Genomic DNA, 72,089 nt, shown 5'->3' with positions numbered 1-72,089 from the left:
CTTTTGTAAATAACTTGTGTTATCTGTACAGCCATGCAGACAGAAAGTAGCTCTCCCATGCCCAAGGATTACCTCTGCTGGCTTCTGGATCAGTAATGGGGCTCCTGCAGGGCATGCTCCAGGTGGACCAGCGCAAAACACAACGGAATTAACCAGAAAAGTTCCTAATTCACTGATTGTAGCTGAAAATTAGCTCCTATTCTTAATGTTTTGATATAGTAAGTATAAACCTAGTTCCAGTGGCTGCATTCAGAAAGGATCTAAGTCAAAAGTAGAATTGGTGTGTGTGTAGCACCTTGGCAACTCCTTGATTACGTACGGACCAAGGCAGTTTGCAGCTCCAGTTTTGAACTCATCCAGATTGCACTCATCTCCAGTGATGACACCAGCCTCCTGCAGTAAGCTCAGAGAATGGTCTGCAGCATCTCTCCTATGAAGACAGGCTGAGAGAGCTGGGATTGTTCAGCCTGGAGAAGAGAAGGCTCCAGGGAGCCACTATAGCAACATTCCAGTAACTAAAGGGGCCTACGAAAACTCTGAAGATGGACTTTTTTATAAGAGAAAGTAGTGATAATGAAGAAGGGACTTTAAATTGCAAGAGGTTATAATTACAAGTTAGAAGTTCTTCATTGAGAGGGTGGTGAGACACTGGAACAGGATGCTCAAAGAAGGTATAACTACCCCATCCCTGGAAGTGTCCAAGGCGAAGGTATATAGGGCTTTCAGCAACCTCCTCGACTGGAAGGTGTCCCTGCCCATGGCAGGGGTATTAGACTAGAAGGTCCCTTCCAACCTAAAACGTTCTATAATTGTATGATACTAAGGAAAGGGCCCAGCAGATTTACCCACACACAAAGACCACACAAAGCAGAAGAATCAGCCAATGGTTCATGAATCAGGAAATTTTATTGCAGGTCAGTTTCCCACAGGGAGGGTGAGTGGCACAGAGCTCCCCTTCTCCCTGGCGGTGAGGAGCCTCCAGCTGCCTGTGGGAAGATGCTGCGGTGCAGGCTGAGGCTGTCTGTGCTTCCTTGTCCTTAGGTCAATGGCTTCATGGAATGCTACAGAAATCTCTGAGTGGCTGTGGAGAGAAGGCAGTGAGTGTGCCATGGTCTGGTCTTCTCCTTGTCTGGGCCTGCGTAGTTCAGGGAGTTAAATTTTCAGCTGTGTCACGTCACTGTCGGTGTCCTCATTCTTCTCAACAGATGAAAATGGGTTGATTATCCAGGCTCTCTGTCTGTGTGCCTGGGGACAGGGGCGCGCCATGGTCTGGTCCATTCCCTCTTATGGGCTGCGTCTGCCAAAGACAGGAGAACAAACTACACAGCGGCTACACTGCCTCACCATGGGAAAGCCCTGCCCAGGGCTCTGCCAGACTGCCAACTGAAGTCGGTTCAGGCTCTGAACTGACTTAACTTTGTGCCAGCATCCTTATGGAAGGTAGCAAATCTCTCTGCACGAGCGCACGAGGACCGGAGCGCACCAAGGTCTGATCCTGTCCCGTTGTGTGCCTGCGGCTTCAAAAGAAAAGATAACTGCAGATCAGCCACCAGTGCTCACCACGCGCAACCCCTGCGCAGGGCCCTGCCAGGCTCGAAGACTTAACTTTGTGTCCTTGCAGCAGGAGGCGAGTGCCTGGCTGTGTGGCCGGGGTCAGGGATGCTCCGTGTTCCGGTCCTGTCCTTGCCTGAGCTTCTGGCCCTGGAAGTGACAGGAGGAGCAGCCACCATCTGCGGTGCATGGGGCAGCTGCTGCCTCCCTGCTCGGGGCCCAGCAGCCGGGCCCTCCCCTCCCTGCCTTCCTCCTGCCCTCTCACCTCAGCCCTGGCTCACCCACCTGCTCTCCTCCAGGCTGGTCTGGCCCTTGTCACCGCGCAGCCCTTTAGATACCCGTCCTGGTATCCAGGCTACCAACCCCTGTGGAACGGAATGGCCACCACCAACATTCCATCACCTGGGATACGGTCACCAACATTCTCTGCCCTGGGACATGGCCAACACCAAAATTCTGTCTGCTGGGATACGGCCACCAGAAACCAGCCAACACAGAGAGCTCGCTGTCACTCCTGCCTGTGCTGGGACACAGCCTCTTGACCTGGGGCTGTGGTCACCTCACAGGTCCTCACTGTCCTGTCCCAGCCCAGTTCCCCTGGGCCTCCTGCTTGCTGTCAGGGCTGGGGCAGAGCAAGATGGAGCTCAGCATGAGGGTGCAGACAAATAAATGGGATGTCTAACCACCAGGAGCAATTCAGGTGTTTGTCAGTGTGACCTAGTGCCACCTGGGCTGTCTTACAGCCCAGCAACCTTTGGATATGCATGAAACTGGCAGACAGGAGACGGGACCTGGGAAAAATGCATGCCTGTTGAGATCAGCCAGGAGCGATACAGGAGGGCATCTCTCATTGCGCTAAATGCTTATTTTAATCCCAGTTCTAACACCTGGAATTATGCTGTCTCTTTGAATTGCTCAAGGATATGGATTAGGGGAATCTCCATCATTTTTGCGTTTTCAAATGTAAAGCCTTAACTGAAAGTCAACAGAATGTAGTCTTCTGTGACCCAAAGTATTTAGAGCAACAGGACACAGAAGTGGAGGTTTCTCAAAGCACTTGGTACCTAACTTCTTAAACCCTTGCAGATCTGTCTCTAACAGAGAAAAAAACAAAAGCTGAAAATAAGATTTAGAATGGAAGTCCATATCCATTTTTAGCTATAATTTAATGATGACTATGTAAGATGGAATCAAAGTTAAACTCTCTTATCTGGAGACAAACAGTAGGATCCTGTCCCATGGAACTGGGATTTGCTTAATGCCAGTACCTGGAAATGCTGATAATGCAAAAGGCGAAAAAAAAAGCAATTACTCCTTCACAGGTTTATTTTTTTCTTTTTTCTTTATTTTTCTTTTTGCTTTATTTTTTTCTTTTTCATCTGGGATATCAGTGAGCATGAGGCTTTTATAACAAAAAGTTTCTATACTCAGAGATCTTAAATACCTGATGTTAAGGACCTTTCAGTCTTGTGGAACTCTACCACAGCTGCTAAATAAATTAATAATCTAAAACACTCTGGGAATTAGAACACTTTACTTACTCACTGCATACTTACATATGGTAGGCTCACTGTGCCACTGCCACTATAGGGGCAGAAATAAGCCTTAATGCCAGTTTGACAGGCCTGTTAAACCACTCTTCTGCTCCTGTCCATATACCCAAATTTTCCTGTTGACTTTCATTCTACATTTTTGAATATGGCATGGCTGTTGCAAGAATATAATCAAAATACGTTTGACAATCAACTGGGTACTTTAAACTTCTAGAACTTCTGGAAACTTCCTAGCAGAGTAGTGATGGAATACAAGTTATACTCTTTGATCTGGAGACAAACAGTAGGATCCTGTCCCATGGAACTGGGATTTGGCTCATGCCAGTACCTGGAAATGCTGAGAATACAAAAAGAAAAAAAAAATATATTACTGTTTCACAGTTTTTTCCATGTGGAATAACAATGTTGGTGCCTCACCACCTCACTGTAAAGAACTTCTTCCTTTTATCTAACCTAAACTTCTCCTGGTTAAGTTTTAACCCATTACCCCTTGTCCTATGACTACAATCCCTAATGAAGTGTCCCTCTTCAGCATTCCTGTAGGCTCCCTTAGATACGGTTGGCTTTCTGGGCTGCGAGCGCACACTGAAGCCGGCTCATGTTCATTTGCTCATTGACCAACACCCCCAAGTCCTTCTCCGCAGGGCTGCTCTGGATCTCTTCTCTGCCCAACCTGTAGCTGTGCCTGAGACTGCTCCGACCCAGGCATAGCACCTTGCACGTGGCTTGGTAGAACTTCATGAAGTTGGCATCAGCCCAGCTCACAAGTGTGTCAAGGTCCCTCTGGATGGCATCCCTTTCCTCCAGCATATCAACCAAACCACATAACTTAGTGTCGTTAGGAAACTTGCTGAGGGTGCACTCAACCCCACTGTCCATGTCACTGACATAGATGTTGAACAGGATCGGTCCCAACACTGACCCCTTAGGGACATCACTCGTTACTGTTCTCTAATTGGACATCGAGCTGTTGACCATAACTCTTTGCGTGCTGCCATCGAGCCAGTTCTTTATTGAGCGAGTGGTCCATCCATCAAATTGATGTCTCTCCAGTTTAGAGACAAGGATGTCATGCGAAGTTCAGCAGAACCATGTGCTATTGACCAGACTAGTTTCTTAGTGAAAGCAATCTCTACCTCATACTTTGACTGTTATATTCATGACTGTTGAATGGCCAGTTCCCAAAACAGGTTGCTGTACAGCTCATAGCCAAAATAACCTCCTATGTGCAGGTGATCTGATATAAACCCTAAGCTTCAAGTTGATCTAAATGCCTACTTCAGGGCAAAGTATTGTAGATACTGAAAACTGTAAAGGATTATGCAAACAGGGAGCTTTTGTACTGTTTTGTGGTGGTGGTTTTCTTATCCAAATGTATCCTCAAAGAAGTGGGGGAGTTAGGATCCTGAGTGAATGAGGGCATTAAAATGTCTTCTTTTTTACTGTATAATTAATAAGTGAATAAACCATTGGAACTCTCTCTGGCAGATTTCAAAAGATGGATCTCTGGAAAGTGGGATACACTTCTTTACTGTGATGGTGGCTGAACACTGGAGTAGGTTGCCCAGAGATGTTATGGTGTCTCCATCTGTGAAGATACTCAGAATGCGACAGGACATAATCCTAGACAACCTGCTCAAGGTGAACATGCTTCAGCACATGATCCCAAGAGTTCCCATCCAACCTCAGGGATTCTGTAATTCTGTAATGTCTCTCCATTGACTCTATTGGTAGTTGAAACAGTAGCCACAATCACTGACCAATCACTGAAGAGAGTCCCCAGGTCAAAAAAGACATTGTAATTGCTGAGGACTAGGCAGCTGAATTTCAAATGTGCCTGGGCTTACGCTATAGACACTAGACCAACCTTAAGTTCTTAGTTTAGGCAGAGATTCAGAAGAAAAAAAATTACCACACAGCAGTTTTAGTACTTATTTGAAGAACTTAACTGCTACTGGGTGGATATTTTCTGTTCTACAGGTTTAATATTTTTGTCATTCTCACATTACTTTTCAGTTACCTTTCAACTTTGGACGTAGGAAAAATAAAGTTACGTGAAGGAGTTCCAACGATTTTTTTATTTTAAGTTTGAAGAGAACAATCCTATCCTCCTGATTCATTCCTGGCAAAGTCATTCAATTTACTATTACGACAGGAAGAGTTCACATGTATTCCCCTATGTGTTAGAGACTTATTGCAGAACTTTGACTTTACAAAGAAAAATTATGTTATTGTTTGCTGTTGGTCTGTAGTTCTGTAACCAGAATGATATCACCACTTTTGTAACAAATGATTGTGCTGCAATGAACTTGAGGAGGCTTTTTAATTAAAAACTTAGCATATACTATGCAGAGCCAGAGTTTTCTCGAAAAAGAGGAGTAATCAATTCTTAGAAAAGCAGAGTTCTTGTAGGTGAAATGTAGTAATGCCTTCAGGGCCTGGTCCCTGCTCTGTTGTAGTTGATCACTGGAGAGCTTTAGAATGTAGAAAAACATCCCAAAATGCAAACGTGCTAATCCATTCCAAAGAACAGGAAGTTGAGCAAGCACGGCAGAAGGCCAGTATGGGTGAACAGCTCCTGACTGTGCTCAAACACAAAGAAGGACTCAGAAGGTGAAAGCAGTACAGCCTGTTTGAGAGGAAACTGAAGATTTTGCCTGCAGTAGAGTTTGCAAAGCCACAGCTCAGACAGAGGTGAAACTAGCAAGGGAGGTGAAGGGCAACAGGAAAAGGTTTTATAATTGTATTGGCGGCAAAAGAAAACATAAGGTGGATGTGGGCGCATTGCTCAAAGGGGCAGGGGACCTCATGCACAGGGATATGAGAGAAGACAACATACTTAATGGCTTTTTTGTCTCAGCTTTGGCAGGTAAGGCTTGTCCTTAGGCTTTTCTAGTCCCCCGAGCCTACTATCAGAGCCTGTGGGACTGAAGCAGGACACACAGCAGAGGAAGGTAAGTTCAGGATATTTTATCCGCTTCAGATATACACAAGAATTCAGAATCAGTTGGGATAGGACAAATGACAGCAGACACACACTGGAACATGGGAAATTCCAATCAGATATTAGAAGGAAAAAAATCACCTTACAGGTGGTCAAATATTAGAACATATTGCCCAGAGAGGTTGTGGGATCTTCATATTCAGAGGTGTTCAAAACTCAAAGAGTCTGAGCAGTCTGATCTAATTAGACACGCTGTTAGCAGGGAGCCAGACTAGATGAGCTCTGGAGGATATTTATGATTCTATGAACTTTACTTTGTTTTATAATACTATATAATGAATACTTCTGTCTCTACATTCTTTCTATGCAACATGACAAAATGTAACTAGAACAGATAAGAGAGAATAAGGGCTATAGTGAAGGTTCCCAGAAAACACATGTTAAAGCATCAAAATATATGCAATGCCACGTGTGCACACACATAAATATTCTTAGGGACATAAGATTTTTCTCCTGGCTTTGTATAAGCCTGAATGGAGTCTGGTCCCATAAACAGACCCAGCAAGATCATCTGAGCACAGGAATCACAGCTACTAGCACCTATTTAGTTTTCCACTAAAGGTAACTGCTGATAAAAAACAGTACTTGTTTGGACTGATATTTCTGGAAGACTTGTACAAAACAGGATCACTGCTTGCTCTGAGGATGAGGACAGGTCAGGACTATCTCTGTTTTATTGGGTCATCCTTGGTCAAGAAGAATGAGAGTCCATGCTTGTTAGGGGCTTAATTTGTACACTTTCAAGTAAGCAGGAAAGCTAACTTGTCCTACACAGACCAATCACTGAAGAGAGTCCCCAGGTTAAGCTGCGGGCATTTACATCATGAACTAGATGTAACTGATACAGCCTTCATGAAAAGAATAGGTTGGGCAAAGGATCCGTGTGGTCCCTTCCAACCTGGTATTCTATGATTCTGTCTATGATTGTATAGTGGGCTTGGAATTCAAAACAAGCAGCAGTGGGAGATCTTGAATTTTATTCATCTGCCATTACTTTTTCTTTTTTTGTCTTCAAAACACAGTTATGTACAAGTTAAAACTACAGGCCAAGTCTCATCTCACCTCTCATTCTTCCTTGCTCACTACAATGTTGAGTTCTTGTTGAACTCTGCATTCCAACAAGCTAATATTTCCATTAAAACCACCTCAGATTCCATTCAAGGGATTCTGCAGAGATCTGAATGAGGCTAAAGGGAACTTTACCAAGCTACTGCATTTAGTGTTTTATGTATCAGAAGGGAGGAAGGAAAAGCAGACATTACTTCAGACTCAGAAACCTCCTCACACAGCTTTGTATCACATTGCACATTGACAGAGGAGCTGTGCACTCTGCTCCAACCTGCTAGGTGCATCCAGTAGTACTTCCTGGTGTCACATTTTTCAGGCTGCAGCATCATCTTGTCAATGATCATGCTGCCAACATTTGCAGTAATTTAAATAATTGCCTGTTAATTGTGTATTACACTAGTGATCCTTAAATAATTGGGAAGACTTAGGGAAACTGTTGCATGCAACCAACTTAAATTTAGAATCACAGTACAAATCAAAGTTTCCTACTTGAAACTTGGAGTATCGTACAATGCACATGAACAAACTATTTTGTAGTTAAATATCAATACAATGTACTGTTAAGAGTATGTTTTCACTAATACGTTCCATAACAGAGACCAGTAATAAAACCAAAATGGTTTTTTCATGTTAACAAAATGCAACTGATTATAGTTTGTTTTTTTTAAAGAAAGAAAGAAAGAAAGAAAGAAAGAAAGAGAAAAAGAGAAAGAAAGAAAGAAAGAAAGAAAGAAAGAAAGAAAGAAAGAGAAAAAGAGAAAAAGAGAAAGAAAGAAAGAAAGAAAGAAAGAAAGAAAGAAAGAAAGAAAGAAAGAAAGAAAGAAAGAAAGAAAGAAAGAAAGAAAGAAAGAAAGAAAGAATCAATCTATCTAAGGTTAGAGGATCTTTTACTGCCCAATTAAGGATTTTCCAAGTGGAAAGTAAAATGCCTTTAGCTGCACTGTTTAGTTATTTACAGATGTCTAGTACACTGAACCCTGCACTGCCACGTCAGTATCACTCAGGCTGTGGAAACCATGTTGTCATTTATTTATATTACCGTAGCGTCATAAACTGGGTCAAATAAATTGAGTTCACCAAGCTGAGATATACAAATTGAAGACATACTCTTCTTGAAAAAAGAAAACAAAAGAAAGAAATGCAGTTTCATAACATCAGAGATTACGTGTCCTTTAAAGACAATTTCTCTTAGTCTGGAGTATCATTCCTGGAATAGATATTAACTGTAGTTAAACCAAGCTGCTTTTTGTTTGGAATGCTCAATCAGTTTCTCTTAATATTCTACACCCTACATGTTCATTTTTATTTAGTTGAAAAAAGACTGTTTGGGCAATAACTGGCTGAATACCAACCCTAAATATCTGGCCACAAAAATCTTAACTTATGGTGGCTGGAAACTGGTAACTGTAAATATGGCACATAGGCTCCTTGAATCATCTTAATGCCCTTGTAAATTTTCCATTTAACTAAAAAACTGTTAAACTGTTTGTTTTTTCACAGTTGGTTTATTCTTAGAGAGGAAATTGAATGAACCTTTGAAGACAGTAGCCATTTATCACATGAAAATGCTCTATTGCTGCATTTCAGATTTGTACCAAGCAAGCTGCCAACTAATCTTTAGCACTCAGCTTTCCTAAGCATATCCTAAATTTTAAAACAAAAGCAGGCTATACCAATATTCACATTTCAGAACATTCAAAGAATGATAAAACCATGAGATTCCCATGCTCAAAAGCTTTACATAGAAACCTTACGCAGATCCTCTCAGCTGCTAGACTCCATAAAAGGAAATAAAATCATTACATGATATTATTTATTATTTAATTACTTGGCTTAGTGCCACAAAAGCACTAAGCGTAATTAAGACTAGTAGGTAATATGGCAAATAGGAGGAGAAATTCATAACAATCTCTATTTTCATACACTGTTTCTAATCTGAAAAAGGAAGAAAGCATTGTCCATCTTTTGCTCAAGGACACTGTATTGAAAATTCATACCTGAATGATTTAAAGGAGTTAAAACCTGACTACTAGTTGCAATTTGGACTTCATCATGTTTGCAGTTTACACTGCAGATCCAGCTCCCACACCATAGCAAAGACACAAGTCCAGCCTAGGGCAAAATTAATTCATTTTATCTTCAAAAGGAATGAACTCTAAGCGACAGAACACAGTATCTACCTGTGAGCTTGCCAGTAGAACAGTACTTAAAGGTATTGAAGCACGCGTATTCAGTCATCGACAGGACTTGCCCAGGAGCCGGCAGCTCAGCTGACGCGAGCAGCTGACTCACAGGGGGCGGAGCCAGGAGGAGCGGCAGCAGCCCTGACTGGTTAAAAACCTGCCCTGGGGAGCGCAGTGTGTCAGTTTGTGCGTGAAGGCGAGCGGGATGGTGAGTACTCGTCGTGTGACCAGGGCCCGATCTGGGAGCTCTGCTCGGGGTGCCCCGGCCGTTTCCAGCATAAGCACCCAGACAGAGCCGATGAGAGAGGAGGCTGCAGCGCAGAGCTGGAGTGTAGAGGGTGCCTGGTCTTGTGAGGGGAGGGTGCACAACGGGCAGGGCTGCACTTGGTGCTCCCTGGTGGAGGTCCTCTTGCAGCAGGTGGCTGAGCTGCGGGATGCTGTTAATAGGCTGCAAGATGTCAGGGAAGCTGAGAAGAAGCAGGACTGCTTGCTCCAGGCCCAAACTGTGCAGGGGCCCCAAGCGTCCATCGTAGCTCATGGGGAAAAGAGGGAGGCCATTAACCCAGGGAGCTGGGAACTAGTAACAAAAAAAAAAAAAAAAAAAAAACAAAAGGAGGAAGAGAACAATTAAAAGCAAGGGCTTCCTCCTAAAGCTGTTGTCTCCACCCAGAACTATTCCATGATTCTATGATAAGAGGTCTCTGCAAATAGCCTTGGAAATGTTTTTATCTTCCAAAGAAAAATAAATATTCAAATCTTACCCTCCCAGTACTGTTATGAAGAATTCAATTCTTTTTTTTTTTTTTTTTGTGTAGGTTTGTTGTTTGATTTGACTTTAAGGTCCAATGTGAATTTGCAAGAATGATCCTTCAAACTTTTAGTTATCTCTTCAGGCCCATCTCCTCTGTGATTTGTTACTGCCACCTAATTAAACCAATGTTGACAAAGGAGAGATTGAACCTAGTAATTGAATGTGGTAATAGCAGCCAGCACAGATCTACAATCTTCATTTTACACATTCACTTTTAAGCGGGAATTCTGATAAAGCCAAAAGAATCCTCAGGGTGTCAGTATAATCTAGCTGTACACTCAGCATCCAGATTCCCTACTTAGACTCTTCTTTTCTCCTCACAAGCTTGGACCTGGTGTCAGAGCAGAGGTCCCAGCGTCAAAGTTTGAGGCTTTCACCAAAGCTGTTAATTTTCTGTGAAATTTAGCCACTGGCATTCTCCACTAGGATTGTTGTACTGCAGCCTGGGGACTCTTCCTGATATAATAGCCCTAATACAGTGACAACATTCAGGCTCGCAGCCAGAATTAATACCCTTTAAGCAGTCACATGTTGCTGTAATGCTTGTTAACCTCAGTGCAGAAGCTCTTTCATTTTACCATCTACCTTTATAGGTCTGCTGGGTCCATTTTGCTGTTAGAAGGAATTTCATTCCTAATAAGCCTGGAGAGGGAGGGCTAAAGAGGGTATACATACTCTCTCTCTGCTTCTAATTACAAAGACTACAGGGTTTGATAACAAAATCTCCCTGTGCTCAGAGAATTCAGTCTCCCACAAAAGCATTAGCTACCCTCTCTCTCACAATCCCTCTACAGGGCCTGTGACATGGTTTAGTGTGAGGTGTCCCTGCCCATGGCAGGGGGGTTGGAACTAGATGATCTTAAGGTCCTTTCCAACCCTAACTCTTCTATGATTCTTTGATTCCTACCATGCTTCAACCATCAGCCCCCACCATATGGATAATGCTTAGTTTCTCTGTAGCAGAGAGAAAAATAGCAACTTTTTGCCACCAGTTGTTGGTTACCTAAGTGTAGAAGAAAAGACGAATTATTTCTCTCCCTTAACCTTGCAATGGGCACTATCAAAAGCTTAATTTCCTCCTGTAACTACAAATATCTTTGGAAAGAAGTCATAAATCATGGTGGTTCTGAACTGATGATGGTTTAAGAGGAAACACATAGAGTTTCTAACTGGTTTCATTCCACATGTTACTACAGAGCTGACCTACTGTAACTGAAGGAGAGATGAGAAATACCATGCCTAGTTGTTGCAGAACAGATGCCAGGTTGCAGAAACACTGGTGTACTGATAATAGTCACACTTTTTATTTATATTATTCCATTTTTACTGCCAGAAATTCAAACAATTCACACAATTAAAATGTACTTACACAAATCAAATTGGTTTTGTTCATTACCATATTATTGTTCACAAAGTGAATACCAATAAGAATGAAAAACATAAGATCAGGCCTATATATCCAAAAATTAAAACTCCAAAGGGTATATGAAATATTATTCATTTTCTTCGGGAAAAGAGTTTTCATTTTTAGGGAATTGTGAAATAGACAATAGTAGAGTAAAAATCTGATTATGAAACATGTTGATTGTGAAAATTATATGCAAACCAGACAATAATTCTTTTATTTCAGTAACTACATTACCTGTATGAAAATCAGGCCCTGAGAATATATAGAACCTTACATATGTGTTGAAATAAGACAGTGTTATCTTGCCTGATAAGCAATATAGAAAGAAGAGTCAATTCTGGAAAATTCAGCTACAGTGAAGAAAAGGTATTCTTCCAAAATATAACGATTGGAAAGACAGGTATATGGCTTTTTAAAAGAAAATCTACTGAAATTTTCTGTCAGTTCAGATATGCAGAGAACATAGAAAAACCACCTTCAAAAGTCAGCATGACACTCCTTTTCCTAATTTTTCTGCTGACACTGAGACTGCATAAGAGAAAGTTGAATAAAAGCTGACAAACTCCAAAGTTCATCATTTTCTGAAAACCCTATTCTTCTTAGGACCTTCTTACTTAAGCAGGAACACAAGTATTGTCACTTCATAATAAAAATGAGTAACTGTATTATGGAAATATCTAATAAAGTTTAAGATTGAGCTGTTGAAGTGAAAATGAAAGGCATTTATAATGCAGTGATACATTATCCCACATAACTGCAAGAAGAGATGTATTTCTGTTTTCATAGACTAACGGAAATAAGGATTGTAGGTTCTCCGAATTTTCATTGAAACTGATTTAATTTTGATTGGCTTGTTGTTCATTGTCCATGTATCCCAGTGAATCCCAGTTGCAAGAAATCTACCTGTGTAGCGATGAACACCATTGAGATTTGCAAGGCCACACTGGTTGAACCACCACCCAGTGTTATCACTGAAGTTACTGCAGCTCTTTACAGGCTGCTCTTTAATAGTGCACATTGGCCTGCATCCATCATTATCAACATCAAATGTGCTGAAAGGCATTGAATTCTGGTTATCTTCTTTTCTGTATCCTCTAAATGCATCACCTAAGTACCACAGATAAAACAAGGATAAATGGAAGAGTTATTTATGGAGAAGTGTTTCTTATTTGTTGTATACCTCACAAACTTTTCTTCTGCATTTATGAGAAAGAGATTTCTTCAAAAGCAGTTCAACAGCACCAAATAATGAGCTGGCAGTGTGTTAAAATGTGGGAAAGAAAATGCATAAGATACTGAGAAGTATGGAAGAAGTTGAAATTCAATGAAACATCTTTATATTGTTGTTGCTTTTAGTGACACATGCCAGCTATGAAGGTAAAGGCTTCTGTCCTTAAAGACAGTGGAAGAAAAGATAAAGGAAATGAAGAGGGCTAAAGGCTTATTAACTTCAGATTTTCCAGTGATGTGCCCAAAGCCCCAGCATGAGTCATGAGGTAAAATGGAATTGTTAAAACATAAAGGTCAGTGATTACTGGTTCTCTTGTCTTACTAAAGAAACAAATACAGGCAGAGTAAAGCACCAACATTCATAGAATAACTGTTGCATTGGTCATAAGGAACATTGTTGCATACTAGTAAACATTAAAAAAAAAAAAAAAGAAAGAAAAAAAAAGCAGTAAGACATGGTGCAATACTTAAATCTTTGCACATTTGGTGTAATTTATATTATTTATATTATTGGGGGGGGGGTCTGGAACTGTGAATTAATTTGTGCCTCTATATCAGCCAGTAACTGTTACACACTGCAGACCTAATTTGTTCCAGTCAGTTTCTTTATGCTTTGTATGCCACTGTCTGGACACTGCTGAACTAACCAAAGCAATAACATCAAGAAGACTTCCACTAGCATCAGCATATCTGGGACAGGAAAGCGGACAGCTAAAGAAGTGGATCATTGGTTAGATACGCACACACACACACATAATATCCCTTATCTATTATATGTATAACCTGTGGATTTTGAATCCATTAGAGTTCTTTATTTTCTTTATTCATTTTATTTATTAAAGGAGTGTTTATTCAATTATTCCATTAAAGACCTTGAAGGAATAGAATAAATTTTTTTTTTACTATGTAAAGACTGACGTTGGCATAAGCAGTTGCTACATCATTAACTGTTTATCTGCATAGTATTCATTATGCAACATAGAGAAAAATATATCAGAAATACACATTTTTAAAGTTATCTTAAGTATTACTCTTTCAAATGCATTTTTTCACATTTAGAAAAGGAACAGCTATCTTTAAATACTTTAAAGAAGGAGATTCTTACCAGCATTTCCTGAATAACGCCCCAAATGGATCTTAAAAGAACATGCTTCATCCTCTATCCAAAATCCATCATATGATGCATAGGCATGCTTGTCATTTTCTGATTCCAAATCCACATAAAGATGGAAACTAGTGGCCTTTTGATTTACTATGTGAAAAATCTTTCTCAATCCAAGCCAAAATTCCCCTAAGCCAGAAATATAATATAGTCAATAAACTTCTAGAGATGGAAAATGTAAGAGACTTCTAAGAAACAACTTTACTGTCTATCCTACTAAAAATCCCACACAGTTTAGTGAAATGTCGCCGACATAAAGACAGCAGAAACATCAGGTCCAAAACACTTAAGAGTATTTAAAATTAGTACCAGAAAGGCCACCAAATCCATCCAGATATTCAGACCATGTTCTCTGGAACGGAATGATTCCATCAGTTCTTTTCTGAATCACGGTCCATCCACCTCCTTGAAAATCCATGTCACACAAAACCTAAACCAAACATAGGTATGATTAAGCATTCTTGAAGCAGCTATTATGAAAACAGTATAATTAAATAAAGGTGAACAATTCAGAGTTTTGCTAAGCAACACACCTTCCAAATATCTTAGCAAAAAGCTCAAAGAAAATAAAAAATAAGCAGCAGTATTTTCTTATACGTTCTTGTTGGACTGCTTGATTTGGAAATTTCCTAAACCAGTAGAAACTCTTTTATACCAAAGATATTTATCAGATATGATAAATAAGCTTTGATAAATATTACTGTATATTAATATCATGAAATAGAAGCAACATGCATTGTCAAGTATTAATTGTGCAAAATATCCCAGACACAGGCACTAACACTGAATATACCTTTATTTCAGCAAAACAAAATAGACACAACTTCCTCACCATCATACCATCTTCCCCAGAAATACTGTGTTTGTGATGCCTGGGAAATGTAGAGCCCTTTATAGAGATGAGGAAATGTGATAGCAATAACCCAGTATATAATAATTTATGATGAAGCAGCAAAAAAACTCTACATAAGAAGGGGCCCCAAGTCAGGGAAGTCCCAATGTGAATATTTAACAGCCTGCAACTGAACAGTCCCCCTGAATACATAAGATCAACTCTCAAATTTATCAGTCTTTGCTAAAATTTGTGCCCAACAGCATGTCAAAAGGCAGTGGTCCATCTGCCTGCTGCTCTGCTGTGAAGTGTCACATTATGTGTTACATTTTCTCCTCAGCTCAGACACATAACTGAATTCCCTAAGTTAAGAATCTTATTGCCCTTATCTTCCCTGTAATCCCTTGTGAGCAATGTTCATTCACAGCATGGCTCTGGGAAACCAAGATCTAAATCACCCTCTGTAGGTGTTGGTCACCTCCACTGTTTACAAAAAAGGCCCCTAAACCCTTCACTGCTCTCTAGGGATTTCAGCTAAATGCCTAAAGTTATGTGGAATGTATCCAGGTCACTTTGGGTATTTTTCAAATATGTCCCCAGTGCCAGAGTTTGACCAGTTCAACAGGGATTGAGAAGTTTGGGCACTCTAATGTAGAAAGGTGCGTATTTCTCTTTTAGACACTGCAAAACCTAAGCTGTTCCAACTAAGTGCTAAGTACATTTAAATTAAATGAGCAGGAGGATGCTGCTACTGAATATTTCCTTCCTTTCCACCTTTAGTGTGTCTAAGAGTTATATTCCAAACAGCTGTTTAGTTTGTATGACCCACCTTAGAAATATCATTGATCTCAATTTACTTTTCTGAGATGACAAGAACCTGTCAATACCACTGAAACTGGGTATTTTTAATGCTCCTGGAATTCAAGTTTTAATTAGCCTGAGTTAACCATCAGAATGTATACTTGCTTTTGAAAACATGAGGCTTCAAACATGAAAACATGAGAACAGGATCAAGTTGTCTAAATAGTTTTCTTCATTTATCTGGTATCTTCATGCAAATTACTCTAAACACATTTGGGTTTGTTTCATTTACATTTAAAGGCATCTTGTTGCTGACAAGGTCCTCATTGAAGTATTTTTTTCCTGCTCACTTTGTTTTCAGCTTTTTAGGTTCTTACTATGGTTTTCTGTCTCTTCGTATTTTTCTTATTTTGCTAGTCTGCAGAACTTCCAGAAGTCTTGGCTGTTCGCCCCTTAAAATGCATTGCAATTCCTTGTTTGTATTTTAATGTCTTGAAATTTTTGTTCATCTGTAATTTCTCTTGTACCTTTTTTACGCTTCAACACATGGAAGAATTTGCATTAAAGAGTTTTCCTTGAAATAACATTCTTTATGGAACATACATATTTTAGATTATTTTCTCTGAGAATTTTTTGACACTATCTTTTCAGTCATGTGTACCATCTACCAGACAAGAAATTAGACACTCATTTCATGAGTGCAGATGTTTCTTCTCATTATTTATTGTTACCTTGTGCTTTTAATCAGATTATTATGATGATTTTTCTTCTTGTTTTTTCTTCTCCTTTAAGAACCTTTCCACTCATATAACTGATTCTCACATTCTGGCAGTAACTTTAAGCGTGGAAAAGTGTCAAAAATACTTTTGAAGTGAAAGGAGGTTTTTTGTAGCTTTCTGTAGGGTTCCAATTGGCTAGAGATAAAGGGACTCATCCTTCCTTTGTTATATATAAAGGCTATAAAGTTAGATATTAAATTTTACTATTTTGCTGGCTTAAACTCCACATTTTTTCTCCAAAAACTAATGACCCCAGCATGTGTTGTGAAATTAAAGGTTTGAAAGTGTACTCTGTCTTTCCACTGTGCATAAGGGGCTTCTCTAAGTAGAACAGCCCAAAATGGAAAGAAACAGACAAAACAAAGAATTCTTTGTGTTTGCATGGATCTGAGTGGCCTGAGCTGGGGAAGTTAACCAAAAACTCTTTTATCCTAAATAAGCACTATAACTCCAAGAAATTACAGAAAATGCAGGTGGTGATAGGAAGCATGACTGCTGCAGTTCATGCTGAATTTCATCCTTTTATCTTTGTCTTAAGAATGTATATCCTGAAAACTGGATTTGAAAACTGAAAGTTAAGATATCTCTCTGCCTCAAGTCTGAGTTATAATGATGCTCAGACAAGTGATAAGCACCTCCTCTTCAAACTAATGTACATCTGCCCCTATGTTTAGGTGCGTATACAATATCATGGTCCAAGCTATAGGCATCAGCAGAGTCACTTCTCAAGAGAAGGTAAGGCTATACAGTCAGCAGAATAATTCAGAAAGCCAGCAGTCCCATTTTAGGAGCCAGATGGAACAGTCACTTGGATCCTTAATTTTCCATCTGTAAACCAGAAAAGAACAGCACTCCTCAGTGTCCAGAGAGGTGCTGGGAAATACCTTGTTTTTTACTCTTTGGTACATTTTTCACTGTATATAAGATATGATCATAGAATCATAGAATCATAGAATAGTTAGGGTTTGAAAGGACCTTGAGATCATCTAGTTCCAACCCCCCTGCCATGGGCAGGGACACCTCACACTAAACCATGTCACCCAAGGTCTCATCCAACCTGGCCTTGAACACCGCCAAGGATGGAGCATTCACAACCTCCCTGGGCAACCCATTCCAGTGCCTCACCACCCTCTCAGTAAAGAATTTCTTCCATATATCTTATGACAGAAATTAAATTTCTTTGTAGAAAATAAGAAACTCATCAAAATTATAGTAATAGCAGACACATTTAGATGATTTCATACATTTCTTATTCATCTGCTGAGAAATTGTCAAGGAAAACACTTTAAATCTATTAAATATATTCTAAGTGCATATTATTAAGCAAACTGTGACTATCCTGAGAGATAAATTTGTTACCTCAAAAGGATAATTTGATCCTTCTGGATGGATAATGTACAGACCAGTTGGAGTTTTTGAAACTGAACCAACAGTATCTTTAATATCAGTGCAATCCAAGCCTAGAGAACAAAGTATTTTATGAAGTTCATTAGCAAAATGTGTTAAAAAAACCCAAAACAAACAAAGAAAAAGAAAAAAAAAAACCACAAAAAACCCCACACAAATTCAGGTTAAGCACAGAAAAAGTACTTTCTTGGTAATATAAGAATAATTTCAAATAGCATTTTCTTGCCATACAAACTTTAAAATCATGTTTTCTCACAAATATACCTTGTAAATGAAATTTCTCTGAAACTCCCATTAAGCCCAGAAAGAAATATAAATTATATTGAAAATAAGATAGTTCATTCTAATCTTAATGGAAATGATACAGAAATCAAAGATTTTGCATCGAGTCATTTTACAGATCTTATTTGGGTAACACTTGTTACTGAGAAAAAGGCATATTATCTGGGAAAGGATGTCTTTTCCTGCAGATATATGTATTTATACTTGTAAAAGACTTTACATCAAAATGTATACATTATAAACCCCTTGCTTTTAAGTGTTAAGCCAAGTCTGTGTTAAACATACTCAAACAAGCAGTTCCTATGGCCAGTGGGACTGCTTAGAGGTAATGTTTCCTTTAGTTGGGATGGACACTATGAGGAAGATTAACTCTCCCGTGTTCAAGTAACTTTGATCACATTTAAAGGGTATTACAAATGCAGAGCACACTTTACTTCATTGCAAAAGAAAGTGCCATTTAGCAACATCAGATCACTTACGAACTGATGGTCATACTTGGAATGCTAAACAGTATGCTCAGAATTATCAGCTGTAAATCATTTAAAGCAGTCTTTATGATGACATTCTTAAACAGATCACAAATTTTCCAGGGTTTATATGTTACGAACACAGAATACTGTAAATGTTATAATTGCTTCCCTTTGCTTTAATAAGCACTCTGTCAAGATATAAAGATAAAAAAGATCAAGACAATGCAAAATATACCTACCATGAGACTGAACTGCTTTGTAAGGAAGTGGATCTAAATGCTTTCTCAAAACTTCTGCATTCAAAAGAAGAAGTCTGTTCATGACTTCATTTACCTGCAAATACAAATAGAAAATCCTTACTTTGATTGCAGTGAGGATTTTTACATTCCTAAAGATATTCTTTTTTACTCCTAGTAAATATAATCAAAAGTTCATTTTTGTGATATGCTAGTGATTTGCACCTTCATTAGGTACAATGGTCTTTTTTTGACAAAATTTTTTTTTTTCATCCAAATCATTTTTAGGATGATTTGCAATTCCAGATAATTGCAAAGAAGTCCTTCAGTTTGAATAAGGCTTTTTATCTGTATCAAGTGATACACAGTGTTCATAAACTACTATGAGAGTTAACAGTAACGTAATACATCATCTGAACAAATATGACAGAACAGTCAGTTAGCCACCAATGTGGATCGAGTGGTGCTTATCACTCCCTGTAGAAATGGAACTCACACCCTACCCAAGATATAAGGAATGGTGGTAGAGACTCAAATTCTACTGTTTTAATGACAATATAAATGCTTAATTTTCCTCAGTTAGACAATACCTGTAGTGATAAGTAATAAATAAAAATCCTTAAAAGTACCTGATTAGAAAGGTAGTCCAAAGAAGACTGTTGATCATCCATCATGTTCCTTACCATTTTTTTTGTACTTCTTGCATATTCAACAAGTGAGTTCTGCAAATTTCCTTTAAAAGAAATATGTTCATCCATTTTGTTACCATAAATCTAGAAATATTCTTGACTGAACGATGACACATTTGTAATATCTAAGTGAATATTGAAGGTGTTTAACCTTAGCGTACTTAAAAGTGAAACCAAAGTAGTACAGAAACCACAGATTAAAGCCAAAGATGCTAAAAACCTCAGCTTCACTGGTTGCAGAGAAGACATTTTAAGAAGTGATGCTCTTCTTTATATTTGAAGAATTTAATCTTATCCTTGGGCAACTTGGATGACCAGTTAATGGATATCAGAGAAATACAAATGCAAATGATAAAAGACAAATATATAAGGCATTCTGTCATCCTACATTTACTCGTTCACTCTGCTGCTCCTGGGTTTGTCATGATGCTAAAAATCAAAACAAAAAACCAAGCAAACCTGTCAGGTAATTAACAAAATATATTAAAAATCATATAGGAAATACAATGACTTTGACTTTTTTTTTCTGAGGCTGATTAAATCCTTTGCTGTGTAGTTTGTCAAGGCACTAAGTAGAGAATATCCTGCATAAATATCTACAAAAGGCAAGCTGAAGTATAGATTTCCTCACACTTTAACTAACTAAGTAACTAACTAACTAACTAACTAACTCCCACTTAACTCCACCACACCTAACTATGATTTTTAAATGAGGGATAGACACCCTACTCTTCTTTAATGGAAAAAGCTACTAACATTTAGAGAGTAACACAGATCTAGGCAGGGGGAGCTGCTGCCTGGATTTGCCTGTCTTGATCAGTGATTATAAAGACTAGCATGATTATACTTCAACTTTCTTACACCAGCTGCATCCCAGAAACATAGCACCCCAAATTTTCTGAATCTTCAGCCTAGGCAGCAGCATCAAGGGCTGTCACATGTGCTCAAGAAGATTAAAAAATAAGTCAGCACAGCAGAGCAGAGCAGAGCAGAGGTTTGCATAGCATGGCATGGCATTGCGTAGCTTGTTGCTGAGAGTATTCTTTATGAATACATACTGCACATGTAATGTTTTTCCCCTCGTAAAATTTTAGCTTGAACATCACATGGTACAAGGCATTGGTCTTTTTGTTTTGAAATATCTGCAGATTTATTTTTCTCTTCTGCCTTGAGTGGTTCCTCCACAGCTCCAACATTCCTTGTGCCCTGTTGTACCAAACAACGGAGGGGGAAATAAATTGATCATAATGCATATATAAAATATCTCAGGCTGCCAAAATGAAGTAGATGATTACTCCATGGGTCTTCCTTCAAAACCTGGGGTTTTTAAAGCTTTATCAAGTTATAATTGACAGAGCTGAGACCAAGGCCTGTTAGGTGTCTTCTGCTTAGCCATACCACACTAAAGAAAGAGTGTCAGAGTAAAGAGTAACCTCTATAAATCTGAAAAATACCAACAACATGTCTGGTAAAGTATTCTACCAGAGCTCTGTGAAATGAGGCAATAACTTGCAAATCTTGCATCTAAGAACTCACATTTTTGGAATCACCACACCAAACAGACATCTCAAATGCTAACAAAGTTATTTTCACTGGAAAGGAGCAGTCTTTTGGATTTACCACATATTAGCAAAACATTTTTACTCTTGAAAGTCCCTAAATTAACTACTTGGATTGTGATTGTGGAAATACTTGCATAAGGTATTAATCTATACACACAAGCAGTCCCAAGCAGATTTGGGACTTAAAATTAAAAAAATATTTTAATTACTCTTTTAGAGGAAAGAATAAAGGGACACTATTTGCAGGCACACAATTATAAACAATAAAGCATTGGTAAAAGAAGTTACACACATTAATTTTCTTTTAAAATAATATTTTCATACTTAATATATTTTTTCTTTCCTGGTGCTGTGTGAGAGAAAATACGGGAATGCCTCTGACTCATCACTTACAGAAATGCTAAAAGTAATTTCTGAGGTATGTGTCATTGTCAAAAGACTAAGAAATTCATTTCAGCCTTTGTTGATCCCATAATCTCAGCAAAGCTTTGTAGTATGTTAATACAGTGTATTTTCAAGTGTAAATAGGATCCTTAGAAGCATGAAGATTTTAATGAAAAAGAAAACTTATTTAGACTTGAATATATCTTCAACATACTTGCTCTCCTTTCCTGCTTCAGGTTTCTCTTTCTGTTTTTTGCACTACACTGGCAAAGCACTGAACAAGTTTTTTTTTCTGAATTTTGCTTTTGCAAAGTGTAAGTAGAAATTAAATAAAACTGTTAACAAGGAGATTTTATATAAAAAAAAAGTTTCTGAATTATTAATGCAATTGCAATTTGGGACTGGAGATAAATGATAGAGAACTAAAAGAACATGTTTCTTTAATTTTGAAATAAGCACAGAATAAAGGAAGAAAAATTGACTTGAAGCTTATAAACAGATCACTCAGAACTCTGCTTTGTTCCAGGGCTTTATCAGAGCTCCTCACTACATGTTCAATTAAATACTGACAAGCAAATATTTTCCGTAAATATTTACTTTTAACAAAAGCCAACATGAAACAAGCAATTAAAGCTGACCTCAGCAAAAACTGTGACTCTGCCAAAAACAATAGTTATTCTGCATTTGTTCATGCAGATGAGATTAAAAACATGGCCTAACAACAGGGCTGTGATGAAGGTCATTAACACACAACTATTCTAATTCTAACTGATTTCCGACAGCTTGAATGTAGTTTCTTTTCTCTATCTGGAAACACCTGATTGTTCTGTGTTTTCCTGTCCACTCTGAATAAAGCAATCTACAGTTTCAAAACATCTGTCGCTTTTCTGAGAAATCATTCAGTTACATTCATTATCTTATCTAAGCAAAGGAATTTAAAATCTTACCTTAGATGAACAAGGCTTGACATTACTTATGACAGTCTCTCCTAAACTGAACAAACAAATATTGAGACAAATCAGTGAAGTTACCCCAAAGCAGTTCATCTTTTACTTGAAGAAATGCAAACGTTTTGAAGGGTTTCAAATTTCCGTGGAAAGGATTGTACACTATGAAGTCCTGAGCTAACTATTCGGGAATGTCTGCAGCACAAAGAGCAGCCAACACTCCTTTAATTCCTGGATTTAATAAAGCATGTTTCAATTGTGCAGTAGATTTTATATATTACTGTTTGTATCCTGAGAGCAATTACTGCTCATCACCTCTACATGACACATCAAACATATGTATTTTCATTGTGATAAAGCTGACAGATTTTGTTATGCACTATTTTTTAGGCATTGGTATATATTTGGCACTGAGTAGTCTGGCCTAATTGAAAGAAAAACTAGTATGGATCAATGTTTTCATCTTTCGCAAAGGTTTGTAGCATTAAAATGAAGGTGTTTATATTGGTGTGATGGTAGTGCACTAGAACAGGCTGTGGAGGCAATTTTAGAATATGTTCTAGAAGCAGATTCAAGTTGAAAACTGAAAAATATTACTTTCAAGCCATACTTTGTACTACATAGAAACTTGTTTACCAGGAGGACAAAAGCAGTCTCTTGGTCTCACTAGTAGCCCATCTGTAGTAACACAGGGACTGCGAATGAGACAATCATTCAAATACAATGATTTTTATCCCTGAAGAATGTCAAAGTATAAGAGAATGTGCTGAAAAAGAAGAAAATTAAATGCAGTCCACAGAAACTTAATTAAAGCTATGAGGCAATTACAGTTTTCATACACTCGAATACACTCTTTTTGTATCTTTAAAACTGGGTCTGATATTTTAACCAAAAAGCAAGTTACTTGGAAAGTTAATTTGGAAAGTTCATAAAGGTCCAAATAGATTTTCAACTCCTCGTGCACATCAGAGAATTTAAATTGTTTGTGATCTGGCTGAATAAATGAAACTTCAGCTTCTAACGTACCACTGGAGATACTCCGTCTAAAGAATATCAGAATATACTGCTCAATATTACCTTGCTCTGGTTCAGCTAGACAATGTTCCAAATTGGCCTTGATACTGAGGTTCATCTCCAGCCCTGTCTGAAGCTGGAATACACTGGAAATAGCTTGTGATACAAAGAGATTTGAATGCAATTGGGGGACAGGGATTAATACAGTTTTAAATCCCGTTTTTAATACAATGTTTTCTTTCAATTAACAGCTGAAGGGGACTAAGCACCTGTACCTGGCCTCTCCCTGAGAAGAGCATGTTTGACTGTCTGTGAAATTTTTAACAACTTTGGTTCTTCAAAATACCTCAAAATATTTTTTTAACTTGTTCTGACATAACTCATGGCACATCATAGCTTTCTGACATAAGAATTACTAGAATTTAACTAGTGCATCAGTTGACGCTCTCTCAAGAATATGCAGGTTGTGATCCACAGTTCAGTCTCAGCAAGAAGCTGAAAAGATTTTATTGGCTACTCATATATGACATTAAAGGGGAAAGAACAGTTTTCTTTCCTCTTTATATGCACAGAAATCGGAAGAGGTGACAAATTTCAGGAAGGAATTGTTAAAATGATCAGAACATGGAGTGACCTCCCTCTCCCATGGAGTCGTCTACTCAGTTAAACTGGAGCTTGGAAGAAAGCTAAAGGCATTAGCAGATTAATCCCCTAGTGGAAAAAGAAGGAAAGAAAAATGTGTTTCTGCAGCAGCATAACTATGTTCCAGCCTTCAGATAAGTTCTGTGATAAATTCAGAATCTATCCCACAAAGATTTAAGAGCTGATCTTTATCCTTTACTGGAATATCAGTCTCTAGCCCACAGTAAAAATTATGAAACTGTTTTCAAACCAGCTGGCAGAGTGGGGCCTTCCATTTTGTAACCATTTGATATCAGGATGTGTGCTGTCCCAGAACACATGGTCCTCAGCTCGTTGCCTTCTCATCCCAGAGTCTGAAAGATGTGAGGTTACTCACCAGGAGGAATTATCTAATAACCATAAAGGAGGGCTATGAATAACTAAGAAAAAGGTAAAAACAAGAAAGACAGAAAGGTATATACATATATATACACTATCCTTAATTCTGAATTTCAGCAGGTATCTAAGGTGAAGCTATGAGTTGCACTGGAGAAGATCAAAATTTGCAGTAAGTCTAGAGAAGCTCAAATTCTGCTGGTGTGAGCTGCCACAGGTATTGGAATAGGCTTGTGGTGGAATCACTGTCCCTGGAAGTGTTTGGAAACCGTGTAGATGAGGCCCTCAGTGACATGGTTTAGAGGTGGACTTGGCAGTCCTGGGGTAATGGTTGGACTTGATGATCTTAAAGGCCTTTTCCAACCTAGTTGATTCTATGATTCTATGAACCTGAATCTTCCCAGATGTGACATAGGCTCAAGTTCTGGAATTGTTTCTGAGCTCTGCTTCAGTCCTGTTGGCGTGATTCCACACTGGTAAAAACTTCTACTGCATCCTAAATGAAGCACTGCATTTTTTTCAGGAAAACTGGGATTTTTAAAGTGTATGTGGATTGAAAGGTAGTGAAGTGACAACCGGTCTTGTACCTGCAACACAGAAGAGTTCAGATTGGTCAAAGAAGTGGTGAATTTGGGCCTGGTATTCTGAATACAGGTGAAAAACTTCCATTTTAGGGTCATCTTCTCAACTGTGGTAACTGTATTATTTATAATACCCCATAAATATAAATTAAGCACATTTGTCAACCTGAGCATCAGCGGGCTTGCCTGTAAAGTGGCAATAGTAACACTTCACAGGCTGTGCTACAAATACAGAGGTGGGAGTCTGTGGGGAAAAGTATTTTACAAATGCTGAGTACTATTTTTACCCTCCTAGTCAAAGACATAGAACAGCTGCACACTGAAAAAGAGAAGAATTGGTTTAAGCTCAAATACAACAGCCAAGAAATGTCTCGCCATGAAACCACCGAGGCATTTAGACTTCTGCTGACAGCTCATCCAAAGCATGGCAGCATCCCAAGACAACACACCCTGCTTTGCCTGGAGAAAAAAACACACGTTTTGCAGTCTTAAGAACTTGTTTGGTTTTTTTACTTTGTGTAATTTTATTTACTTTTTTATATACCTTTTATTTTTCTCTTTTTTTTTTTTTTTTTTTCATTGTTATTTCTACACCCTGTGGTTAAAAAAAAAAAAACAAACCTGCAAAACTAATGGGAAACGTTATTTGTTTGGATATCGGCTGGTTTGGTTTTTAGTTTTAAAAGGCACTCTGTTGTTTATACAAGTGCAGACGGGATGGAAAGCCTGGCGAGCGGTCCCGCAGTGGCGTGCCTGAAGAGGCGACACACACGGGGTGTGCCGACGGCGGAGAGAGATGCGTGCGCCCGGCTGTCACCCAGCACCGGGCACCCCAGAGCACCCCGAGGCCCGGCCCCGGTGGGAGCGCTCCCTTCCGGGGGAGCCTCAACAGCCCTGAACCTCGCGCCCGACTCGAAGGCTTGTAAAGGGAGTTCCAGGCAACCTGCAGCCGCTCCCGGCCTCCCCTCAGCTCCTCCCTACGCTCCCTCACCCGTTCCCCTCCTCCCCTCGTCCGCGGCCCCGCCCCGTTGCGAAGGAAGCGGCGTCTCCAGTTGCTATGGCACCGGAGGAGCGGCCCGTCTCTCGGCTCTGGCCGCGGCCCGCTGCGGTGTGAGGCAGCAGGCCCGAGGAGCTGCATGGAGCCCTGCGGAACGGGCGGCGGGGCGGCGCTGAGCCAAATACCCCCCGGAAGGCCCCAGGACAGCGCGGGTGGGACGTGGCGCGCTGCTGCCGTGTATCCGCGGTCGCCACCGTGGCCAGGGGTTGGGCGGGCGCTCGGGGATGGCTGGGGGCGGCCCGCGGAGAGGCAGAGGCAGTGCCTGGACGGGCAGGAATGAGGCCGCGGGCAGGCTGGAATCCGTGTGAGACGTCGGCGTCGGTGGGTTTGGGGAGGTGGCGAGGTGGATTGAAATAAAACTGGCCCGTTGATTTCTTAAAGTGCTGTAGGGAAGTTGACTTCTCAGGCGAGTTTTCTTGTGTTCCCTCTTGTAGGTGGAACAGGTTGAGACAGCTGGGCTTGTTCAGCCTAGAAAGAGAAGGCTCTGGGGAGACTTAGAGCACCTTCCAGTGCCTAAAGGGGCCGACAAGAAAGCTGGAGAAGGACAGTTTACAGGACAAGGGAGAATGGATTTAAACTGACAGAGGGGAGATTTAGATTAGACATTAGGAAGAAATTCTTCCCTGTGAGTGTGGTGAGGCACTGGCACAGGTTGCCCAGAGGAGCTGTGGCTGCCCCATCCCTGTCAGTGTTCAAGGCCAGGTTGGATGGGGCTTTGAGCAACTTGGTCTTGTGGAAGGTGTCCCTGCCTGTGGCAGGGGGCCTGGAACTGAATGAGCTTTAAGGTCCCTTCCAAACCAAACCATTCAATGACTCCGTGAGGAGATTCTGCCTTTGGGAATTATATTTTCCACTCCAACTTACGGATCCTTATTTTCTTGAATTTTAAGTAATACTGGCAAAGTTCTAAGCTCCAGCTGTACTGTGCTACTTCAATCATAACCAATGTGAGACAGGGCTGATCTTGCTCTGTGGAGAGCTTTTATCCAGTGATATTAATGCATGTCAGAGTAAACTAATCCTTTAAATAGAGAGGGACTGTTTTTACTATTGAAACATTTTCACTGTGATACATGTATCCATATGTTATAGATTTAGATAAAAGAAAGATGTTTGTTTAAATAAGCATAAAAAAGGTGAGATTTTTCACCTTCTGATACCATGAAAGATGACTGCAAAGGCTTTTAAAATCACTGTAAACAGTAAAATGTAATGACTTTTTTTTTTTCTGGATGAGCACAAAGTTAGTTATGACTATAATATGCAATTATGGGATCAACTGTTGTGTACTTAGTCAAAAGGCATATCAGTATTTTGTATCTCATGCATAAAGTTTGCCCTTTCCCAAACAATATGCAAAGTCAGTCAACCAGGCTACTATGTCCTTTAATGAGCTGTTTGATGTAGTTTCCATTGTCCTTAACACAATACTAGGGATAGAGCTTTAACATTTCATTTTGAACAAGATTTAGCAGAAGAACGCCGGGCATTGAAAGAAGATCAAAAAATATGTCGGAGTAAGGCACAGAAATATTCAATAGAGACAAACAGAAGAAGAAGGTAAGTAACTAGGGTTCCTTTGGTGGGAAATTGTAAAAGAGAAAAATGAGTCAAAACCTTTAGACAGTTCAATATATTTCTATTATTTGCATGTTCACTTTGTTAAATAGCCTCACTGGTTTGTTCTAGAGAAAACTGGGCTGAAAAGTTTCACCAATCCAGTTTCATGCTGTAGGACAAATAAACTATAAAAAGAATATTCTGATTTACTCACTACTTTTTGGAAACTCACTATAGTCACCCCTTACTGTATAAAGTAAAGGTATGTAGCACTTTCAACTTGTGTCTCTGATCTGTATTTCTGGTATTGTTCTGGTTTTTATTAGCTTCCATGCCTGTGTGAAAAATGTGTTCAGGTAGACAGTACAGGTCAGAAGGCAGGCAGTTGTCATTGCCTTCTGAGGTGGATGTTTCTCTCTCTGCATGGCATAACAGCCACGCAGCCTCCCCTGCATGGTGAGGCTTTGTGCTCCTACTTCCCAATAAACAGAAGGCAAAGTGTCTCTTGTGCAGGATTATATTTATAATAAATTTATCCCATATTGACATTTTTAAAACAACTTTGAGTATTCTCTCTTCCTACATCCATGGGAATGCAAAGTTATGGAATATTCTGTGACAAGTGGATTAAGTAAATTATACACTGAGTTGTTTCAGCAAAGTGCTGTAAGTAGTTTAATAGGCATAGGGGGCTCTTTTCTGGCAGTGAGTCCACACATGCATATACAGGAGTCTCGGCTGTGTAGCGATGGATGGATTCCTCCTTGTAAGCCCTCAGGTTCTTCTGCTTAATGCAAACTCATTGACACTCATCCCCACAGTTCCCATATCAGATGATTTCCATTATACAATGTTTTACTTGCTGAAATACATTGATTACTTCTTAAGAGAGGCAGTAGATGTTGTTTATACTGCCATTTAGCTTGACAGTACGTGCTGTCAACATATGTTTTGAAATATAAAGAAAAATGGATCAGGAAGTAGAGTCACCTGGGAGTGATTAAAGGCAGTGTGCAACCCCCAGCCTTTGCAGATAATAAACTGAGTCTCAGCTGAAAGATTAAATATCATATTTAGTTTTCTGGAACAGTACCACTTGTAGCACTATGCATCTCAGATGAACACTGTTTATTGCATTACTGGTCTTGAAATATAACACTCTACTGTAAAAGCAAATACCAGACAGCCTGCATATTTTTGACAGAGTGGTGTAGTTAAACTAATACTTGTAGATACATAAATACATTTCCACACGTATTTCATTGCAGCCTTAAGAAACATCATATAAACCCATGTTACTCAGGTGAGCCAGTTAGAAATTTAGGTATGGTATTCATTAAATGAACTTTTTTCCATTTGTGATAATTTAGGATGGCATAACTATAAGCATAATAAGCAGTTCAAACAGCAATCTGCGGTGACACGTCTTCCCCTAATAACTGAAAAGGAGTTAGTTGTCGGATGTTAGAAAGGTACTAATTGCATACAGTATTAATAAGCTGTAAAATATAATTAAAAATTAAGGGTCCTTGCATATATGAAGGAAAGTAGTTTGGAAATACCAAGTTCCTTGAAACTAAGTATTTTTTTCTTGACAGTTATGCAGGTAGAAAGTGATTGATCAACCATCAGGTCATGCCTGAAGTCCGTGTATGAGCCAAGACCCATTCACTTTGTAACACATGTAAAGGTGTTAGCTATGATGACGGATACTCAAGGGTAGTATGACTTCCTTAAGCTCCACATTTTCACCTGGCAGCACCCTAAATTCTCCCTGTCAGGGCTTACGGGCATGTATCAGATGTTATTCCTGGCACTGCTGGTTTATAATTGCAAAACTGAAATTGTTTCTTTAAATTTGTTTTCAATATATGGAGAGTAGGCATGAGTGTACTGTGAAGCGTGACAGTCCGTTTTCTACTTCTAGCCTTCACACAGAGTGATAGAGGTGGGAAGGGGCCTCTGGAGGTCATATGGTGCAACCCCCCTGCTCAAGCAGGGCCACCTAGAGCTGATTGCCCAGGACCAGCTACTGAGCATCCCCAAGCATGGAGACACCACAACCTCTCTGGTCAGCCTGTTCCAATGCTTAGTCATAATTATAGTAAAAAAAGTGCTTCCTGATGCTCAGAGGGAACCTTCTGTGTTTCAGTTTGTACCTGTTGTCTCTGGTCCTGTCACTGGGCACAGCTAAAAAGAGCTTGGCTCTGTCTTTTTTGCACCCTCCCTTCAAGTATTCATAGACATCAATAAGATCCCCTGAGCCTTCTCTTAGCGAGGCTGAATGGTCCCCGCTCTCTCAACCTTTCCTTAAAGAAGAGATGCTCCATTCATTTCATCATCTTCGTGACCCCTCATTGGACTCTTTCTGGTCTGTCCATGTCTATCTTGTACTGAGGAGCCCAGTTCTTAGTTCTCAGTTCTCATTAGCTTAAAAAGTCCTGGCTAGGCATGGGGGGCTATTAGACCTTTTATAAATGTACTTGGATTGAAATTGTCCCCGGCAGCGTTGTATTGATCTCTTGTCAATACCTCTAAAATGCAGCAGCTTCAGCGTTAAAAATACTCCCCTTCTGTCAAGATGTGCTCAGTTAATTGGTTTATTAATAAATGAAAAAAACATCACTTGTACAGAAAAGAGCAAGTCTAGCTTTGGAAAGCAAAGTCTCAATAACCAGTCACAGGCCTTTTTCGACATGAATACTCAGGGAAGCCTATATTCCTACCTGATGCCATCAGTTTCTTTGCATCTCTTGTACTGACCAAACTCCTTAGGTTTGTGTTAACAGCAGTACTTCAACGCTACAAAAAAACAGCTTACTGGTTATCTTTACACAAGTTGCCTGAGTACCAAGGAGGTAATTCCTTTATTGTCTCAATGATTTGTGAAGTTGCAATTTCAAGATCAGTTTAAGGATTAAATATGCTCTGGGGCAGTAGCTGACAGATATTTTGTTTAAATTACTATTCTGGAAATAAGAGCTCCTGACTAAGCACATACTTGATCTAAATGAATAGGGTATCATGTTTTGTGTTTATATACCATGCTACTTTCTAAATACCAGCTGCCAGTTTGCTGGAGACTGTAGCCTTCATGATGTTACTGCTCAGTGCAGCTTGAGCATCCCGTTTCACTGTGATGTTACTGGCTGCAAGTAGTTGGTGCATTCTGGAAATGCAATTGTCTATGTGCACTTTTAACTAAACCTTACAGTTTAGTATCTTGGTTCAGCATTTTGAATTACCTTGAAATTGAAATAGCTAATCCATGTGTTGTATTTGGGGAAGGAAATGCTTTCTCAATTTATATCAGTTTCCAATCTATTCCTGTTACTGTTAGGTGGGGGGTTTTTTTAATATTTTATTTTCAACATATTCAGAAGCTTTGTGCTCCACCTACTGGCTGATTATCTTTGATTGTTTAATAGAAACCCTTTAAATTATTCATCAGTGTTTTTGATAGAGAATGAAAAGCAGTCTAGTGTCAGAAACAGGAAAAAAAATGTTACCACTTGGTAAACGGAGGGGACAAAGTGATTAGAATGTTGTATTGCTTTCTACATCAGAATGGAACTGTGAAAAGTAGTGGTCACTGTAACTTTGTAGACCTGCAACGCAGCATTGCCATTCTGGTAACAGGCCACAGGATTGTGCTGAATTTGCAAGGCCTCAGGACAGATGCTTGCCAAGCTGGCTCTCTCTGAACTTTTCTTGACCTGCCTGCAGCTTTGTTTTGCTTGATTTAGCTGTAACAGCAGTTTCTCTAATTAACCAGGTGTCTGTGGCTAATTTATTTTGCCTTTGTTTATCTTTTTATGATATGACTGTAGTTTTCTATAGATAGCAGTAACAAGCAGTTATTCTATGTAAAGAATGAGATATTTATGACTTTAACATGGTGATGTAGTGTAGGGAAATACAGGCCTGCTACAGTAGCAGAGGCCTTGAGAACTGGAGGCTTAGAGGAGTGCAGACAGGGGATGATGAGAGATGGTGCACAGGCTTGGCACTGGAGACCCCAATGCACAGATAGTTGACTAAAGGAATGCAGACCTAGGCCTGACAAAGCTGGCTTTAGGGTAACAGAACGAAAGAGTAGTATGTAAGAAATGTAAAAGGCACCATGCATAGAATATTTGGAGGTACTGTGGAGCTGCAGACTAATGAAGAAAGAGCAAAGGTATAAAAGCATGTTAGCAAATATAAAAATGACTCCAAGCAGATCCTGAGGTGAGGAAGAAGAAAGCATTAACATGAACATCTTACTGTTCCTGGTGAAGGGACTTCAGATGCTAACAGCTCACCGCAACACCTCAGTACCACCAGAATGAAACTACCAGCCTTGGGACACAGAAGAGCAATGGAAGCATGAGCATCAGGGAAAGGGGTAGAAACTCAATGTGTGAATAACAGTTCAAACTGGTTTATCACTGTTATTGAGGCTTTGTTTGTATAGAAGTATTCTAACTGTATGTCGTGGTTTAAGCCCAGGCCGTAAATCAGAGCCACGAAGTCCACTTCCCCCCCCACCTTTCTTCCCTCTGCTCCTGGAGGGACGGGGAGGAGAATCAAAAGAATGCAACTCCCACGGGTTGAGATAAGAACAGTTTAATAACTAAGGTATAACACAAATCACTACTGCTACCACTAATAGTAATAATGATAAAGGAAATAACAAGCAAGAGAATACAACCGCTCACCAACTAGTACCTCGCCCCCACCCCGCAGTGTTCCAGCCCTTCCGGGCCACTCTCAGTTCTACATCCTGGGCATGACGTGCTGTGGTATGGAATACCTCTTTGGCTAGTTTGGGTCAGGTGTCCTGTCCCTGCTTCCTCCCAGCTTCTCCTCCTCCCTGGCAGAGCATGAGACTCACAAAGTCCTTGGTCAGTGTAAACATCGCTGTTATCAGCCCTGTTCCCAGGCTGAAAGTCAAAAACACAGTGCTGCAACAGCTACTAAGAAGGAGGAAAAATGACTGCTACTGCTGAACCCAGGACACTGTATTATTATTTTTCATTAACAATTGCATCTGGATTAATAATGATTAGACTCTCAAGGATTGAATTATGCTAACAAAAAAGTTCTTGGCTTTATATAATGTGTGCTTACTTTTTGCCTATAAACAAGATCTGAAGCACAACTGGTGGATAGAGCAGGCAGCCTTCCTGTAAACCTTCGGGCATTTTGGAGGACAGCCCTCAGTGAACCGTCACAACATTGTGTCAGTCCGTCCAAAGCCCTTACGGCAATTTAGGCCTCTCCTTTTGTGTTCAGCATACGATAATCAAAGAAGATGAGGGGACAGAATTCAAAACATGTGTTCCTATAGTTCTGGGAAGTATTTCATTTAAAATAAAAAACCTATGGGCAACATCTGCCAATCTTTTTAAGGATGTAAAGTGTGTTTCCTCTCTGTACATGAAGGGGGTTTTGAGTGTGACACTGCATTCTAGCCTTTTCGTGATGTTGCTGTAGTCATTAAGTATACAAATACTATCCCACCTCAGTTTTAAAATTACTGTGCACTGGTTTGCAAATGTGATATGGCAATGGATGAATAGTATCAACGCGGTACCAAAAGTTTCATTTTGTAGCATTCCATATGCACTGTATATATTCCTTTTTTTAATCATTATCCAAGGCAGTATTAAGCATTTAGTCCACCTGGGAATGCAGCATCCGTCACCTCACTGTGAAGATAATTTAATAAAATTAACCAGGAAATAGTTCCACCATCTAGTCATTCTGGTTTTAACATAAAAATACCTTCCACATAATGTCTGTATATGCGAAACTGCTAAATATTTTAAGTTTCTTATTCCAAATTCACTATAAGCATTTTGGCAGCAATTTCAAAAATTGCTGCACCACTGGGTTGTTTATAGTAGACAGAAAAACTGGGTTAAAAAAACACCGGTCAGGAAATTCTTCTGCTAACTCTCCATCTTAAATCCATGCGCTTTTGCCAATGTTACATCTGTGATGTGAACCTAAGCTGGTGACTTAAGGACTGCGGATGAACAAATATTTGCTTTAACTGTTTTTCTGTAAGATGTCAATGTGAATTTGTAAAATTATTTATTTTACATAATGCACCTGGGTGTCACAATTTACATTCTGTGAGGTCAAGAAGTTAATGATGCAGGCTTCACTGAATATCCTTAATGCATTTCCTTACATTTAAAATAAGATCTTTTTTCTCCTTCATGTCTTAATCCAAACCAAATAGAGATCATGATGAGCTGTGGTGAAAAAGATCTCTTGCATCAGCATTTGGACTTCCCCATATCCATCTGTATGGAACAAGAGGGGGGGGTTATGCCAGTTATTAAGAATGTGGAAGAGTGCAGCTAAGTCATACTCCAAAAGAATTTAAAAAATAAATAAAGACTATCAGAATTTACTCTTTCCTTTTTGGAGTTATACAATGGAATTACTCCAGGTGCAAAGTTGTCGAATTTTCCACATGTCTGGATTTAACAACCACAGTTCAACTAAAGGCCTTGTGGAGCTGCTTCTAGAAATATTAAGGGGATCAAGAAGAATGTGTTTGAAGTACTTACTAGGATAAGCAAGTCTGTTTCCTCTGTTGTGATTTGCCTGTTTCTTTAGTCAGGATAAAGATTTCTGTATCAGATTTTAACATGTCTGAAACACAGGAATACTGAAAGCTGACAATGAACTCCCATGCTACTTTTTCAGTTCTAACTTCTGGATTGTATGGACAATTAAAGTTCCATAGTTCTCCGCAGATTTTTCCTGGTTTTGGATAATTGCTTGTCTGGCTTCACCTTATGCTTCAAATAAAGCCATTCCTGCTTGCCAACAAACTGAAGTTTGCAAATTAAACTTGCAGTGTTGGGATCATGGTTTTTTTTGTTTCTCTTTGCAGAAGTCAGTTTTCTGTCTTAACCTTCATTATAGCTGTATAGTTTTAGAACTCCATCTGTAGAAAAGCTACCTAGAATTGTAGAAATTCATCTAGATTTTTGAATGTGTTTCTATTAAGTGCCATTTGCCATTTATTTGTTAAAATAAAACGTAAATTACTGCCTATATACAGCACAGGATTTACTTTCAGCAGTTCTTGTGATCCAAGACAATTGTGAGGAATCCTGCTGCTGGGATATCTGGAGCTTTCTGAGGGGAGTCTACTGCCATTTTGATTTCTGACCTTGGAGAACATTAATCCAGAGTGCTACATACATCAGCAAAAGCAGTGGATCCTTGCACATTTTGTCTCTCTTTTACTCTTAGCTTTTCATATGCTCCACCACTGTCTTTCTTGAGCTTCACACTGGTAGCACTGGAGGTGTAGTATTGAAGAAGGAAGATCAGATGTTACACAACTTCCAGTTTTCCCTTATGATACGGGAAGGAGTTTCAAGGTGCACTCATAATGATGGCAGGAAAGCAAGAATGTTGTCTTTGTGACTTAAGGTTTGAAAAGCTGCATGGAATCTGTTTAAAGTGCATTTCCACTTGGAAAAAAATTGTATATATATTTGTCTTCAGTTTCTACTAATGAAATGCAACAATTTGTCCATAAAATTGAGAAATCTCAAGTCATTAGTTTCAGTATGTTTTGACAACCATGCGCATATGAATTTTCAAAACAGTGAAAGTTCCTTATGTCTCTCTCTGCTATACTTTGGCTTCCAAGTGGATTAAAGTGGATATTCCTGTAAAAGTGTGTACTGGGGAATTAGTTGGCAGTTTTCCTAATTTTTACTGTTGTGCAATTATGACCTTTTGACTTTCTAAAATAAAAAGTACCTATTTCAGATTAGTTTTCTGTTTGTTTTCACAGGTCAGCACTTTGAAGGGATATTAGGGAGGTTCAAATTGAATATTTCAGTTTGAACTCTTTCCCTGAAAAGTGAAGGGAAGAATAATTAAACTAGCTTGAGTTAAAGAGAAGCTCTGTTAAGTAGCAGCTTTGCTCCATTAAGCAGAAAGATCTGTGGAGCAACCGCAAGTGATTAAAGTTATGGGAAGGTATCTTATTGTGATGAGAGAAATAGCGTATGTGTAAACATTACTACCTTTCTTTCCACTAGTGCTGGCTAGGAGTGGTACCCTGTGTAGTGTAGTAGTGATCTGTCAAATCACATTTCTTACACACAGACACCTTTAAAAATGGGAAGCTCCCAGTTGTAGTGATCCTTGCATGGCAGGCTTTAGAATTTGAACTCAAAGATACGACTTTTACAGTATTACTGTATTTAGAATAGAATGTTTCCAGGGATGGGGCATCTACCACCTCTCTGGGAAACATGTTCCAGTGCTTCACCACCCTCATTGTAAAAAATATATTCCTTATAGCTAGACTAAATCTCCCCTCTTTCAGTTTAAAACCATCATTTAAATGTGACTTACCTATGTAGTCACTGTGCCAACAAATTTACTGGGTATATTTTGCTCAAGGAGCTTGTTCAAGTTTCTCAGTAGGAATGAAACTTCCACATAGCAATGATCACCACATAGGTAATGGTTGTTGGTTTGGATTAGAGCCTGCTTTGCTTTCCAGCCAGTAGGACACTTTTAACATAGTTGGTACTCATAACTTATTCTGTCATAGTTTCACATTGCTGTTTTATTCTATTTTGTGCTACTAACCTGATGTCTTTCAGGAAGCTTCTCAACAACTAGAAGCTGATACTAAGTCTTACATATTTATAGATAAAAGCTGTAGTTCCTTTGTGTTATTTCTGAATAACAGCTTTTAAATTGTTACTGTTTCCTCAACAGTGTAGGCACAGAACATTTGCTGTTCACTTTCCTATTGATCTGACCGCTGTTATACATTTACATGGTAATGTAGAAAGTCACATTGGTGACAAGAACTAGTCGAGTCTGCATGTTAATTCACATATAAGAAAAAAATGAATTCTAGTTAAGGCTAAAAAAATAAAAATATTATGGTGTGTCTCGTCTTCACCACCCACTGTCCCGTTTATGTCCAAACATAAAAATCCAGTTCTCCTGAAGTTTATAGCATTTAATTTATGGACAAGCAAGGTTTTTTACTAAAATTGTGAATTGGTAAGTAAGAAAGTTACTACTATTTTGGTAACTGTAATTTGAAAACATAGGGATCATCTACTTTTGCTTCTTAAATACAGAGCCTTTGAAGAAAGACAGAAGCAAGCGGAAGAGAAAGAACAAAGATTTAGACAACGAGTTCTGCAGCAGAGGAAAATTAAACTTCAGGAAGCAACTGATAAGTTCCAGCGTGCTCATCTGCCTTTTCCTCAGCACAAGCAAATAGGTTTGTAAATTAAAATTTAACCATTATTCATAATATAATTGTTTTTTGTATTAATAGAATATAATTGAGGCAAACAGAACTTCACTCTAATTGAATTCATATAAGAACAATTTAACTGTCAAGAAGTTCAGATCTGATACATACGACAAAATTGGGTAGAAGGAATTAAAACAAAGCAATATTTTTTTTTCCTGAATATTGTATTGTGAGGTATTTCATTATATTCCAGTACAGTAAGTACATCACCTCCTTGCGATATTGTGGCTTCCTGGGTTTTTCCCCACTTCTTTCACTGCAGTGTGCTCACTGCTTACAATACCATGCTTTCACAGCTGGGTGTGAGGTGTTACAAGGTCCCTGAAAGTTACTAGGGTAGTATAATGATCTGCTCTTTGAACCTCCAAATGTGAAATAATCTAGAATGTGCATTTTGTTTATCATTAAATAAAAGCAGTCCTAGCATATATTTACTGTGTTACATAACTTCTGCTGAATTAGCTTCTTAAGTTGCTCTCTTGCTGCTGGGAAGTAATGATCACTTCAACTCTATTCCTGCTTTCTTGGAATCAGTACAGATTGGCAGGAGGTTTGAACAGCATCAGCCAAGTCTGATTTCCAGTCAACTTTCCAGTGTTGAAACTCTTAAGATATGGTATATTACTTAGGTATTCTTTAACAGATTTACTCTCCCAACTGCAGTTGCGCCAACTGTGAGGTAATGTCTCTGAATTCAAGATCAAATGTCAGATTAAAATTACAAAACATCACTGGTTTAGGGCTTCTTCATAGCTCTACTGACAGCCCAGACTGTGTAGCAATATAATGAATCACAATTTCTTTTCCTGGGTTTCCTTTATAGCAACTCTGCCACTTTCTACCCTACTTCTATTTACTTGGACGAGGCAACACCTTGTGCCTGTCTGGACTCTTTCTCCACTAGTTTGATTATTAAGTTACAATTTGGCCTCTATAAAGTATCTGCAAGCCATAACTTTGGCTTAGTCCATGAGCAGATCTTGATGTAAAAACAAAGTCAGTGTTGGGGTTTCTAACCTCCTACTTTTTCAACAGTGCAGTCTAAAAATGAATAGCAAACCTGTTGAATACATGTGTTACTGTAAACACTGAAATAAACTGGGGTTTTGCTTAAGAGGAACAAGAGTTGCTTTAGCATAGCTAAATGATGCTAAACCATTCAATTTATTGTAACAGTCTGAATTTAGGCTTCCAAACTGCAGAAACTTAACCAAACCATTTATGGTAAAATATTCTGATTTTTAAACTATTTTTTCCATTGTGTTTTTCACTCTAATCCCACTAGTCCAGACAAAAGCAGCATTTCAGTTAGAAGAAGCTCTTGAACAGATTGAAGGATCAGTTTTAACACCAGGACTATGCTTGCCCAGCAGAAACAAAACCAACTTCAGGTAAGCATTTCTGTTTACTCTAATGATCAAAGGAAGTAAATTGCTTAGTGCGTTCAATAAACAGCAGACAATTACTCTTTAAGGAGTTGTAGGCCATTTCTCTTGTGGCAAAGAAAGCATTTCTGTGAACTGTTCCAATGAAGCATTATGAAACATCCTTGAGTTATTTGTATCCGTTTGGTAAAACAACGGAGGAGATGACACAAACCTTTTCCCTTCAATGGAATTCTGGGAATAGTCAGGCTGACCTAGTCCCCATTTAGTTATAGTCCAACTCAGATTGCCATGGTTATCAAGCCATCTGCTGTTCTATGAATTATGAAGTATTTTGTCTAGATTATTTCTTATTCTCATCCAGATTTTTTCCTTGACATTCAAGGATAGTTTAGTTTGTATATTCATGCCATGATCTTATCTTTTTTCCAGCTGTCATTCCTTTAAATTTCTCATCCTCTCTGTATATCTTGAGCACCCTGAAAACAATTCAGCCTGCAATTTCATTTCGTATCACATACAATTTGTATTGTAGTCTTTCCAGTCTACCCAAGAACTTTTTCTTTTCATTCATAGTTTATCTATCTGGTGTATTTGATACTCGTTCCTGATTATTCCCTTCATAATCTCTAATTTTTTTAGCATTTCAGTTCAGGGTTTTATTTTTGTTGTTGCTGCTTTTGTTATTACTGTTAATCGAATTATTGTCTGCATGCTGTAAATTGAGCAGATGTTCAGAATAGAGATAAACTCTGTCTAAAAGGAGTCTCCCTACTTCAGTGTGACCTTCATTGTGATGTTAATATTCAGTTTGGTTACATACCTACTGCTGATTAATACATATGCAGGTGATAAACAGGGCAATCGAGAAAATATTCTATAGGTCTTAGAGCTAAATGCTCATGCTATCTGCCAGTCACATACATAGGAGGATTGCAACCGTAAAACCAACCAACCCTCTCCCCCAAAAAAATTTACCTTCTAAGTATAAGTTGAAATTATGGCCAAAAAAAAAAAAAAATCAGATATTTCTGAACCCTGTCTCAGGATTCCTGATCATTTGTCCCGTTTCACTAATAGCTTGATTAAGGAGAGCACCTCAGTGCCTCTTCCCCTTGCCTTTATCATTTGTTTCTTTAGTTTTCATCTTTCTTCAAACTGCTGCTTGTGCCTCAGGGTCTCACATTTTTCCCTCAGGACCTCTTCAAATGACATACCATTTTTCACAGTATAACATTGCTGTCAATTTGTATTCTTTTTAAAATTCACTATCCTATAATAATGAATGTTCTTTCCCTGATTTTCATTTTTATAACTCGATTTCCTAAGGAAATTAAATGTATGTGTTTATATTCTTTTACACTTTGTGTTCCCCTGTAAACAAATCTGAAAGACAGCTAAGAATCTTAAGCATAATTATATTTCTACAAGTTTGAAATTGGCAATTGAGCAAGGAAGAAAGCATGAAAAAGGTTTAAAAGTTGAGTCTGCATGGAGCTACTGGCAGGTCACAAGGCAGTTAGTGTGGGTAAGTCAGCATATGAATATCTTGAAATCTGCTACAGTGCTGCCTTTTTCCCAGCTGGTTAGCTAGGAGACTTTAGTAGGAGCCGTATGGGGTGGGTGCAGGATGATGTAAGAAATATTGGAGGTATGGCAAATAGAGTTATTGCAGTACAGGCTTCTGTGTAGGTGCAAGGTATATAAATAACATGAAATAAACCTTTGCTTATACTAATACTAACAATTTGTCTTCCTTCCTTGCCACAGAAAATACTCTGTGTTTTTTGTCTGCGTCTCACACAATCCCTTACTAAGCACTGAGATTCAAACTGAACACATGTCATGTAGGCTAGATTCTTCTGATCTGTTACAGAAGATGTTATTGCAGTGTTGTTCTTTTTAGTGTTGATCTGGGAGCCATAGTTTGTGTGCATCATAGAAGTGGCATTTCTGTGTTTTCAGACGTGGTTTGAAAAGCTGTGCAAAATTCTCTTAGAGGGCAAATAAATTTCTTGCAATACAGTACAGAAAAGTAAGCTTTGATACAGAAGAACATTTTGAAAAGGTTCTCAAAGGTGGAGGTTCTTCAAAACTCAACAGTTCTGAGCTGTAAAGCTTTAAAAATGCCTTAGAATCCCTTTAGTTGGAAATTTTGTGTCAACTAATAATTAACTCAGACGAGGTAGTAGATCCCTTTCTGTGTTTCTGTCTCTTCTTAAACTTCTATAGAGACTCAACCCAAATACCTTGCATCATCTTTAGAATTTACACTCCATCAGAAATAGAATATATAGCGTTCATTGGCAGTCCCCTTTTAAAGGAAGAAATTAATACTGTATGAAGTATTCAAGATAAATATGGCTAGAGATGCAACTGGATATAGGTGAATTTTATAAAGTTCTAGAGTTCTCAATGTCTATGTTTAAAAAGTTGTAAAGAATTAAATTAGGCAATGGAGACATATTACCTCCTCTTTGAGAAGGTAAAAAAAATCCAGAAACACCTAATGAGCAAGAGAATCATAGAATCATAGAATCAACTAAGTTGTAAAAAACCTGTAAGATCAAGTCCAACCATTACCCCAGGACTGCCAATACTATATATATGTAAGAACTGTATGTCAGAAATGCATCCTGGGAATGTCGAAAAGCATCTTCATATTGAATGGACAATAAGGTTTAGTTTGTTACTCAAAATCCAGTGATTGTTGAGGCAAAGTATCATTTTAAATATTGGACCTGATCAACCTGGTAAAATAAAAACTGAATCTCTCCTTGTTGGTAAAGGAATAACCATTTTACAAGTAACTTCACTGGAGGTTTATACCCATAATCTGTTTCCAAGATCTTTTCTCCTGCCACTATTTGTAGTAATTGTGAAGTACAACAAATACTTGATCCTAAACCAGCGAGACATAGGCTTGGCTTTCTACTCAATTGTAAGGGTTAATGGTTCTACTGAACAGATATCAGAACTCAAAGCATGGTTCTGATGGGAGGTTTCTGTAAGTGCCACTTTGGGTATGCCAGACTAAGGGCATTTAGGGCCCTGGAACCAGGTTGGAGCCAAAAGCCAGGATCCTTCGCTAAACTGTTCCACCTAGTAAGTCAAGCATAGCTGGCAACCTGTTAATCATTATACTTCCAGAAGTCTAACACTTGATCTACCTTTGAGCTGTTGTGTTTCGGTGTGGGGGTTATTTTCGCTTTTCTTAAGGCCTACCTTTCTTACTGGTTAAAGCTACTTTGTCATTCTTGATATCTACCTAGGTCTTGCTGCTTCTTTTCCAAAGCTTGTTCCTGTTGTTCCTGTTCCTAGTGATCTTACCCAGCCTCATTCCAGTTCTGTCTGCTTTTTATTCTTTAATATATCTTGTTACACACTTCCTGTCTTCCTAGTCACATTTTTTCTTGTCATTTGGCTTCACATGCTTCTTGGGTACTTTGATTTCTGGGTGTCAACCAGACCTATGGTTCTTGCCAGTTCTCATCCTATGGTTTCCTCTATCTGACTTACCAGGCCAGGCTCACCCTGACCACAGTACCCAGCTGCACCAGCTACTCCAAAGATATTTTTTTTCAGGTAGTAAGTATAAATTCCTGAATGTACCCCTTTACTGACATTACCTGGCATCAGTACATTTGGGCTCTCTAGATACTACAAAGCTTTCTTGCTATTTGAAGAAAGGGAATATCTGACAGCATCAGTATATAGCTATGCTCTATATAAACCAAACTTATGGAAAAATAAAGGCCATTTTGCTTGTTTAAAAAAGAAAAAAAACCACACCACCACACACATACACACACCAAAAAAAAAAAAAAAAGGCACCAAAAAACAAAACAAGCAAAAAAAAAAAAAAAAGGCCAAAAAGCCCTACAAAAAAACAAACACTCTGTGTTCCATTTCTGTAAATGACCAAACTGTTGGCTGACATTTTCCGGATTAATTCAGCCTGAGGCAGTCACCCAACAACCCAATCAGAAAAGTCTGACTATTTATAAATAGCAGAAGAAAAGGTTTAAAATTGAAAGTGTTGGACAGTTTTAGCACCACCTGTAGTTAGGTATAGTATATCTGTCCTTCACTTTCCAGGCATTTATTGATGATGTGTACTTTTGGACAGGGACATGTTTAACAGTGTACAGTTGATGCATAGAAATAAGCCAAAGTAATAAGTTATTTGCTTGCATCAAGAACTGCAGATGACACTTCATCCTCATCAGCATCTAGAAACGGTTTTTGCCATCAGAAGCAGATTTCAGCAATGGTTGGCTGGGATAAAACAATACAAGAGAGCAGTAGAACAAACATGGATAGTAACCAACTTCTCTTCCAGAAAAATCTGAAAGAAATGCAACAGCTCCTTGAAAAACAACATCTCAGCGATGTGGAGGTATGATATTTCCATGTGACTCATTACATGCTGCTTCTTAAATGTAGTCAAAAGTGTCTTAAATGTGATAAAAATGGAACATCTGTTAAGCACTGTTTACCAAGCAGACAGCACCTGAGAGCACACTATACTGTGCCAGTAGATTATATATAGTAAAAGTATGCATATTTTTCAGTAAGAAATCAGAGATCTTTAAAAATATTTACAAGACTGTTATCACAAAATCTTCAGATATCTGTCATGTTTTTCTTTCTGTGAATTTAAGATTTGTATGTCATAATTCTTGGCTCTGAAGTATCTAGCCATTAGTCTATCACAGGAATCTTGTGCTAGCTCCAGAGTTAAATTGGCAGCTTGCAATTCACATTGCTTTGCTGATTGCTACAGTTCAGCACAAAGTGCTATGGTAGTATAATTATTATATAAATGTTGGGGGGGTTGTTTCTTTTTTCCCAGTGTTCGGTGAATTCTTAGGAATTGACTTCAATTCTCTTGAAATCATTTTTTGTCATCTTTGAAATAAATGCAAGTGTTCTAGCAACAAGCACATTAACTTTCTGCCTGAATAATTTTTTGACCGAAAACCAGTTTCAAAAGTCACTTTAGAAACACAATGAAAATCAAGAAAAACTCGTTTCCAAAGTGATTTCTTATGACTGCACTTTTAAGTGTAATTTTAGGTCTGTCCATGTTTTCTTTGATTTTGGAGATACTGTCTTCAATATTACATTTTTTTTGAAAGAAGAGGGCATAGTTTTTGACCCATTCTTTTATTTCTGTAATATTATCTACTGGTGTGTGGACTTGTGGGGTCTGAAATGAGCTTGACCCTATGAATCACCATCCCTTTATGCTAGTGACGGCTAGAGGCATGGGATCATTGGTGGCAACAGACCAAGGGCTTTTCCTTTTAATACCTATGCATGGATAACTCTTGAAAGACTGTATACAGTTCAGATATATTTTGAGTTCTTTGATATTGATGTTTACAGGCATATTCATCTCTGTCTTTATACCTACTTTGTTCTGATGGGTATTCATAAGAATCTTGAGCAGCAGATGGCTAACACAGAAAATCTCACTCAGCTGGAGTAAATTTCCAGAAGGTTCAGAAGACAGAAAGTACACTTTGTAATGAATTTATAGAATGGAGCTGATAAACCTGGATTCTAGATAACCACTTTCAAAGAAAATATAAAAAGGTCTAAGCTTTTATATTTTGTGCATTTTATTTGTATGGTGTTTGCAAATTCCTCCTTAAATGATCATGCTGAATTTGGCAGTACCTGCATTAGGACATCTTAAGAATTGAAGAAAAAAAATCTCTTTGAGAAAAATGTAAAGAAAAGATTCTTTGTAATGCATTGTAAGACAACTATATTGTAGTGTATTTTATCAAACACAATCGTCACATTCAAATAGAATTCTAGAATCATAGAATCAACTAGACTGGAAAAGACCTTTAAGATTATCAGATCCAACCATTACTGCAGTACTGCCAAGACCACTACGAAACCATATCACTGAGGACCTCATCTCAAGGTTTTTGAACGCTTCCAGGAATGGTGATTCCACCACTTCTCTGGGCAGCCAGTTCCAATGCCTGATCACCCTCTCTGTGAAAAAATTTTTCCTAGTATCCAATCTAAACCTCCCCTGGTGCAGCTTGAGGCTGCTACTTCTTGTCCTATCACTTGTTACTTGGGAGAAAAGACCAGCCACATCCTCTCTCCATCCTCCTTTCGGGTACTTGTAGAGAGCGTTAAGGTCCTCCCGAGCCTAAATAACCCCAGTTCCCTCAGCTGCTCTGAAGACTTGTGCCTTTTTTTCTAGGGAAGAACTGCCATGCATCATACCTGAATTTTTACAGTTTTTCTAAATGTTATAATCAGCTTTAGAATTTGTGTTTACAAAATAATGTATTTTTGAAAATGCTTTGATCCTGTGAAAAATTTTGCCTTTTTTTCCCAGTATGTATTTTTCTGCTACCACTAGGGGTTGCTCAGCTTCTTCCCTCTGATGAACAGTTTCAAATTGTAAATATTTATACTTCAAACATTTGGACTTTCTTGAAATTACATGCTGTGGATTCTCATTAGAAAAATAGTCAAGAAATGTATTGTCATTGTTCTAAGGCATGAGACTTGGAAGTTTAATACTTGGATTGTGCTGGTGTGCATGTGCATTGTGACTTCCTATGATGTAAAATAGTATTTATAAAACTCTAATACAATTTATAATTTATAATTATTTATAATACTCTTACAAGAACAGGCTTCAGTAGTCTAGTTACTGTCTGTTGTCCAAAGTCATTTCAACAGTGCTTGCCTTTCTGAAACTAATGTCAAAGTATTTCACTGTGCACATGCTTTGCAGTCCAACCATCCGCTGAGATCCTTTGACCTCTCTTTGTTTCTATTTTTACAGGCCCAGCAGGATTATAAAGATTCCTAAAATTCTTTTCTTTCCTATAGGGCAATAATTTTCTATGTAGACCCTTACTAGTAGATTTGGTGTCTTCCCTGCTTTTCATCCATAAAACTTAGTAGTTTTATTGATAAGACAAAGGTTTTAGTGACCCTTCCACCATTCTCCAAAATTATTTTGCTTAAAAAATCGAGAGCAGTAGATTTTATTTTGCGCAAGTTATGTCTGAGCCAGTACACCAAATTATTACTTGTTTTATGTCTATGTGTTCCATTTCAAAGAAATTAATATTGCTAACTTTATTCACAATCAAAGGTTTTATTGCACAGTCCTTTCCTGGTTTTGCTGCAATCGTAAGTAAGATCTTTAAGGTGGAGCTGGTAGCACGGTCTTCAGCTAAAGCTGCATCTAGCTTTTCACCAAAAGACATTACTCCCACGTGCTTTATAATTTTTCTAAAAGTTAACTGTTTATGTTGAAATTTTCCACTTCTGGCACTTGCCTTAAACTTAATAATTTAGAAATTTTCCATTAAAATGGCTCAACTGTGGAAAGAATTAGTAGTATTCAGATAACCGTATCCTGGGCCACATTGAAAGAAGCGTGACCAGCAGGACGAAGGAGGTGATCCTCCCCTCTACTCTGCTCTCGTGAGACTCCACTTGGTGTACTGTGTGCAGTTCTGGTGTCCTTAACATAAGAAGGGCATGGAGCTGTTGGAGCAAGTCCAGAGGAGGCCACGAGGATGATCAGGGGACTGAAGCACCTCCCGTATGGAGACAGGCTGAGAAAGTTGGGGCTGTTCAGCCTGGAGAAGAAAAGGCTGAGTGGAGATCTCATAGCAGCCTTCCAATATCTGAAGGGGGCCTATAAGGACGCTGGAGATGGACTTTTCGTCAGGGACTGTAGTAATAGGACAAGGGTTGATGGGTTAAAACTTAAACAGAGGAAGTTTAGATTAGATGTAAGGAAGAAGTTCTTTACTGTGAGGGTGGCAAGGCACTGGAATGGGTTGCCCAGAGAAGTGGTAAATGCTCCATCCCTGGCAATATTCAAGGCTAGGCTGGACAGAGCCTTGGGTGACATGATCTAGTGTAAGGCGAACCTGCCCATGGCAGGGGGGTTGGAACTTGATGATCTTAAGGTCCTTTCCAACCCAAACCGTTCTACGATTCTATGATTCTGTATCTTTTGTCTTTTCATCACCTCTTTAGTTTGGTGGCCATACAAAGTTGTTTTGATCAGTACAATATTTTTAAACTCTTCCAGTAAAATATATTATGCTTGAATTAAACTGTTTGATTGACCTAACTTTTTACCTCTGTTGTTTCGCTTTTTAAACAAAATACTTGGAAGTAAGGACTAATTCACAGGCAAAATAGGTATACATTGCAACACAGAGATTGTATTTTTCTCCTCCCTCCTTTATATGACCTTAATTAGGTTATTAGAGTGGTATCTGTGAAATCCAAATTTAAATCCCTTGATTTGAAGCATGAATTTTACCTTGGCTCTCCTTTTTTTCCAAGCATACTTTACAGCCATTGAAGTAGTCCGTATCAGTTTTTCTGCAAGGGGATTAATTTCTTCTTGCCATAAAAAACTCCAATATATGGACTGGAATACAAGTATAATTCCTCAGAAACTGAAACCCAAACCATGAGGTCAGCCAAACCATGAGGTCAGAGGGTTATTCTTATATTATTTCTAATACTGTAAAATTTTGTATCTGCTATGTTGTGTGTGTGTTTATATACACTACATGTAGAATTCAGTAAGTCTCTGAGAACGAACACAGAATGAAAGCAGCAGATGCTGTAAACACATAGATATGGCCATTGCCTTACTTACGTGAGTGAGTTGACCTTTATGACTGCTAGCTGTTTGGGTTACTATGCTTTTGAGGTTGGACTGCATCTATGAAATTGAGATGTTTCAGGTAACTGATGTTAAAACTGAACTCATTTTCAAGTGTGTTTGTAGTATGCCTGGAATGAGTTAAACACAGGTTCCTTCTGCAAGGTGTATGTCTCTTCAGAGGCATAGGCAAGACCAGCATGGAAAAAAGGAGTGTCTATGTACAGAGTCTGTCCCAAGTGTCAAGAACTCATAAGATGCTCAGGGCTAGTTAGTGGGAAAACAGACTCTTAAGGGCAGGGTTAGCACAAAATGGCATTGGAACTGAAATCAGACTTGATTTTGAAGAGACCTTCAAAATCCTGAAATAGGTTTTGATGGTCACCTTTAATCTCTGGCGATTTTTTTCTTGTAACTGTGAATGTTAACACATTTTATGTTCATCACTTACATTATGTGACAAACTCAAGTGATTTCCTTACTCATTTTCCTTTTGGCAAGATGAAGAGGGTTCAGGTTTTATTGGCTTTTAACCAATATTGCAACATGCCACTCTTCCACGTTATTTCACTAGTTCAAAATTCACATTTGCTGTAAAAGAAAATTGAAATATATCTCCAGACTAAATTATCTTACCCAAATATTCAAACTTGTTTTGACTGTGTATTCCTCAAGAGTATGTTGGGGTTTTTTACCTGAAATAGTGATTTATTCCAAACCTGTGCTGTATAAAATGACATTACAATCTTCATATCTGATAAGCTGGATGTTCAGTCGTTTGAAGAGTGTTTTGCCTCAGTTCAAAGCCCTTATTGAACAGGTGAAATGTAGAATTGAAGTTGAAACAGCATTTTCAGTTCAAAACAGTTATTCCACAGGTAGATTAATACATGAATAAGACTTTGCTTATCGATAACTTAGGATTGTTATACATACAGCACAGCTCACAGAAACAGGGAAACTGAGAACTGACATCTAATATATAGCTGCTCCTCCTTTACCAGCATATACTTTTTCTCATAAGGATTGCCATACTTATTAGCATGACTCCACTTTTGGGTTTACATTCAAATGCATATATCCTTATATAAAATCGTAGAATCATAGAATGGTTTGGGTTGGAAAGGACCTTAAAGGTCCTGTCACTACATGCTCTTGTAAACTGTCCCCTCCAGATTTCTTGTAGGCCCCACTTAGGAACTGAAAGACAGTTATAAGGTCCCCCCACAGCCTTCTCTTCTTCAGGCTTAACAAGTCCAACTCTCTTAGCCGGTCTTCATACGGGAGGTGCTCCAGCCCTCTGATTATCTTTGTGTCTATATACATGTCTATGAAATATTTATATACAGCTATGCATTAAATTATTTCTACCATACTTAATAGCTACTTTTTAAGTGATTTGTTTTATTGCAACAGAGAAAAATGTTCATAAATGTAGCTAAAGGAGAAGAACAGAGTTAAAAATAGCAGTATCTGATCTTTAGTTTACTGCAGTGATGGTAATAATAAAATGTTTGCTTTTAGCAAGGGAGTGGAAGACAAAAAAGTTTGTGCATACTCTGCCAGGATGCTATTATGTGAATTTGGTGTTATCAGAGATAGTGTATGCTAATGACTCAAGTGGATGTTGGGAAATCTATTGCTTTCTCATCAACATTAAAGTATCAATGTCCAGAGTAATTCTACCCCTTTGAACATGGCAGACCTGTGTTTTGTTTGGTTTTTTAAGAGATAAACCTTTAGAGATGTGGAAAGGAAAACAGAATTTAACTACTTTTTAATTCCAATATTCTGCTTGTGTCCTGGTAGGCTCATGGTAGCCTGGGTATGCGGAAACCTAATCAATTCTTTCAAACTTTTTTTTTTTTTTTGGTAATATTAATTATTATAAACACGCAGCAGCCCCTCTGTGGTATTTAATAGCTTGATCTTTGCTGTGTACTTTATGCCCAATTCCAGTATATTTACATATGGAAGAATGGCTCACAAACTGGAAATAAACACTCAGAATCAGAGAACAGGAGTTAGCAGAGGATAACTGGGATCCAGGAGACTGAGAGATCTTCAACAGACTTGAAGAATTATGCTATTTCAAACAGTGGCAAGAAAAAAAAGTCAGCTTTTAAATTCAGTAGGATATTTAGGGAAAGACAGATGCTGAAATTACATGTTCTTAGAAATCATATTCAATGCTCATAAGAGGAATGTGTGTCTTGAAAAACATTTGATTGAAAACATCGGATTTATAAAACAGGCAACATGGAACAGTCACTAAATATCTTTAACATGCAGTAAATGTTGGCAATTACATTAAACTGTCTCATTAGATAAACTTATTTCTAGAGAGGTAAAAATATATGATACTAGAAAACACTTTTAGATGTATAGTTTAACTTCAGTGTTGCCCTGTGTGGAGTCAGGCTTTGGACTCTATAATTCTTGTGGGTCCCTTCCAACTCAAGCTATTTTGTGATTCTGAAAGTATTTCTGTATCTGACCTTTAGAATTTCCTAGTATAAATCCACCTTCTGCTTTGGTTGCTGCTGTGCAGTTCACAAGATGAGTGGAAAGATGTTAAAACTGTTCCACCTTTACAATGTATTCACATTGCTAAAAGAAAAAGTCAACTTTTTTATAGACTGCAAGAAATGCGTACTAATTTTCTAGCAAGTCCGAGAGATCTGCTAGGACAGTCCCTCTGCTGAACTGGGGATTGTTTTTTACATTTCATTCACACACTGCATGGTTCTGGGTCTTTCAGGATGGATATACTGGTCAGATAGTTTGTTGGGGTTTTTTCTCTGATGCAACAGCTCCAGTTCATTCAAATCTGTCAACAATCTGTTATTTGTGTATTTGTGAATAAGAATAAACCAGAAGACAGATACTGAGATTTCTAGGAGATGAAGAAATACTTTCCTTCATCGGTTATTCTTAACCTCTTCCCCCATAAATCAGACTTTGTTGGAAAACTTTTCTGAAAAGGATATTTTCAGAGCTTTGAGTCTCCTCATTAAGACCTTAACATTAGTGAGAGGATTAGTTATTTGTTTTAAAATGGAAAAAAAATTCTGAGAAATGTTTTGATTTCATTTCTGTCTCTAAAGTGTCATCTAGAAACAGCCTCATCTATGAAATGTTTTTTTAAAATATCATTTTTCCTATAACCTGCAAATTTCAAAGAAGTGAAAATGGGTAAATTTTGCCTGATCTCCATTCTCATTTTTTTGGATAGCCAAAATGACATTGAACATAACATAGATCGTAAATAACTGTGAAAGTTCTCATCAAATTATGTCTTTGCATTTTATATATAACATTAAAATGATTATTAGATAAGCAGTTAAGAACTTCTAGAATTAATACTGCATATGCATGCCCAATTTTTCTCCATTTTTTGCCTTATGACAGTTTTCAATTTTGCAGTCCCTTACTATTTTTACATAACCACATCAATTAAATTTGAGGGGTAGATGAAGCCTGCTCAAAAGAAATTTATTAATGGGCTAGAAACAAAAAAGGGACTAATACATTGTGGTGCTCTGCTTCAACATTTAATCATTTCATAATTTTACTAGTATTTGAAAACTAGCGTTACAAACTCCACCCCTGGAGCTGAATGATTAGGTTAGTCTGTGAGAGTCAGGCACCTGGAACAGAGATCCTAAGAAGCAGCACTCTGAGTACTGAGATGCTAAATTAATAAATAAAAAGCAACAGAGAGAACTGATTAGCTGAAAACATGCTTCCTACAGGAACATTTACCTCAGGACTTCATTAAAACTGGAAGTCAGAACTTGAAACCCTGAAATTCAGTGTTCAGATCACTTTTATTTTAAAATCATTCAGTACAGTATGGCTCACTTAAGTGCCTGAGTGCCTACAGGATTGGAAACTTGAGTTCTTTTTATCCCAAGAAGTTTGAACCTGTATTTCTAGCATCCTAGGTGTGTATTGGGTCCTTTGAAATACTCAGGTTCATAGATAGCTAGTTTCTGTACCTTAGATAGCTTGCGGAGGGAGTGAGGCACCTAGGAGTCAGCCGAGTAAAGACGAGTGTTGATAGGAAGCTTTTCTCTAGTCACCCTACACCTCTATAACTGTTTTGGTGTGTTTGGCACAGTATAATGGATCTTTTGTGTAATGTAATCACCAAAATCCTTTCTGAGTGGCATTTGCTTTCTTGGACAAATCTTCTGTAAAATCAATACTGTGTAGTGCCATATACATCAAGTTTTCAAAACTTGCATAGAAAAAAAATTATTTATTCATTTATTTGTTTACTCACTTATTTACAATTAGTATAATTTATTAATGTAATTTTATATTAATATAATTAATTATTTTAAAAATACCATTGGTATCTTTTACTTCATAAGGAATCTGAAATATAACATCCTATACACACACATATAACTCACAAAAATTCCTGCAAATAAACCAGTCAAAATGATCAAAAATAGCAAGCAGTGTGAGAGGTGAGGGGCCTGGGTTTTCAGAGTAGGTATTGTTTTTCTTCATTTATCTTCAGAAGAGTGTTCTCATTCACCTCCTGGAATTGTGAACACTCAGCACTTCTTTTGCAGAAAATGTCAAATATACATATAGCAGCTCTTTAGTGTAACAGCATCCTGACAGAGTTCTTTGGCAGAAAATTCACTTGTCAGGTTTTCTTAAAATTTTACTTGTTGCAGTGTTGTTCTTTCATTGGTGTCATGAAAGATTTCTTAGGCTCGTGCTTTCTCAGTGCTTTCCTGAAATGAAATGGCTTGACACAGCTGTTCTAAGTCTTGAGACATACAAGTGACCTCTTTAACTACTTGTAAGTGTTCACTTTCCTAGAATACCAAGTATGTGAGCAGGCTGGGTTTAGATTTCATGCAGTAGGGCATAAAATAATGCAGGCAACAGGCAATGCAATAATTGTACTTGTATCACACACGAAATAAGCAAATCCAAAAAACACAAAAACAACACACTCTATGAACATTTTTGTTTCCTATAATATTTTCACAAATTGAATCAAATTTAATCATTGGGATTCCCAGGTTTATTTCCATATAGCTGTTGACCACTAGAAAACAAATAATTCTTGAATGCTTTTTTAGGTCTGCAGAAGTAGTTCTAGTTATGAATTTCCACAAGAAAATGTGACATTCACTTTCATTGCAGAGGAGGCTAGAAAGGGAAATAATATATGTAAATATTTTAATGAGAATGATAAACATCTTTAATGCATGAAAAGGTGAAATTGTGTGATGCAACAAAATAAATGTAAATTAACTAAATTGGCATGAACTAAGTAAAAGTGACTGTGTTTAAATGAGGGATCCTTTATTCTTTAGTTCCTAACACTTCTAGAGGTTGCCTAATTACCTCAACTGAGATTTTGTCTTGCCATTGGGTTTTGTTTTAAAAGGAGAGTAAAATTTTATATAATGCAGGATCAAGTCTATTTTCAACCTCTGGAATATAAATGGATAGAATTTCTTAATCTAATTTTTAGAAGTTTTAACTTTTCTTGCACCCTCCATATTTACCAGTTTAAGCTAACCTGCTATCGGAACAGGCTTCTTAAAATAAATCCTTGCAAGGTTTTTACCCTGTTTAACTTCCTAATTTTAGAAACACATTTAGCTATGCAGGTGCAGCTTCCAAATTAGACAACAAGTAAACCTGACACCTAGAATTTCTTTTTACTATTCTTTTCCCATCTGAAAATTTCAAAGTTAGTTCTTAAATTTGGTGTGATATAGAAAACTGAGCATATGCCTTTTCCTTGTTTGATGAAGTTCAAGCAGAGTTTAACGATATAATTTAGCTAAACATAAAGGTTATTAAATAACTAGCAAAACATTATTTATTCTTTTCTATTAGAAAGACACTAGTTTGTACCTTTAGTTTGAAAATGTTCCCTAAAGGGAATTTTCCCTACACTTGGTTCTTTGTTCTTCTATTTAGTTTCCTTATATCAGATCATAACTCTAATGGAAGACTTTACCACCCTCTTTACATTTAGTGCAAGATAAGATTTAATTCAATCATTAAAAGTCTTTCAGGACTCACTAAGCTTTTTGTTTTACAATTTAAAATATTTGTACAGCTATGAACTATGCAATATTATGGTTTAACAATTTTATTAGAATTTAAAAAAATATGTTTACTATGAAAATGGGTTCTTATTCACTAGTGAACTATATGTACTCTTTGGTAAGTTTTCTAAGTGTTAATTCTATCATAATTACCAGCAGATATGTAATCACTTACGTAACAGATAAGTGATTACCTAACAGGTTAACAGGTTTTGCCACTTGAAACATTTTCCATTTCAAGTCATTAATGAAAATAAAAAATCTTAATTGTATAATATTGCATACCTAATTCATCTTCTCTTAGTTCTTCATGACATTTTTTTCCAAATATGTTTTAAAATCACTTACCTGTTGAGTTCTGTGGAAGTGAACTTTCACAAGAGTGTATGAGATTGTGAAAATAGTTGATATGCTTGTTTTCCTTTGTTTATTTCTATTTTGAAATCTTGTACTTTCAAAGCCATGTATTTTCAACAGGGTCAGGCATCTCAGTGTTTGGGTGGAGAAGTAATAATGAAGAAAATGCCTGTATGGTACATACATAATGTTGTCCCAGTGGTGGTTCAGATGGCGCCAGTTACTCTTACTCATCACTACATTAAAGTTCGACAAAAAAGTTGGGGGAGTGGATGGGACTCCCAAATGCCCTTACAACTAATCTGTCTTCTTAGATCAGATGATATTTCTTTCTTTCTGAAAGATGAGAAGCAGGGGTTTCGCTGGGGAGAGGTGTTAATCACTCTGATTATAACAGCTGAGAGGTGTTTTCTATGTTTGCCAAGACAAGGCTTAAATCTTGTGACACTTCACATGAAAATAATCATATTCAGTCTAGTATTATGGAAAAGTTCCAGTTTGGGGTAGACCCACTACCAAATCTGCCCTGATTTTCATGGATTCTCTTCTATTTTGTAAACTCGCTTACATACCCTTACAGAGTACAAAATGACACAGAGTGCATCCTGTGTCATACGGCAATCCAGACACGGTAGTGTTGTTCAGACAAATCTTGTTTCTTTTTTGATATTGTAGAATTTCTATAAAATTTAGGATTATAATTGTTAAACTTATGCAGCTCTTTCCTCTGAATGTCATCCCCAAACTATATCATTTTCTTTTGTAATTGAACATGGGTAAATTTTGACTTGATGGAAGCATTCATGGTGCTATGACCCCAATTTGTAAAAACACCAGGCTGAATATTGATTGTATTTTAGCCTAAGCTGTCATTAATGAAAAAAAAAAAAAAAATCAGCAAAAAAATGTTCCTGTTAAATGTAACAGTCTGGTTTTATGACTGTATTTCAGAATTTTCATCAAGAAGTCAAGAAAACAGATGATTCAGAAAGCGTGTTAAGCCTCGACAGTCTTGAGGCTGGAGAACAAAGTGGAAATTACACAACACCAAGTGAATCATCTTTGACTACACCATGTGACTGTACCGTCTCCAATCCAGAAAAATCACAGACCAGGAATAATGGTTTGCTTTATACAGCTCAAAGTACTTCTTCTAAAAATATGCATCTAAATAATTGTCTGAGAAATGTAGATTCGCAATACTACCACAACTTACTTACTCATGGTCTTTTAGCTAAACATAATGTTCTAACTCCTGCTGAACATGTAAACACTTTAGAAGAGGAATCAACTGCTTCTGACAGATCTGGAAAAAATACTGCAGAGTTCTCTACCTCTGGTAAGCAAGAAATGTCTGTAAGTAATGTGTTTAGTTTTCTGCAAAATATAAAAGAAGAAAGAAGCAAGCCATCTTCTGGAACCGCTTACATATTAGCCACTGGTCATCCTGTTTTGAATCCCAGCAAAACCTGGGCCAGCCCTGAGTCTATTCCAGGAGAAGGAGTTCAGGATCTGATGCAAGATCAGAGTTCTAAAATGACCCCACAAAAAAGAAATGTATCTGTGCAAACCTCTAGTCAACCTATTGCAACATCTAAAATCTCATTTCCTAATCAGGGATGTTCCACTGGCATTCCCAGCACAGCTGATGCATTACCAAAGGACAAAAACATCAGTCTGGAGTTTTTAAAATATACCCCAGGAAAAACTAATGAAACAAAAGAAGAAAATATTAAAGGTATTGATTACATTAATCCAGGATCATCTTTATTTCAGGACATACCAAATGTCTCAGTTCTGTGTGATGTTAAACAACAGAATAACAAAGAGGAAGAAAACGGAAATATGGTTGAAACTATGTCACTGCTGTCTGATACAGAATTCAGTTCTGGCACTCCTGCACAGCACAAAAACCTGAAAAACAATATTCTTGAAAGAAAAAAAGAAAAGTTTCTTGGAAGTATCTTAAAGAAGGATTTTAAATATGAACCCAGTCATTTCAAAGTTGTGGTTATGAACCACGGGATCAGTTTTGGAACGCAGCCGGTGTCTTCTATCAGAGACAGTTTAGAACTGGCAAAAATTAAAAAGAAAAATGCAGAAAATGACAAATACAATAGAAAAATCAAATGGTGTGATCAAATTAACCAGATAATAATAGAAAATAATGAAAAATGCTATGAAAAAAAACCCAGTGAAATATCTTCTGCACAGCTGCAATATGTTCAAGCTGTAAATAATGCTCCTAAGACTAATTTAAGTATTGTTGCTCAACCTTCAAACTCGATGTTCATAAAAAATCACCAGGAAAACTCTCATATATCAAAACCAAATGTTAATACTGAAGAATCAAGTAGAGAATGCACATCTCTGAATATGTTTATGTCTACTGGATCCATTTCTGCAAAAAAACCCTGGATGTTATCAAATGATGAAGAAAGTAAACTCCCAGGATGTAGTAATAATTCTAAAATTAATGAAGGCAATCGACTGAAAAATAGGGCAAAATTAGCTAGAACAACAATATCTGCAAGACCCCAGCCAATATTTATACCCAAGAAGAAAACAGGCACTATAATCCAACCGCAGTTGGCTGCAGAAACCAGCAAAACTAGAAGATCTCCAGGGAAATTCCTAGCACCTCACCCACCCTCCATACCTCTGCCAGGAAGCAGAAGTGGTGAAAATGCAGCCAGCCCTGGGTGTCAGCAGCTCCTGCCTTCAAGTCTTCCAGCAACCACTACAAGCAGGAGTGATTTAAATGAAAGGCATGTTGTGTTAGCAGATCAGGTTTTAAATAGAAACGGTACAGAATACAGTCAGAGTATTACTTGGCATTCTGACTTGTCCACCCCGATTTCTACACCTGGCTACAGCGCAGCCAAGCATGAACCTTGGGAAAAAAATACTTGTTCTGCAAATAGTGTTCAGACGAGCGCCTGTCAGGATCATTCAATAACCTGCACTGGAAGAAGACCTGTTAACACAGAAAGTGGATTACATCTCCATCATATCCCAGCAGCTGGAAAAACAAGTACCTCCTGGCAAGGAGTACATAGTGCCCAAGCTCCAAAAGACTCTGCTACTGGTAAGTGTCATGTTTCTGGGTCTGGGGAGGGGGTATGTTCAGACAAAAGCCTATTTCAATTACATCATGAGTTTGTCTTCAGTTAAAGCATCCAGCCTTTCATCCATTCACACAATATAGCCAATTTTAACAAGTTTTCACCATTTGTCGTTGTTATTTCTATTATAGTGGTGCCCAGAGGCCCCTCAAACATCGATACCCATTTTTAATAGCTTTCTACAATATTAAATGAAAAGGAAGTATTTTCCCTGAGATTATATTCCTGACTAATGGGCAGATGTGACAGGTGCTCTAAGTAATTATATAGAAGGAAATGACTAAGTTTATGAGCAAATTTTACAAGGTAACTGAGAGTTGTAGCTTCTTGTCCAACAGTCACTGACACCTGAGAGTGAGAGAAGTGCATATCTGCCATGTTTTTCAAATGCTGACACTGTAAATGCCTAAAATGATTACATTTTAGTCCTAATAATACAATTAATGCTAAAAAAAATTAAAAAAAAATGTAAACTAAAAACAAGTCCTTCTAACAGATGAATTTTGCTCTGCTACAAAGTATGTCTGATTCATAAAAAATTGTAAGAAAACTGAGGACCAATCTTGCCTTTTATTAAAAATTAATCTTGGGAACAATATGATGCAGAGATTGACTGGTGAGATAGAGGAAAGAAGCATAAGAAGTTTGGGAAGAATAAACTTTAATCCCCTGGGTTTTACATTTCTAAATAGGTTTCATGCTTTCTGATTTGCCTTGTTTCTTCTCTGCAGCCTAGCTGTACTCTGTGCCTTGGGCACTGATGGCATCCTTGTGCTTGTAATTTGAATGTTGTATGCTGGTTTGCTTCCTTCTGAGGGCTGCAGCTGGAAGCAGAGCTCCTCAGGGCAGTAGACCCTGCTTCAGCGTAAAGCAGTGTTCTAAACCACTTCACTTACTGGGATCACCCCAATGATTGGCCATGCAGCTCAAAGATACTTTCTAGCAAAAGTGAATAATTCCCATAACTTAAAAAAAAAAAAAACAAAACCAAACCAACCAACCAACCAAAACCAAAAACAAGCAACAAATCAAAACAAAACCTAAATTTTATCTACAGTAATACATAGTTTTAAGTATGGAGCAATTCAAAACAGCTCTGTTGTTAAGAGCAGAGGCAGGTAAATATTCTTGGCCTAAAGCAGGGGTGGGAAATGAGAAATGTTATCTGCTTGTCTATTCCAGTTCAAAGTCAAGCAGATGAGCTTAAGATATGTGGGGCTTCAGTTAACATATTTGATTTTACATTGGAAATGAATGGAGTCTTGCATTACCATGCCTTGCCTCCAGCAGAGGTACTTGCCTCTTGATGTCCTTATTTGCACATCAGATAAATGAATCAGGAAATGTACTGGGTCAAAGTTGTGGGCACTACAAATACTGTCTTCACTGCAACTTAAAATGGTACATCCCCAGTGTCACAGAGCTCCAGCCCTTTTAGAGGAAGAGTAACCACTTTTTAAGATTTGGATGGGGAGCCCTCACTCAGTATCTGCTTAGATTTCGTTTTGAAAGTCTTCTTTATTTTAAATATGCTAATAACTCTTAATGACTTGCTATTATTTGTCCCGTTGCCTGCAAATGCACATAGATCACCATAGTAGTTTCCCTAAAGCGCTTGCTATAAGAGCCTGAATACTGCACTGTTCTTGAGTAAAATACCTGCTGTGGCACTGTTACAGAGTTCAGTTAGGTCTGTGAGGACCCTGCAGAAAATGTGACCTGTTGCAATGCCTGGACAAATGTACTGAAAGAAAAGGTCAGAACAGGATGAATAAATAAAATTGTCATCCATGAGAATCTTCTTTAATCAGAGAATCACACAGAATCACAGAACATTAGGAATTGGAAGGAACCTCAAAAGATCATCTAGTCCAATCCCCCTGCCGGAGCAGGAACACCTAGATGAGGTTACACAGGAAGGCGTCCAGGCAAGTTTTGAATGTCTCCAGAGAAGGAGACTCCACAACCTCCCTGGGCAGCCTGTTCCAGTGTTCCGTCACCCTCACTGAGAAGTTTCTTCTCAAATTTAAGTGGAACCTCTTGTGTTCCAGTTTTAGCCCATTACCCCTTGTCTTACCGTTGGTTGTCACCGAGAAGAGCCTGGCTCCATCCTCGTGACACTCACCCTTTATATATTTATAAACATTAATGAGGTCACCCCTCAGTCTCCTCTTTTCCAGACTATAGAGACCCAGCTCCCTCAGCCTTTCCTCATAAGGGAGATGCTCCACTCCCTTAATCATCTTTGTCGCCCTGTGTTGGACTCTCTCCAGCAGTTTCCTGTCCTTCTTGAACTGAGGGGCCCAGAACTGGACACAATATTCCAGATGTGGTCTCACCAGGGCAGAGTAGAGAGGAAGGAGGACCTCTCTTGACCTACTGACCACCCCCCTTCTAATACACCCCAGGATGCCATTGGCCTTCCTGGCCACAAGGGCACAGTGCTGGCTCATGGTCATCCTCCTATCAACCAGGATCCCCAGGTCCCTTTCCCCTTCACTGCTCTCTAAAAGGTTATTCCCCAACCTGTACTGGAACCTGGGGTTGTTCCTACCCAGATGTAACACTCTACACTTCCCCTTGTTATATTTCATCCCATTTTTCACAGCCCAACTCTCCAGCCAGTCCAGGTCTCGCTGGATGGCAGCACAGCCTTCTGGCGTGTCAGCCACTCCTCCCAGCTTAGTGTCATCAGCAAACTTGCTGACAGTACACTCAATTCCCTCATCTAAATCATTGATGAATATATTAAACAATACTGGCCCCAGCACTGACCCACTAGATACAGGCCTCCAACTAGACCCCGCCCCATAGACTACAACTCTCTGGCTTCTTGTCCTTCAGCCAGTTCGCAGTCCACCTCACCACCCGACCATCTAGTCCACACTTCCTCAGTTTAGCTGTGAGGATGCTGTGGGAGACTGTGTCAAACGCTTTACTGAAGTCAAGGTAGACCACATCCACTGCTCTGCCATAATCCAACCACCTTGTTATGTCTTCATAAAAGGCTTTAAGTCGTATATCTTCTTGCTGACACATATTATACTGTAGCTGGATATTATTATTTTTAATATCCTTTGGTGTTCAGACAGTAAAATGCTTTAAAAAATATATTTAACATTTACTCTGTAAAATATTAGACTAATTCACATATTTCTAGTTAAACAAAGATAGAATGCTCAGTATCTCATGCACTTAAAGATATTATTGCTTATTATATTTCTGTCTTACATTTCTCAAAGGAGTCTTTTCCTTGGCATAGGTCTATCATGTCTTGCAAACGACTTAAATTAGGTGTTGATGCATATCAATAGAGCAACATTTGATTTTATTTTTCAGAAAAACGTGATTATTAATATAAGAATAATAGAATCAGTGAGACTGGAAAAGACCTTTAAGATCAGGTCCAACTTTTACCCCATGGTGCCAAGGCCACCATAAACCATGTCACTAAGGGCCTCATATATGTTTTTGAATGCTTCCAGGGACTTTGTTTCCACCACTTCCACCACTTGGGCAGATTGCTCCAATGCCTGATCACCCTCTCTTTCTCCTAACATCCAGTCTAAACCTCTCCTGGCAGAGCTTGAGGCTGTTGTCTCTTGTCTTATCACTTGTTACTTGGGAAAAGAGACCAGTCACATCCTCTTTCTCCAACGTTTTTTCAGGTGGCTGTAGCGAGTGACAAGGTCTCTCCTGAGCTTCCTTTTCTCCAGGCTGAACAACCCCAGTTTCCTCAGCTGTTCCTCATCACACTTGTGCTCCAGACCCTTCACCAGCTTTGTTGCCCTTCTTTGGACCCACTCCAGCACCTCAATGTCTCTCTTGTAGTAAAAGGCAGAAGTTTCTTCTTTGCTTCTTTTAAAATTTTCCCTATATTCAATATAACGTGATCACATTTCTTTCCAGGTGCTATTCAGCACCATGTGTCACATTACAATAGTTCGCATATAACTAATGTCAACCTTTTAAAACTAGTGTGTCCCATGTTCCCACTGATGGCAGCAGCCATATGACTAGTTTCAAATCTGATTCCAGGATCAAGCAATTTTTTTCTTTTTCTGCAAATAGTAAGAATTCTGCTTTATTAAATAGAACCAAAATAACAACTAAAGAAATAAAATTTTGTTAAAATCACTAAAAGACCTCTTGGTCTAATTATGAACTGTACATTAAACTGCACATCTAAATATTTATTATGTAAATAAATAGATAATTTATCTTCCCAAGTATAAATCATGTAACTGCATTTACAAATCAAGTAACTGAACTGAGTGTACAAATGAGAATATAACATCTCCTTGGATATGTGGATTCCTGACTTGCATATGAAAATGCTGATTTGCATCTCAATTTATATGCATGAAAGTTTAATTAAGAAATTACTTTTGATTTTGAAACTTGAGGCTTTAATTTTGAAAAATGTATTATTACACCAGACAAAACTGAGATAAAAGTGAGGTATAGTGTCTAGGATAGGCCTCTATAGCCAAGGGAAAATGCCACACAGCAGTGCTGTCATGAAAATTAGTACAGAGATGGATAAATTAGCAAGATTAACTGTAGAATCCCAAGATGTAGAAACCAAGGTTTTAAACCATGACTTGGCATTCAAATCACACCTGTGAGGCATGCCTTAAGGACTGTGTCCAGTTCTGGGCTTCTCAATATGAGAGAGATATGGACAGACCAGAAGAAGTCTAGTGAAGGACCACAAAGATCAAGAATGGACTGGAGTATCTTTTCTAGGAGGAAAGGCTGAGATCAGGGACTGTTCAGCCAGAGAAGAGAAGGGTCAGAGGGATCTTATCAATGTCTATAAATATCTGAAAAGAAGGTGCAAAGAGCACAGAGCCAGACTCTTCTCGGTGGTGCCCACTGAATGGATCAGGGGCAAATGGCACAAACTGAAACATTGGAGGTTCCCTCTGAGCATCAGGAAGCACATTTTTTACTATAATCATGACCAAGCACTGGGACAAGTTTGACCAGATTGGTTGTGAAGTGTGCATCCTTGGAGATGCTCAAAAGCTGGTCCTGGGCAACCAGCTCTAGGTGGCCCTGCTTGAGCAGGGGGGTTGCACCAGATGACCTCCAGAGGCCCCTTCCCACCTCTACCATACGGTGATTCTGTGAATCAAATAAACTGTGTGAACTAGTACATGTTTTCTGCATAGTGTAATCTTAACAAATGTTGAATCTATTATCATATACAATATAGCACCTTGACATTAGGCATTTACTGTGTTGGACTTTAGACTTTATGACTATTCTCTAAATGCAACTTATTTTCTAAAACATTAGGGTTTGGGACATTATTCGATATTTGTTATATCACAGTTCACTGTTCTTTCTTCCTCTTACTTGGCAAGACCACCTTGTATTTTTGCACAGACCATCTTTGTTATCTGGGATTCAACACTGGCCTTCACTTAACCTGCTTATAAATTTCCACATATAATTCACATCTGTATCATGTAGTCCTATGCTAACTGAAATTAAATATACCTTAGAAGTGCCTGTTTATCTCTTTTCACTATAAGAAAGTACATTTAGTGAGATCAAAGGTAAACATACTCAAGCTAAACATCTAAATTTGGACAGAGACATTTACTCATCGTTAGTTTTGCTACTCCTATCTTTATCATGGTTTTACATATTTTTAGTTTTCTTTTGTATGCATGTCATTTAAGGTGTTGCTCCTGTTACAAAAAAAAAGGAGGTTTTTGACAACCATGAAAATAAACATAGAGCTTTTCCAGAATACAGAAGACAAAATATAGCCTCTAAAAGATGGAAGCCTACACAGCATGTGCAGGTAAATATTAAATATGATAAAAAATAAAAAGCTTATTTATCTTGAAAAAGGAAAGAGTTTCAGGAATATCAAAGTTTTGTTCAGTGTCACATAATTTTGAATCAATGTGTTTAGTCAACTTGCTGTCATTGCTAATGGAAAGAGTAAAACCAACTAGAATACATCAGTATATTAGTATACACTAATATTTTTGCACTTGAAAACATTTAGTAATATGAAATAATAAATAAAAATGTTCAGAAAGCAGTATAGTTACATTAAATTATACTTGAAATATTATTATATTTTTAATAGAATTTGCTCTGTACTGTCCAGGTGAGTCCTGTTCAATCTACATTTGATCCAGTACAAAATAGGAATAACACCTACAAGTCTGATGAAGGTATAGTAACACATCTCACTTCAATTCTTTGTATACATAAAGTAGTGATCTAATATATCCACTGTGTAACAGCACTTGTATCTTTTGGTATATCACAGAATCAAAGAATGGTTTGGGTTGGAAGGGACCTTAAAGCTCATCCAGTTCCAATCCCCTGCCACGGGCAGGGACACCTTCCACTCAACCAGGTTTCTCCAAGCCTTGTCCAACCTGGCGTTGAACACTGCCAGGAATGGGGCAGCCACAGATTCTCTGTGCAACCTGTGACAGAGCCTCACCACCCTCACAGTAAAGAATTTCTTCCTGATGTGTAGTCTAAATCTGCCAGTTTAAAGCCATTCCTCCTTATCCTGTCACTACATGCCCTTGTAAAAAGTCCCTCTCCAGCTTTCTTGTAGGTCCCCTTAAGGTACTGAAAGACTGTTATCTCTCCAGAGCCTTCTCTTTTCCAGTCTGAACAAGCCCAACTCTCTCAGCCTGATTTCATAGAAGAGGTGCTCCAGCCCTCTGATCATCTTTGTGGCCTCCTCTGGACTCACTCAAGGAAATCCATGTCCTTCTGGTATTGTGGCCCCCAGAGCTGGATGCAGGGCTGCAGGTGGGGCCTCACCAGAGAGGAGCAGAGGGAGAAAATCACCTCTGCTGGTCACCCTCCTTTTGATGCAGCCCAGGATACACTTGGTTTCTGGTCTGTGAGAACACACACCTGGCTCATATTGAGCTCCTTATCAACCAGCACCCCCAAGTCCTTGGGCTGTTCTCAATCCATTTTTCACCCAGCCTGTATTGGTGCTTGGGATTGCCCTGACCCAAGTGCAGGACTTCGCACTTGGCCTTGTTGAACTTCACTGAGATTTGCACTGGCCCTCCTCTTGAGCCTTTCAGTGATTCTAAGAAAGGGTAATTTGTTGTCTAGACTTTTTTTTTTCATGGAAATCTAATATATGGCATCATGTGTCATTACATTGGTGATTTTATAAATGTATTGCACCATATGCTCAAATTTCATTCCATTGCTGTTTGTATTTACCTATATCACAGTTGTATGTATCACATGTAACTGTACAAGATGGACAGTGATTGCTTGCTATCATTACGTATTTCTGAAATCGGTAGAACTTGCTCCAGTGCCAATGCAAGAAGCATGACTGATCTTAATTATGTAATTTTCTAATATATCATGCCTCTTGGCTTTGCCACCTTTTTGATCTTTTAATGTGAATTTTGTGTTTCACAGACCTATAGTAATGAAAGCAAGCAGTATATTTAAAAACCATGAGCTCTTGTTTGAAGTTACCCCTGTAATATCTTCAGTTTCAGACAGCACCATTCAGTTTCTCATGGCAGAAAAACTAGCAAGTGGACCCCTTGCAGAGGATGAAATCCTGGCAGCCTTGGGAAGTGTGCAACCAGCCAGCTGGTCCTTACTGCCTAACAGGGCTCCGTGTCCAGGCATGAGTGCACTTTCAGTAGAAGAAATGAGGATTTTCCAGTCTCTTGATTGTCTCAATCAAAGGCTACAAAGTAAGTTTGATAATAAAGAGGATCTTGCATCAAGCAATTAAGTAATTTTATATTTTGTTATCATAGATTAATTTGAATTGAAAACATGAATCCTGTGATAAAAATTTTTTTCATTAATTTTTTATTGTTATTATTCTTTATTAAATGAAGCAAACAGTAGATCAAAGTCATTGAACCTTTCTTAAAATAAATTAAATTAATTTAAAATAATGGTGACTTTGTCATGGTCAAAAAAAACTATTCAAAATGCGACTGGAGGACACCTTCAGAAAATGGCTTAGCCCAACTGTAGCTGTTGCTAATAACAGATATTTGTCAAAATTGTTCTTTAAATGTTTTTCAGATGTATCAGCCTCACTTGGGAATCTGTTCCAATACTTATCTGGTTTTGGGGGTTTTTTTAATTAGTTTTGCAAATGATTGTCTTTTATATTATATACCTTGTCTTTTTTGCAAATGTATCCTTTATAATGAATGGATTTTCATTTTCTTTCTTCCAGTTTTTATAATGTTCATCTTCTCTGTGAATTCTTAAAGTTAACAAATACTGAGTTCTGAGATTGCTGAAGCCAAATCTGCATGTTTAAATGAATATCACTTGCACAACTATTTTAAAAAGTCAAACTTACCAAAGTGTTCTCCAGCATGTTCTTTCCCTTTGCCAGGCTGATTTCTTCCCTCCTCTATTCTGGTGCTTTTTACATGAGGTGTCCCTATCACAGCTTTCATTTTGCTGAAGGGTATGGGGTAAAGCCTGTACTTGTTCTTGATAGTTACTTCTCTCCAGTGCTTAGTTAACTAACACTTTCGTGTGTATTCCTATTGTAACTAGCATACCCATAGAACAAACTTCTATCATCTTTTGCTAGTCTATCTAATGGTTAATATTTCCTTTGATCTACATGATCATATGGGTCTTTGATAAACACTGTAATTGGTTTGACGTAGTTTCTGTATTTCTGTGCTCCATCCTATATTTGAAATCAGGGGGACCTTGTGACTTAGTCCGTGTGGTCTCTCCACTGGACTGCTTGGCTTCCCATATCCTTGGGATAACTTCTGCTTGCCTTTTCTGCAGTTTATGGAACTGCCAACTCTCCTGAATTTTACATTTTCCTTGACTATTTTCATATGAAATTTTACATGCCAATTATTGGAATTTATAAGAGTCTGCTTTTTTGAAGTCCATTGATTTTATTTTATTATTCTACTACTTTTCCTTCTAAGCTGCACCATTTCATGACCAGGTTACCCAAGTTTACCGCCTTATTGACTAGAGTCAAACTAAACCAGGGCTCATTAAGCTTCTGCACACTATCTGTACATTTCTACATCAAATGGTGGATTGCTTGACTTTGAGGAAAAGGGTTTCAGTTTCCTGTAAACTGCAACGGCAGAGTAAAAGATTTTTGCAGCTGCTTAGAAACTTTCTGCAGCTGTAGCTTACAATTCCTGCTCCATCAAAGTGGTTCAGAATTTCATTACGTCATAGCTCATAGTTATTGCTTCCAGGCAAATAGAAATGAAGAATTCTGTCTTTTGTCATTGAGGAGTTGTATGATGTGCTTGGGTTAAGAAAGTAGATATGAAAGGAGAAATACAAGAAAATAGAAAATAAATTGCTGTATAAATAACAGAGAAATGAGAAATAAATAGAGGCAAAGGTAAAGGTAGCAAAAGAACTGGAAGAAAGAAAGCTGGAGTTTGCAAAGTGTGAAAAGAAAACTATGAAAACTGTACAGAACATGAAACAATGAAAGAATCATAGGAGCTGACTAATTGCAAATGAAGTAACTGTGAAAACTAATGTAATACATATATATATATAAGTGTAACTCAGAAGTTTAATTAGCTTTCTTAATTATTCAGGGATTAAAATTGGTAGTAAGAAGCTGGGAAATTTTATAGGTAGACTTATAGGACATGTAAGTACATGTAAGTACATACCTGTTAGTAAGTGAAGTGTTGTAAGTACTTTCATGTCATGTAAGCACATTACTTTTTTAAACCACAACCTTTTTGAACCCCAATTTTTGGCTTTGTTTTCACATTACAAATTAAGTGGCAAAAATTGTGTACCTTAATAACGGTCCTTTTAATGAATAACAGTTACTCACCAACCAGTCTAAGTCTGGAATTTTTGCTGCCAGCTTAGGGTGACTGCCATTCTTTTCTCTAGCTTTAGATTTTTTTTACTGACACTAAATTTAATGTTCAGATAATAATATCTAGCTGTAAATCTTAAAAATACAGACACAGCATATACTTCAGCAACTGTTGGTAGGGGAAAAAGGAATAGTGCTGTTAAACTCCATTTTGACAATGTTTGGGAAGTTTTGCATTGAATAATTGACTGTGAATCATATTTCTATTGTATATTTGGTTTACATAATATTTATTATTTACTTTTATGCTATTTTTAGATGTTCAGGAAGCCATTAGTAGAAACCTATCTGCTTCAAATATTTTGCAGATAATCACCCCTTTAGTAAGTATCTAATTTAAGTATGTTCAGCTTTCATTCCTACAAACTGACTTCTTGGCTTATTTTATAATAAAAATATAACTGAAAATATTAACTTCAATCTGTTGATTGGACTGACATTTTCATATTTGTATTTATGCTACAAAAGAAACCGAACACATATGAGCTTTGTAATACTGTAAACAGACTTTAGGTTTCTATCAGACAGCCTCATGCTCTGGCTTCATTTTCCTTTTAGAATCTGAAGACACTTGCGAAGTCCAGGAAGTTCCAAGAACTTCTAAGGAATAATAACTTAGCATGGTCCCTTTAAACCATATATAGCTCATAATTAATTTGTATTTCTTAATAATGTAGAGAGGAAATGGGGAGTGATGCATGGTGGTGTATAAAATAATTGGTAATACAGTGAATTCTGACTTTGACCTGCAGATATGCCATGTTCCATAAGTAACAGGTATGACCTTTCTTCAATTAATGTTTGTATTTTATTTCATATATGTCAGTTTGAAACAAAAAAATCATGATATTTAGAATATAAAGAACTGAATAGGCAGATTAGTATCTGAAGTGTAAAATTTACACTTCAAATGTTCAGTTTATAATGCAGGAGTTAGTATTTATAATTCTATATTATCAGTCTCCTCTTTTACTATATATTTGTACCAAGGAAAAAATATAGACAGATGACTCTAAACTTCATACTTTATATACTTTCACATATTTCATTTACTGGATAAACTGTTAGAAACTGCTAGAGAAAGTTATCTTTATACAGAAGGCTTTTGCCACTTACTGAGTTTGAGACTGAAAAAAAACCAGAAAGAATCCAGGCTCCTACATTCAAAACGATTGCCTTATTTGAAGTGAAAAGAACACAGCATATAATTACCTCTTGTCTTGTGAATCCTAGTATTAGGTATGATTTAGAACCTCAGCTTCATCTCCACTGCCTCCTGTCTTTTAAATTTAATTCTTAAGGCTAAACAACGTGTGAATTTCGAATTTTTCAGCAATTAATGTAACACAGCTACCTTTATTGGATCTGTGTTTTACTATAACATTTCCCAGCTTTCTTCATACGCTGTCCTACTTAAAAAAGAGCTGTTCCCCCACCAATGCATTTTCCTGGCTTTCAGTAGTCAGACTTCTTGGCTGGCTGGTCTGTGACAAAAGCTTTCTCCTAATTCTTCATCTACAAGATCTTTGATTCATGAATAAGATATAAACAGTAGACATTACTCAGGCTGTCCAGTCTCTGGAAGTCTAAGTTCTCTGATAGACATTTTAATCCCCTTCTTTCCCTACAAGTATATACTTAAGTATTTAAACTCTATGTGCAGTAATGTTATGTACTGGTGTGCAGCTGTACATACACTTTCAGATCCCAGGCACTGGCCTGCAATTCTTCTTGCTGATAAGAGTGAACTATTATCATACGAGTTCCCAGATGCAGAAAAAGTATAGCTGACTGAGATTTCATCAAATCTTCTGCTATGAGAAGCAAGGAGATTTGAAATTTTTACTTCACCAAAAGAGCAGCCTGCTTCAGCTCTCCTAGTTTCAGAACATCAACATGAAGTGTAGATATTCACTCGGTAATGTGTGTGAATGACTTTGTATCCTGTAATACCAACCCCTCATTATTCTCTGTGTTATTATAGAGCGTTCAGCAGTGTATCTCCTCCCCTTTGGCACACACGGCGACAGCCTCCCGACAGTACCACAACGCCTCGGGTAGCCATCGACTGCAGCTGTATAGAAGATTCTGACAGTGTCTGCTTCAGGATATTGGTCATTGACGTACTTTCTATGTAACGTGTGTACCATCTGACACTATAAAATTAGCAACAAAATAAAAACAAAAGCAGTAAAACAAATAATGAAGGTCAATTGACTGGTAAGCACTTCTAGGGTAATTAACTTTATTATGCACTTTACTGTAAAATTAATTTAAAACCCCTGTCTGCATTGTTACATTGGTTCTAAATTAGAGGCCTTTTTTTAGCTAACTAACATGATATCTAAATCTATGAAGTTAGTTGCTAAGGAGTGGTAACTTTTAACTTACTCTCTTTGCCCTTCCTCTGCTGTTTCAGTACAAAGTAGATGAACATTGAAAAAAACTGTAGAAGGTGTATACAGTGCACAGAATCAGAGAAGCAATAAAAGCAAATTACTAACTCATTGGATTTGTAACTCCCTATTAGATGCCTGATTTTCTGTTTGTATCTATACAGTGAGAGTTGTGAGGTTTGTCTGGGGACGTAAGATACTTCCTCCAGGGATATGCCTGTACCCCACTCAGTGTTGTTGCTAGTCTTGGTTACAGTATACAGGAGCGTAGGGGAGTTGTATTTCAGTAGCGGGCTCAGTGCTTTATCAAGGGAACGGCATTTCTCTGAAGAGAATATACCTTCCCAAAAGAAGCAACTAAATGACTATTAAAACTTTGTTATTCCCCATCATACCAAGATCATTGTACCATTATCTTTAATAAGTGCCTCCATTGCTTAGGAAGGACCCAGCCTGTAAAAGGAAGAGAAAAGGAAAATGTGCTCATTATAACAAGACAATTTTTCGAGGGATTAGAGCTGGTGTGTCTTATCAGCCAAGAATAAGGTGAGCTACATATGTAGTGAATAGTCAGCACCTGAAATTTTACAAATGAGGATTAGGATAAGATTGATTTTTTTTTCAAAACAATGGTTTGAAGAATGGAATGATGCTGTGGTTCTAATTAGGCATTGCAACACCTTGGGAGGAAAAATCTGATAGTCTGAAAGTGGCAGACTTCAGTCTGCAGCCTGTTAATATAAACTGTATTTAGACATCAATATTGCAGAAGGTTGTTGTCTTACAATCACTGATGCTGTCTGTCCTGACACTGCTGACAGAAAAGGGAAGCTTCAGCTGCGGTCCATGTGCCTAAAGGATTCTGGTGGGTGTCAGTGCTTATTGGGACTTCGGTGCTCAAATACACGTAAAATTCCCAGCAAAAGAGATTTGTGTATCCTCAGAGCAAATTAACAAAGGCCTTGTGAGATAGAACTCAAAACTTGTTTGCAGTAAAAATACGGATCCCTTACATCTCTGTTTGTATGCAGTACACTGCAACATTCCAGTACGGCAAGTATTTAATATTTAAATAGTGAGGAAAAGCTTCCCCACAGAGATTAAGAGAGGGGAAACCAAATAATCCAAATACCAGAGGCCATGGATCAAAACCAGCCCTGCTGGTCAGCAAGCCAGAACACCAGCTTGACCAGGTTTTGTTCTCCTGTTACTTGGTTTAGGTGGCAAAAGCAAAACCCATGAGTCAGCTTCCACAATTACACAGTGGGACTGTAGTCAAATAGAGGTGCCTGCATTTACTTTTCTAGGAAAATATTTTCAAATTAGTTATTTCTTTTAGGGTCATAGGCTTCAACTCAGAGATAATTACCTTGTTTCCTAGACCACTTTGTCTCTGTTGACAATGCTGAAGGCCAGTTGTTGGTTAGGTGTCCCGCCAGCGTTGCTCTCAGGCATCAGGAACATGCACTGCAAGAGTGTGTGACTCACAGGTAGCTCCTGGATTCTGAGCAATTGCAAAGAGCCAACAAGGGCTTTTGTTCACATTAGGTGAGGGTTATTTAGAAATAAAGTAAAGTAAAAGGCTTAATTTTATTTTTCAAATATGAGGAAAAGTAACTATGTGAAAATCCATCAATTTTAGATGTGAACATACTAGAATTTGTGTACTTTTGATTTCTTTCAAAAACTCTCCTTTGCCTACCACTTTTGCTGTCTTTTAAAGAAATTAGTCCATATTCTTTCTACAGTGAAATTTTAGTATGAAAAGAAAGCAGGAAAACCAGGTTAAAGTTAACACAAAACTTTAACCAGGTTAAAGCTTAAACACAAAACGCCCACAAAGTGCTCTAAATGTGCACCATTGTGCCAGACTTTCAACATGATTGAATGCCTGTAGGGATGGTTTCAGGTGAAAGCACACCTCCATGCCTTTACATGCCAATGATCCCCAGAAATATCCATGTATCCTCACATCTCCTCTCCTTTGTGACCAAGTGTACTTTAAGCAAAAGGCTAAAGGCCAGCAGGTCATATGAAGTTGCACAGGGAAACCAGAGCACAAAACTGATATTTCAAGGATAAAATTAAACTTTCATATTTCACAAAAAGCAAACATGTTCTTCTTCTTTCAAAGATTTTACTGCTTTACATTCAGCCACCCTTTTTAGTCTCATTTGCTTCTTGAGCTGCAACACTGAGTAAACTGCCCCATCCATAAATCATGGATTTACAGGGGAAATTTACCTGTGGCATAATCTTTTATTTATATAACTGCATTGCCCCAGAAAGCTTGATTGTGATGAGCACTGTAAAAAGCTGAGGCTTGCTAGGAAGCAGTAAGGCTCCAGGGTCAAATGAAGGCAAGATTTCAGGAGGAGATGGCAGTTCCATAGCTTTTCTGTGGCAGGATGGGCTGTGTAATGACAAATCCATTCCAGCTTTACTCAGGACAAGTTACAAGAGTAGCTGGGTGTTCAAGGCCAGGTTGGACAGAGCCTTGGGTGACATGGTCTAGTCTGAGGCATCCCTGCCCATGGCAGGGGGATTGGAACTAGATGATCATAAGGTCCTTTCCAACCCTAACTATTCTATGATTCTATGATACAAGGCAGCAGCAAGGAAGAATGTCCCAAATGGGCTGCAAATGGCAGCGGAACAGAGCTAGATGAGGGGCAAGGCCAGAGTTAGAAGAAAGGGATTAAATTAACACCATCTTTACAGCCCATCAATGGGTTTGCAGGGTGTCATAGAACCCCTGCCAAGATCCACCTTCTCCTCCATCGCCTGTGCAGCAGAAGATGCCAGGAGGAATATTATCTGCCTCTACATCACAGGCTGACTGTCACCACCCACCTCAGTGCCTGCAGCTGGGTTCTGAGATGGCAGGAGGCAATGGACCTGGGGCCTTCTCTTCAGGGCAAGGAGAGGCTCTGCCTGCTGTTGGCACTTGAGGCAGCAGTAACTCCATGAGGGTGCTGTGGATGTGGGGCTGGTGAAGCTTCAGCCACACAGGGACTATGCCATGTGCTCAGAGCTGGCAGGGACAGGCAGGAAGACATGGACTGGTTGGACTAGAGCTGGAGCTGCTATGGCAGCCTGGGGTTTCTGAACAAGACTCCGAATCTCCATCCTCTTCTGGAGCTTTCTGCCAGCCAGGGGCATCCGGCAGCAGGGTCCTTGCCTGTGCTGATTGTTCAGGTCCTGGTGGTGGCAAGAACCGCAGTGATAATGGGAGAGAAGAGGGGGACTGGGAGAAGCCAGAGG

At 38.3% G+C, this 72,089-nt stretch overlaps 2 protein-coding genes across 2 annotated transcripts; one reads left to right on the top strand and one right to left on the bottom strand.

The window, feature by feature from the left end:
- Window positions 1–12,365: 12,365 nt before the first annotated feature.
- Window positions 12,366–22,458, bottom strand: ANGPTL5 (angiopoietin like 5; the record flags this gene model as incomplete). The annotated part of the gene is made up of 8 exons (XM_080613569.1): window positions 12,366–12,685; window positions 13,914–14,099; window positions 14,280–14,400; window positions 17,742–17,842; window positions 18,781–18,874; window positions 19,407–19,510; window positions 20,525–20,672; window positions 22,360–22,458. 8 exons carry the CDS (start codon window positions 22,456–22,458, stop codon window positions 12,366–12,368), a joined length of 1,173 nt encoding a protein of 390 aa, XP_080469695.1.
- Window positions 22,459–26,252: 3,794 nt separating this feature from the next.
- On the top strand, window positions 26,253–68,521 carry CEP126 (centrosomal protein 126; the record flags this gene model as incomplete). The annotated part of the gene is given in 13 exon segments (XM_080613568.1): window positions 26,253–26,332; window positions 27,463–27,588; window positions 36,717–36,862; window positions 38,184–38,289; window positions 42,484–42,682; window positions 54,367–56,503; window positions 60,450–60,494; window positions 60,497–60,610; window positions 62,234–62,358; window positions 62,653–62,740; window positions 64,055–64,264; window positions 66,688–66,752; window positions 68,414–68,521. Coding segments are annotated over 13 exon segments (3,549 nt in total).
- Between the last annotated feature and the right edge of the window lie 3,568 nt (window positions 68,522–72,089).

This window comes from Psittacula echo (genome assembly GCF_963264785.1).
Source record: "Psittacula echo genome assembly, chromosome: 3".
NCBI classification, from domain to species: domain Eukaryota; kingdom Metazoa; phylum Chordata; class Aves; order Psittaciformes; family Psittacidae; genus Psittacula; species Psittacula echo.
Note: the sequence above shows the minus strand (reverse complement) of the source record. Positions and strands in the feature narration are given on the sequence as shown.